The following is a 59795-nucleotide window of genomic DNA, read 5'->3' as shown; positions in this document are numbered from 1 at the left end:
AGAGCTGTGGGTATTGCCTGACTCCCCACAGTCTGATTCCCTCCAGATGGATAACACTTGCAAACCTGACGAACAACATGTTACACAATGATCATTTGCAAGGAAAGTTGTGTGGACAAAAGGGTGTGCTGTGTGACACACCGCAGCTCCCAGTGCCGCTAAGAGGAATGAAGAGGCGATGAGAGGCCAAGACAGAGGAGTGACATATTTCACTTTGTTTTGTTTATTTCATTGGTTGGTTGGTTTTTTAAATAGAAATTGATATTATTTGTATTTTTATTTTTTATTATTTTTTCTCGGTTTTTAAATTCTAATCTTATTTTTATTATTTCTCTCTTAGTTTTCCTTTCGGGGACACTACAAGGGTGAGGGGCTGATGCAGAGGGACTGGGAGATGGGTGGAATTGGAGTGCATGATGTGAAATTCCAAAAAAATCAATTAAGAAATAATAAATTTTAAAAAAATTAATCATAGAAGAAAACTTCCCCCAAACTAAGGAAAGACACAAGCATACATATACAAGAAGCACACAGAGCACCACATAGACAAGACCAGAAAAGAAAATCTTCATGACATATCATCTTTAAAAAAAACACTGTTGGGCGGTGGTGGCGCATGCCTTTAATCCCAGCACTCAGGAGGCAGAGGCAGGCGGATCTTTGTGAGTTCGAGGCCAGCCTGGTCTACAGAGCAAGATCCATGAAAGGCACAAAGCTACACAGAGAAACCCTGTCTCGAAAAACCAAATAAATAAATAAATAATAAAAAAAACACTAATGTGGTGATATTGTGTTCCCCAAAATACTGTGCACCCTAATAAACTTATCTGGGGTCAGAGAACAGAACAGCCACTAGATATAGAGGCCAGAAAATGGTGGCACACACACACCTTTAATCCTAGCATTCAGGAGGCAGAGATCCATGCAGATCTTTGTGAGTTCAAAGCTACACTGGAAACAGCCAGGCATGGTGACACATACCTTTAATCCCAGGAAGTGATGGCAGGAAGCAGAAAGGTATATAAGGCGTGAGAACCAGGAACTAGAGCCTGGTTAAGCTTTTAGGCTTTTAGCAGCAGTTCAGCTGAGATCCATTTGAATGAGGATTTAGAGACTTCCAATCTGAGGAAACAGGATCAGCTGAGGAATTGGCGAGGTGAGGAAGCTGTGGCTGGTTCTGTTTCTCTGATCTTTCAGAATTCACCCCAATACCTGGCTCCTGGGTTTGTTTTTATTAATAAGACCTTTTAAGATTCATGTTATACACTAAATATAAGCTAGGTGGTGGTGGTGCACACCTTTAATCCCAGAGCTCGGGAGGCAGAGCCAGGCAGATCTCTGTGAGTTCAAGGCCAGCCTGATCTACAGAGCACCAAAACTACACAGAGAAACCCTGTCTTGAAAAACAAAAAACAAACAAACAAACAAAAAACACTAAGTATACATAACAAAAAAAAGTGTGTTGGAAGCTGCAAGAGAAACACACACACACACACACACACACACACACACACACACACACACACACACACACACACGAGGAAAACCCATCAGAACAACTCAATGGAAAATCTGAAAGCTAGAGGAACCTGGAACAATGCATTCCAAGTCTTAAAAGACCGTGATGGCCAGCCTTGACTAATAAACCCAACAAAACCACCCACTATCATTGAAGGAGAAAGAAAAATTTCCATGATATAAACAGTCTAAAAATGTAATAATCAATAAACCAAACCTAAAGATAATATAGGATGCAATATTTTAGGCTGAAGAAAAGAAAATGAGCATAGCAAAGAGACTGTGGAAAGAATGTGGAAGCCATAATTACTATTGTCGTAAAAGTACGATCAAGAAAATAAACAATAGCAAAAATCAATAGCACAATGACCACAATTAACAAACACATTTCAATAATAATCTTAAATATTAATGGCCTCAATTCTCCAATCAAAAGACACAGGCTGGCTGAAACAAAATTCATCTATCTGTGGTCTACAAGAAAAACACTTTAGCTTTAAGATAGGCGCTGCCTTGGAGTAAAGGATGAACAAGAGTACTCCAATTAATGGGACCAGAAAGCAAGAAGGCATCACTCTTAGTATCTGACAAAATGGACTTCAGACTGCAGTGGGCTACTGAACTGTAGTTATGCCATCGCAGGAAAGTATTCTGAAGGAAAAAACTTTAGGTGGTAAAATTACCTTGGGTAAACTGGTCATGGGTCATGTAGACCAGCCATAAATGTCTATTCAATGTGTCCCTGTCCTCAGGGTTAGGAGAGCAGCCTGACAGCATAACTGCTATATTTCTACTTCTGTAAACAACACTTGCTTCTTTCCTGCAGATGTCCACAGCTGCCTTTCTGTATACATCACACAATTTCTGGTTTTGCCTTTAAAAACTCAAACAACTTGAAGGTCAGGGCTGCTTCCTGCTACTCTACCTTATCATTAGATTTATTCAGGCCTCTCAGGTGAACCAGCAGAGATAAAGATGGACACTTAACCAAGAAGACATTACTGTTCTCAACATATGCACAATGAGCACCCAATTTCAGGGGGGAAATGTACTCAACATATACACATGAGCACCCATTATCAGGAGGGAAATGTACTACTAGATTAAAGACACAGATTAACATCAACCCATTAATAGTAGGTGATTTCAGTATACACTTTCTCCAATAGACAAGTCATCTGTACAAAAATAGAGAAACATCAGAATTAATTGGTACCCTATGTCATTTGGACTTAAGAGATATCTACAGAATATTCCACAGAAACACCATAGAATACACATTCTACTCAGCAGCATACAAAAGCCTTTCTAAAATAGACCACAGCCTGAGACACCAAACAAACCTTTATAAACTCAGAAAGATTGAAATAACTCCTTGTATCCTAGCCTGACCACAAATGCAATAAAACTTAAAATTGACCTCAAACAAATCTCTACAATACAAATTCATGGAGATTAAACAACTCATTATTGAATGATGAGTGGGTCAAAGAAGAAACCAAGAAACAAATAAAAAAAATCCTGGAACTAAATGAAAATGAAAATGCAACACACCAAAACCTCTGGGACACATTGAAAGCAGCCCTACAAGGGAAAATAATAGCTCTAAACTTAAGTGTCTACTGTTAAAAAAAAAAAAAAAATCAGGAAGAGCACAAATAAATGACTTCATGGTGCAACTCAAAATTTGGAAAACCAAGAATAAACCAACTACAAACTCAGTCAACAGCAAGAAATAATAAAAATCAGAGCAGAAATCAGTGAAATAGAAACAAAGAAAATGATACAAAGATTCACTGAGTCTACGAGCTGGTTCTTTGATAAAAATAAACAAGACTGACAGACCCTTGACCCAACTAATCAAAAGATAGAAATAGAGAACACAAATGAACAGAAGCAGAAATGAAACAGAAAGGAATTCAGACTATCACTGGGGAATGTTTTAAAACCTGTCTTTCATCAAGTTGAAAAACTTAAATGGATGAATTTCTGGATTCAGCCAAACCACCAAAATTCAACCAAGAAGAAGTCAACAACCCAAACAGCCCTGTAACAAATGAGGAAACTGATGGTAATAAAGAGCCTTCCAGCAGCATTTGCTGGAGATGCTTTCTTTCCTCCAGCTGATGGTTTTGGCTTCTTTGTCAAACATTAAGTGGCTGAAGTTACAAGTACTAATGTTTGGGTCTTTGGTTTTGTTCCATTGGTCCACATGTCTGTTTTTGGACCTGCAGCACCACATTGTTTTTATTACTCTGTAATGTATCTTAAGATCTAGAATTGCGATCCCTCTAGCATTGTTTTTTTTTTTTTTTTTTTTTCTGGGATTGTTTTGGCTATCTGAGGTCTTTTGTGGTTCCATGTGAATTTTAGGATTTTTTTTTCTATTTCTGTAAAGAATGAGGTAGGGATTTTGATTGGGACTGCACTAAATCTGTAAACAGCTTTTGGTAAAATGGTCACTTTCACAATATCAATTCTACCAGTCCATGAGCATGAGATGTCTTTCCACAATCTAGTGTCTTTATCTTCTTCTTCAGAATTTAAAGTTTTCACTGTAGAGGTCCTCCACTTCCCTGGTTAGGTTTGTTCCTATGTATCATATTCTCTTTGAGGATATTGTGAATGGGAGTGTGTCCATGATCACTTCTCTGTGTGTTTATTTTTATTCTCTATAGAGAAGCTATTGATTTGTACAAGTTGATTCTGTATCCTACCAGGTTGCTGCATTTGTTCATCACTTCTAGAGGTTTTTTTGGGATCTATAATGTATAACTCATGTCATTTGCAAATAGGGATAGTTGGACTTCTTTTCCTATTTGTATCCTTTTAATTTCCTTGTCTTGCTGCTCCAGCTAGTGCTTTGAGCACAGTGTTGAAAAGGAGTGGGGACAGTGGGGGGTCGGGGGGACTGCCTCCTTCCTGACTTCAGTAGAATTGCTTCAAGCTCTTCTCCATTTAGGATGATGTGGGCTGTGGGTTTCTCATATATGTCTTTCATTATGTAGAGATATGTTCCCTCTAGCCCTGCATTCTCTAGGACTTTTATCATGAAGGCATGTTGGATTTTTGTCAAAGGTTTTTTTTCTGACTCTATTGAGATAATTATATGATTTGTGTCTTTAAATGCATTTACATGGTTTATTACATATTGTTGGTTGTTTTTTAGCTCTTTTACTCTTTGGTCTTTGCTTTTTTTTTGGGGGGTCACCACCCAGCTCCTAAATAATTCGCACGGAGGCTTATTCTTTTGTATGAATACCTGGCCTTAGCTTGGCTTGTTTCTAGCCAGCTTTCCTTAACTTAAATTATCCCATCTACCTTTTGCCTCTGGGCTCTTACCCTTTCTCTACTTCTGAATACCTTTCTTTACTTTTTACTCTGTGGCTTGCTGTGTAGCTGGGTGGCTGGCCCCTGGAGTCCTCCTCTCCTTCTCCTTTTTCTCCCCAATCTGCTTTTCCCAGATTTCTCCTCCTATTTATTATCTCTGCCTGCCAGCCCCGCCTATCCTTTCTCTTGCCTTGCTATTGGCTGTTCAGCACTTTATTAGACCAATCAGGTGTTTTAGACAGGCAAAGTAACTCAGCTTCACAGAGTTAAACAAATGCAACATAAAAGAATGCAACACATCTTTGCATCATTAAACAAATGTTCCATGACATAAACAAATGTAACACATCTTGAATTAATAATCCAGAATAATTACATATTGTTTTGTTGTCTTTTTTTTTTTTTTTTTTTACTTACATATGTTGAGCCATTAGTACATTTCAGAGGTAAAGCCAACTTGGTCATGATGGACAATCTTTTTGATGTACATCTGTATTCTGGTTGCAGATGTTTTATTGTGCAATTTTGAATCTATGTTCAACAGGGATATTGGCCTGTAGTTTTCTTTTTGTTGTGTCTTTTTCTGGTTTGGGTATTACAGAGATATTGGCTTCCTAGAAGGAGTTTTGAGTGCAGAAAAGTGAAATTCGACCCATATCTATCAACTTGCACAACAAATAACTCCAAATGGATAAAAGGTCTAAACGTGAAACCTGGAACACTGAAACTGCTGGAAGAACACATAGGTGGTTCCCTCATGATTTAGGTGTAGGTAAGGGCTTTCTGAATAGGACTCTGTCTGCCTAAGCATGAACTCCACAATTGACCCTTGGGACTTCATAAAACTAAAAGGCATCTGCGCAACTGAAGAAGCAATCAGCCAGGTGAAGAGGAAGTCCACAGAATGGAAGAGGATCCTTGCCAGCTCTACATCTGACAGAGGATTCATATCCATACTATGTAAAGAACTCAAAAGGCAAAGAACCAAAAATCAAATGACCCATTCAAAAAAAATGGACCTGGGATCTGAACAAAGAATTCTCTGTGGTGATATTGTGTTCCCCAATATATTGTGCACCCTAATAAACTTATCTGGGGTCAGAGAACAGAAAAGTCACTAGATATAGAGGCCAGAAAATGGTGGCACACACACACACCTTTAATCCTAGCATTCAGGAGGCAGGGATCTGTCTGGATCTCTGTGAGTTCAAAGCCACACTGGAAACAGCCAGACATGGTGACACACACCTTTAATCCCAGGAAGTGATGGCAGGAAGCAGAAAGGTATATAAGACGTGAGGACCAGGAACTAGAGCCTAGTTAAGCTTTTAGGCTTTTAGCAGCAGTTCAGCTGAGATCCATTCCAAATGAGGACTCAGAGGCTTCCAGTTTTAGGAAACAGGATCGGCTGAGAAATTGGCGAGTTGAGGTTAGCTGTGGCCTGTTCTGTTTCTCTGACATTTCAGCGTTCACCCCAATACCTCGCTCTGGGTTTGTTTTTATTAATAAGACCTTTTAAGATTTGTACTGCAGTTCTCAAAAGAAAAAAGTCTAAGAAATATCTTATAAAAATATTTATCATCCTTAGCAATCAGGGAAATGCATATCAAAGCATCTTTGAGATTTTATCTTACCCCAGTCAGAATGGCAAAGAGCAACAAACAACTGACAGCAAATGATGGAGGCAGTGTGAGGAACTGTGAGGAACGCCCTCATTCATTGTTTGTGGGATTGCAAACTGGTACAGCCCCTACAGACGTCAGTGTGGACAATTCTCAAAAAGCTAAAAATACATATACCATATGACCCAGCTCTACCACTCCTTGACACATGCCCAAAGCACTTGACATCCTACCCCACAGGCACTTGCTCAGCCACGTTCATTGCTGCTCTAGTCACACTAGCTAGGAAATGGAAACAACCTAAAACAAATTTGCAAATTTGTTTTGTTATCCAACAAATGAATAATAAAAAAATTGATACATGTACTACACTATGGGAAAACATTCAGCCATAAAGAAAAATGAAATTTGTAGGTAAATGGACAGACCTAGAAAACATCATACTGAGCCGGGATAGCCAGACCCAGAAAGACAAATGTCTCGTGCTCTTTCTCATCAGAGACTCCTAGCTCCAAATCTTCAGATAGAGTGTTCTTTATAATGTAGTTCTCACCCCTCATCAAGGAAACTTATCTTTGCAACAGATGGAGATCATTAAAGAAAACCACAGCCAATCGAAATGCAGAGCTGTGAGTCCGGTCCCAATGGATACGTCTACAAAACAACTCCCATACCGAATGCACAGGGAACATTGTGGAAGAGAGGACGGGAAGACTGTAAGAGCCAAAGGATGAGCCAGTTTGCTGAGACTGTCTCCTAAGAATGTCAGAAGTTGCACTCATAATGTCTCATCAACATGATTGGCTTAACATGAGGTGAACAAGGTCAACAACAGGCATGCCAATGTGGATGAGGGGAAGACCAGGAGACCTCACCCCTACACAAAGAACTACAGGCATGCTCAGAGTGGGAGCAATAGTCTTCTGAGAGGGGCACACCAGTTGGTTATCTGATAGCAAACGGTCAACCCTGAAATCATGCACACAAGTAACATTCTACAGACTGAGCAGCTTATATTTAGGAATATATAATATATATATATATATATATATATATATATATATATATACAGATATGCATGTAACAACAATTATTGAAAAATAGGCCATAAATTTGAAAGAGAGCAAGGAAGGGTATATGGGAAGGTTTGAAAGAAGGAGAAAAGGGGGGAGATGATGTGATTATATTTTAATCTCAAAATTTAAAAAAAAAATTTAATTTTTTAAAAAGAAAGACACTACCATATCTCTCTTCTGTCAGATTAGTGAGACAGTGGTCCCCCAAGCCACTGGAACTGAGACAGTGTTGAGTTTGGGTGGATGGACTGCTTAGTTACACATACCTATTGTTCTCTGTTTAAACCTAAAACTTATGTTATGTCAGTACCCCAAAGACTGGACTTGGGGAACACAGGACCCCTTTTATAAACTTTGTTTCTCAGATTTTTCCCTCCTGGGAACCACAGAGCTGGGGCAGGATGAGGCCCAGGCTCCAGAGGATTTTTGCAGCCTCCTCTCCCTGCTTCAGATTCTTGCAGTCTGGCCTGGCATGCCTCCTAGCTGGGAGTATGGCTAAGGGAGGCTGAGCACAGCCACGGGAGTTAGCATCAGTGTTTCTTTTTAAATTTGACCTCAACCATGTTTGTATGAAAACCATGATTTCCGGCATCATTTGAAAAACTGAAAGATGGAACCATTCCCACTGTTCCACAAAGCCATGACCATCCAAGCCGGGTGACAGCTGTCCTATGAAGAAACCTGGCACCTGCTGTCCTTACCCAGCAAGTTCCCCTCTATAGGTTACTCATCTCGCCCTTGAATTTGAGACTCTGATCTAGTGCACTAGACCAGATAGGAAATGCCTTTGGGGAGCATGTCCAGGGACAGGCCTTGTCATTTTTGATGGCCCTTCTAGGTTTCACGTGTCTTCTGGACAAGTCTAGGAGCTCCTGGGCCCTTGGTTTCCTCCCATCTGTGGAATGAGGGCAAGTCCTGGCATTCTCTAAGGGCATGTGCAGCTGACTTTGTGAGCTCCCAGACCTGTCCTGTGACCTTGGCTCTGCAGGAGTCTGGACAGCTCAGCCTCTGCCTGCAGTGTCTGCAGAGAAAGGAAGCAAGCAGAGGGAAGGCCCAGGGATCCTTTATGTGGAAGCTTCCAAAGATGCTTCCTCTCTTCACTGACCTGCCCCCTCTCCTCAGACTGAGGAAGGCGTGAGACTGGAGCCTGGCCAGCCGAGACCAGGAGCCCATGTTGGTCTGATGCTAAATCAAAGCCTTAACAGACAGCCTACTGATGCACTGTCTTGAGAATGCTGTTTCCTTGAGGACCAGTCAGTGCTGGAGGTGGGGACGCTCATTCTTTCCATTCTGTTCTCGCTCCCATAACTTCCACGTCAGCCCTCACTGCAGCCCCGGGTCCCAGTCCAGACTTGGACTTCAGTTCTCTGTGGTAGCATTGCTGGACTTGACGTTCCGTGTCTGTGTGAGTCTCCTAACTCAGTCGCCTCTCTCGACTCCACCCGCCCTCAGTTCTGCTCATGTCATTAGAGGTTCCTGGCCCATAAAGAGTCCAAGAACTTCTCCTTGGATGAATGAATGAACCTGGGACGGTCTGACTGTTCCCTCCCAAACGCACATGGAGACTGACCTGCCTCTGTAATAGCTTTAGCAGGCCAGGCATTTGAGAGGTGGTTAGGTCCAAGAGCTCTGTTCTCAAGAGCAGTCAGTGCTGTCACTGGGTCACTGGGTCACTGGGTCACTGGGTCAGGTGTCATGAGTGGGTCTGTTATACATTCAGCCACCACTTGCCTCTCTCTGATTCACACCCACGTACCTTTCTGCCACAATGCTGTGCAGCATGAGGGCCATACCTGGTGCTGCTCCTCCATCTTACACTTCCCAGACCATAAAGCTAAATGAACTCCTAAGGCTCATCATTTTGCTGGCTTGGGGTATTCAGTTATAACCATAGCAAACAGACCAAGACAGCTTTCCAAAGCAGCCAGGCATTCACACACCTTCAGCCTCTGGATCCCACTCGGGTCACTTTCTGTCCCAGGGGCCCCCCGCCTTGAGTGCCAGAATGTTTGCTCCATACTGCCACCTTCAGGCACTGGCAGTCCTTCCTGTCGTGAGGTCAGCATTCCTCACGATCTAGTTCATGGGGTCTTCTCTGATGCGGACTTCCCGTAGTATGCTTTGCATGTTGTCACACTTTCTGTTGCTACACACTTTCTAAGCTATATGTGGTTGTTATGGCCACCCCATCTGTGTTTGCCCTAACCACCTCCATTGCTGCAGTGACACACCCCTCCTCAACCTGTGGTTATGATGACCATTCCACCTACTATTGCCATGACCACCCTCCCTGTGGTTGCCATGACCACACCCCAGTGACTACAGTGACCATCCACTCTGTATTTTTGATGACCCCCTCACTTTGGTTGCCATTGCCACCCTCCCTGTGGTTGGAATGACCATTCCTCCATGACTGGGATGCCCACACCCCCTGTGATTGCCATGACCACTCCTCCATGACTGGGATGCCCACCCCCACCCCACCCTCATGGCTTCCATGACCATCCCACCTGTAGTTGCAATGTTCACTCCATTTGTGGTTGCAATGACCACACCCCTGTGATTGTGATGCCCACCCCACTTGTGGTTACACAACCACAACCCCTGTGGTTGCCATGACCACCCAAACTGTAGTTGCAATGATCACCCCACAGTGGTTGCTTTCTGCATCACACAGAAGTCTTCAATTGCAAGTAGAACACCCAATTCCAGTTGTCACAAAGCACCAACTCTGCCACCAGCTTCTCTGTCAGCAAGACATTGGCTCTCCCTCCAAACTGAATGGGGGTTCATCCTCAGGGAAATTTTACTCCTTCATGAAGGTAGATGACTGCCAGCTTCACATTCATAAGCCCACCTGAACAAAGAAGAGCCCTTCCCAACCCCAAGTGAAAGTTCTCAATTCATACCTACTGGCCTTCTGTCCCAAGCACTTGAGCTATGGTTTAGAGCAATTCTTACTTGGCTTAGAGAAATCTGGCCTCAGTGAGAGCCAAATCTCCCCCCAGATGAGAACAGTGTTTAAACCAACTCAGAATACAACCAGAGTGCCGTAGAGGCCTTGGAAAGAGACCACAAGATCCCTAGGCTTTGTGTTTTCCCCCAAAGGAACCCAGAGCTCACTGAGGGCAGGGCTGGCTCCACTTGCTCTCTGGTCCCCTTCCTTTCCTGTGCCAGGCACGCAGCTCACTCCCAGGAACTTTCCTCTATTTGAATTCCTCTCTTCTTTCCCATCCAGATGACACCTGTCACCCACTGTTTATAAGAACATCTCTGGTACCCCCAGCTTCCACCCATCCTGAGACAGCCTCCAGGTGCTACCTGGGTGTGGGCAGACCTCCAGGAAGAGGGCACGGCTAGCCTCTCCTGACACAGGTTTGGTAAAGAGTTATCTTGGGGGAAGATGCCTGAGATTGGCCTGGGGCATCCACACTCACTTCTTGGCCTTTGGACCCCTTCATCACAGCCTCCCATGGGGCTCTGGCAGCATGGGAGCAGGCTATGTGCCTGCCTACCCCTGCCCACTCCATCACAATGACATTGGAGTGACAGCTGCCCCAAGGAAAACCAGACTTCACCCAGTGGGAGTGGAATAGGAGTCTGATTCTGCTTCACTGTTACTGTTTGGTTGGTTGGTTTTGGGTTTTTTGTTGTAAATTTTAACAGGAAAAATGTAAGTCTTGGAGACTGTCCTATGAGGAAGGTGTGCAGGAAGAGGACAGTGAGAAGCAGACAGCCAGAATCAAAGGACAGAAGGCAGGCAAGGGACAGACTGAGAGGGTCACAGGGCCCCCTCCTTGGCCCTGTTGATTTCTGGCTGCAACCCAGAGACTCAGTCCTGAGGCATCCTCAGGACCTGTCTAGTGCTGGTTCTTGGCATGGCTTCCCGGCCCAATCCACTTAGCATCATTATTTGCGGTTGGAGAAGTTCCTCTTCCTAACCCACCAGGAGCAGCCAGCCTTCCCATGCAGTCTCACTTAAACCAGTGAGAGTCAGCCTCTGAGCTGGATGCTCAGGATGCTTTGATCGGCACATGTCTTGAAACAGTGACCCAGCCCAGCCCGCTCACGGACTCTCCTAACTTGCTCCTTGTCTCACTTGGATAATCCAGTCACTCATTTCTTCCTAGATGTCTTACTAACTTACTGTTATTTCAAATTATGATTGTCAGGCATTAGCTATGGTCCAGACAGGCCCAATGCTTGACATGGTAAAGATGTGAAGAGGAACCAGGTGGAGTTTGCATTTCGAAAATGGGAAATAATAAATATTAAGCAAAGGCTGGACGGTGTTGCAAATCTTGGGGAAGAGCGTGTGTGGGATGGAGAGCACGTTGGCTAAAAGGCTGTCATCAGAGGGACGTCTCAGCCTTTGGAGAAGCAGCTGCCTGTGGATTAACTTTAAGCATTTGAAGCACACCCTCAGCCCAGGAATGCTCCCCCAGCCACATTCCCAGCCCTGATCCAGGTCCCTAGACACCCCCACCTCTCTTCCCTCTGGGCTATCCAACTGGATTTCAGTGCTGCTCCTGACAGGCATCCCCTGTCTGTTCTGCTTCGCCTCCGGGGTAATGTCCTTGGAGGAAGCAAGCATACTTCTGCTTCTAAGGTGATCTGCTTGCACAAATATTCAGAGGAAAAGTGAACCATCTGTCTTCAGGGCTGAGTGAGGAAGGAAGAGATTCAAACCTTTGACTGAATGGGAAGACATTTTTATCACAGCTGACTGTTGATGGAGGAAGAGAGCGAGAAACAGGAAGCATTTCCTCCCTTTTTGGAGACAGTGATTTCTGCGGCTTTTACCACATGACACAGTGTGAGAAGAATCTTCTATTTTCTTGGGATTTTTTTTGTTATTGTTTTGATATGGACTGCTTTTTTGATGTAGGCTAATCAGATACAGGGTCTGATATTGGCTGAGTAATGGCCTTGATCTCACTATGTAGGGAAGATGGGCCTTGAATGTCTAACCCTCCTATTTCCACTTCCTGAGTGCTAGAATTATAAGCATGGATATAAGCATGCGTAGAGTAAGTGCATAGATCATAAGCATGTCATGCCTAGCCCAGGAGCTTTCTAAACATAGCTTAGCCCCAACAACTTCAGGAACAACCAGAAGAACTTTTATTCACGTCCTTGTTTTGTTGTTTTGTTTTGTGGGGTCATACCGTTTCTTGAGGGGCACTTGGCAAACCTAGGGCTTCTATTTTAATTGTGACCAGACACTAAAATACTGAAATATCCGTGAAAGGAAACTTTTTCAAACTTTTCTTCAGCTTAGGAGCTATTGGCAGCTGACAGCCGCCGGAGGAGGAAGAAGCATTCTTCTTTGGGGCTGTGGCCCCTGGCAGATTGCCCAAGCTCTGGTGAATGGCTGCACCCCTGCACATATGACAGTACCGGTTGGACTTAGTGGGTTATTTAAAATAAGAAGAAGGGAGAGAAGGAAGAAATGGAGGAGGAAGAGGAGGGACAGGAGGAGGTCATGAAGTTGGGAGGGAGAAGTGTTGAAGAGAAATCAAAGAAGTTAGAAGGGGAAATGGAGAGTGGATATGGTCATATTTTGTTGTACACAGGTATGAAATTCCCAAAGAACAATTTTTTTTTCATTTTTCTCTTTGCCTCAAAAACAAAACAAAACAGAACAAAAGATACTTTGCTTCAGTTTAAATTTTAAAGGACGTTTACACCTATGGGTTGTTCAAGCAGATTTCATTTCATGATAGCAAAAGGGTTATCACAGCAGGATGCTAAGGATGCTGCCAGCATCCAGGCAGAGAGAAAGCAGACCCTCCTTCCTGGAGGCCACTATGAGTCTATAGGAAATGGCTCTGAGGAAGCATGATACTGAAGGGGCAGCTATGCTGAAAACTAGAAATTCAGGCAACAGCACTGAGTCTCTGAGCTGCCCGTGCCCCTCCCAGCCCAGTCCCACACTGAGCAGGCGGTGAGGACCCCAGCTTCTGATGTCCTGAAGCTTTGGGCAGCACCCACTCTTGGCCGACTTGCTGGACTTAATTGAAATGCTGGTAAGCCGAGAGCTCTGCTGGCCTGGTATTTTGGACATCGCTTGCTGGCCTCAGCTAGACACATGCACAGCCAAACCAAGACAGGCTCCAGTTAGCCACACTCTGCTGCCAACCCTGAGCTTACATGTCACCACAAAGATAAAAAGGAGCCCAACAGAAAGAGACAGAGCATTGAAAAGCCTGGGCCCTGGGTGCTCTCCTGTAGTAGACCACTTTGGAAATGGCCCCCGTGGTGCCTGCCTTCTTGTATCAGCACCTGTGTGGTTCCCTCTGTCCAGAAGCGGCCGACAGAGTGACTCGCTTCTCATAAACAGAATACGGCATGAATGATGGACGTCACTTCCAAGGCGAGGACCCAAGCTGCTGGCTTCTGCTTGCTTAGCTCTCCCTTTCTCTCTCATTCTTCTCTCTTGCTTCTGGGATAGAATCCAGTTGCGTGTAGAGAGGCACATCTCTTAGGAACCAAGGATGGCCTCCTGCCAAATCAAGCAAAGAGCTGATGCTTTCTGTTCCCGGGGTCCACAAGGAACACACTCCTGCCACTCAGCACGTGAGGCATTTGGAAGCAGATCTCCCCATAAGTCAAGCCAATACCCAGACTATGGCCTTCCTCAGAGGACCCAGTGAAGACCTCCAGACTCCTGACTCACAAAAGCTGTGAGATCATCAGTGAGTGGTTTAGGTCATTAAGCTAGGGGAAAACCTGTCATTGAGGCAGCTTCCTCCCCACAGGTAGACCCTCAGTGGAGGGACAGCGGCTTTGGCCTCAAGTGTGTGGTCATGTTCTGCCAGTCAGCCATGCAGAAACAGAGACAGTGAGGACTACCGTGCCTCCATGTGAGACTTGAGAATATAAAATGTCCAATCAGAAACTTTAGCAGGTTCACTTTAAGACAGAGAATTCATGGCCTCTCTCCAGACAGGACTGCATGATGCCCAGAGCCCAGGTAATTTCTTCAGCAAAGAAACAAATGGGTAAACAGCCACAGTGGACATGGGCAGGAACTGGACTCCATCAAGACCTAAGCTGAAGAAGTTCCGGCACTTACGGTGGGTAGTACAGGCTTGCCGTGTGTATACATTCGCTGGGGGTTGTGAGGCATACCTGTAACCCCTGCACTTGGGGGGCCGAGAGAGAAGGATCCCAAAGTTGAGGCCAGCTTGGCCTACAGTGATACCCTCTCTAAATAAATTAATAAATAAATATTTATGGTATGCAAAAAATCATAAACATGGGACACTATTCAGGGGGATATTGCAAGAGGAAATCATCCTCAAATGTCCTCTAATATGTTTAGCAAGGACTGCATTCAAAGAATTAGAGGAAATTATGTTTTAAATTTTAAATAAAATCATATCAATAGTTAAGCAGTAGATAACAATTAAAATAAGGAGATAGAAGTTGTCTCAGTCAGGGTTTCTGTTGCTGTGAAGAGACACCATAATCACAACAACTCCTATAGAGGGAAACTTTTAATTAGGTCTGGATTACAGTCTCAGAAGTTCAGTCCGTTATCATCATGCCATAAAGCATGGTAGCCTGCAGGCAGACATGGTGCTGGAGAAGGAGCTGAGAGCTCTACATCTGGATTTACCAGAAGCAGGAAGAGGCTGCCACATTAGGCATAGCCTGAGCTTATAAGATCTCAAAACCCACCTCCACAGTGACACACTTCCTCCAACAAGGCCACACCTCCTAATAGCACCATTCCCTAAGGGCCAAGCATTCAAGCACATGAGTCTATGGGGGCCATTCCTATTCAAACCACCATAGAAGTTACAAAAATAAATGGAAATTCAGGAACTGAAAGATACTGTTTGTTACTAGAAAAACTATGAAGCAGATTCTATATGACGGAAGGAAGCACCTGTGAGCTAAAGACAGAGTGGTTAAAAACTATCTTTTTTAAAGGGCAGAGATTAAAAACACATTCAAGAAAAATCAGGAGCCGTAGAAAGCAGTGAGAAGGATCAAGCAGCCAAGGCATGATGGGAGTCCCAGACACAAGAAATTCGAAAAAGCAAAAAAAGGTACAGAAAAATGCTGGAGAATAACAGTGCTCCAAAGCTCCCAAGATCTGACAACGACAATATTAAATACTGTGGTGGATTAAATGGAAATGTCCCTCTCAGGCTCCCTGAGACCTAGCACTCTGTCTCCAGTGGGTGGTGTCATTTTCAGAGATGGTAAAATTGCAATCATTGGGGTGGGGCTCCAGCCCCTTCTCTAAGTGGCCCCCACTTCCACCAGTTCATAATGCACCCGGAGTCGTGGAGCCAAGGACCATGGATTGGAAGGCTGAAGCCAGGAACCAAAGTAAATATTTCCTTTTACAGTTGACCACAGTGATGCAGTTCCAAAAAAAGCCCCCAAAGAATAAAAACAAAGTGGCAAACACCACACACCAACACCCCAGACATGAAAACAAAGACAGAGATCAGCAAGGAAGGAGTTCAACATCAAGAAGAAATTCAAAATCACCCGACCCAAGAATCCCACTGCCAGCAACGCTTGCTTTAAAAATTAGGGGAATATAAAGACATTGCTACATAGTGACAAAACCTCATCGCCAAATCTGAAAAGTGAACAATTTCAGATGCAAAAACAAACAAAACCCACTCCACCTATGAGCCCATTTATCCAAAACAGGCAAACCTGGTAACTTGGGTTACGGTGTCCTGAAGGCAGTGAGTGGTGTGCTGGGGGAGCTGCCACGGTGCTGGTCCCATGAATGCTTTTGGTTGTGATTTGGGCATACTGCATTCAGTGTTTACTCCAAGAGCTGATCGTAACAGCCCTCCCCTATTGGGATACCTCATTATTTTCTCTGTGTTTTCCTGGCATTCCCATCCGAGCAGAACCTCTGACCTCCAAGGTGTTGTCTTTGTTCTTTTGGGGGGCCCACCACCAAGCTCGCAAATAAATCACTCACGGAGGCTTATTCTTAATTACAAATGTCCGGCCTTAGCTTGATCCATTTCTAGCCAGCTTTTCTTAACTTAAATTATCCTGTATACCTTTTCCCTCTGGGCTTTTCCTTTTCTATTCCTGTATACCTTTCTTTGTTTCTTACTCCATGGCTTGCTGTGTAGCTGAGTGGCTGACCCCTGGAGTCCTCCTCCTTCTCTGGCTTCTACTCTTTTCTTTATCTCTCCTCTCCCCGATTTCCACTTCTGTTTACTCTCTTTTCCCAATGATCCCTGAGCCTTGGGAGGAGGAGATGTGATATGGATTTCCCATTTGGGGCTGAGCATTTGGCAGTTTTATTCTGTGTTGGCCCATTGTGGCTCTCTGCCTTGATCATCATTTTCTACAGGAAGCAGCTTCTCCGAAGAGGGCCGTGAGATGCAGTCATCCACGGGTGTAGTGGTAAGTCATTAGCAGCCAGTTTCATTCTGTCTATCTAGAAAAATGATGGTAGGTTCTTCCTTACAATTGCCTCTTTAAATCATGCTTTATTCAGAGCTGGCAACCAGAGGTTGCCATGGTACTAGCTAACAGGGGTTCTGTTCCCTATCAATTAACGAATTCAAAGACAGAAAAACGCATGGTGCAAAGTGAGAGTTTACTAGCAAGCATTACAGATGTGTCCAGTAGAGAAGCCCAACCCTCCAGAGCTGGGGAAGGCACCAACTCTGAGGGAGTTTGGGTTTTTATTTGAGTTTAGGGTGTCCCACCCAGTGATCCCCCTCTCTTTTTCCACTGGTCTCAAGGTGTCTCTGTGTCCCCTATGTAGCAAGGATTGCGCCTCTGTCTCTGTCCTGGAGCACAGAAGTCACTTGTTTCTCTGGGTAGGGGTGATACCCCCACCCTCCTCTGTCGAGAGCCCCACATTGGTGTGACAAATGTAGCTGAAGTTTTCCTGTGTCCCCCCCAGTCCACAGCTGCTCAGACCCAAATAAACACACAGAGGCTTATATTAATTATCAACTGTGTGGCCATTAGCTCAGACTTATTACTGACTAGCTCTTACACTTAAATTAAACCATAATTCTTATCTATGTTTAGCCACTGACTTGGTACCTTTTCTCAGTTCTGCCTTGTCATCTTGTGTGGTGTGTGTGTGTGTGTGTGTGTGTGTGTGTGTGTGTGTGTGTGTGTGTTATATGTGTGTGTGGTGTGGTGTGTGTGTGTGTGGTATATGTGTGTGTGGTGTGTGGTGTGTGTGTGTTATATGTGTATATGGTGTGTGTGTGTGTGTGTGTGTGTGTTATATGTGTATGTGGTATGTGTGTGGTATATGTGTGTGTGGTGTGGTGTGTGTGTGTGTGTGTGTGTGTGTGTGTGTGTGTGTGTGTGTGTGTAGTGTAGTATGCCTGCCTACTGTGGCAGCAATTTCACATGGGAGATGAGACATGAAACCAAGGCTGAGTCCTCTAACCAAGGGGAAATCTTGGGGGACTCCTGGCAAGATGTCTTCCTCTATGTAATGTGGAATGGAATGCCATGTCTGCTTTCTGAGTGGGTTCTACCATGTGGGTGCAGAGATGCCCTAAAAATCTATAAAGGTTCAGAGCAAATTCTGCAGTCCCCAAAAATAACACATAAGGGAAGAGAATACCAGCAAGCTACCACAGGGGTTGCCTGGTCACTGCTATGTGCACTAAGAGATGCATCAGAAGCCAAGACAGTGGCCCGGGGGAACTTGTGTGTGTGAGGGAAAAGGAGATTCGGTCAGCATCCTCCACATTAGCCTCTGGTCTGGAAAGGAAAGTGGAAAGGTGGATGTTAAAACGGAACTGTTGGCTTTCAGCTTACAGCTGGGAGGGGGGCTGAGAGGGGAAGGATGAAGTAGGTCTGTGCTGAGGAGCCTTTGCTGGGACCAAGCCTTGGGACCCACTGGAAGAGTTAGATAGTAAAGAGGGAGGAAAGGGGGATAAAGAGATGACAAAGGACAGAAGGACAAGACAAGCAGTGTTTGATGCCAGGCATCAGGCCACACAGACCTGTGTTTCCCCGAGAAAGAGCTCAGATCGCTGGGGACCTCAGGACTGGGGTGAAGCTTTAGTGGTTTTGCTGACCTGTGGTGGGACATGAGCTTTAGGAAATAAGAGAAGTTCTGGCAGGCCTGAATGATCCAAACCAGCATCTGAACTGAGTCCCTAAGGTGCTGAAGCACAGGGGAGATGAAGAACTAGAAAACAGACCATCGGACTATCCTAGCTACGCATAAGCAAATGTGGCAGAGCTGGAGTTCCTGGGGGAAAATTCCAGATAACCAAATTCTGGGCTTGGGAGGTCTTCAGAGGCTTTAGATTCTGACCAGAGGTTCACAAAAGGGTTGAAAGGAGTGAGAGACACAGTGGTTCTCACTGTACTCTGTGCTTTGGAGGAGAGAGATGCCCCGGGGGTGGAATCCACCCAGCTACTCTTCTGGTGGGGTGACCAAGGTTGTCTGCAAGGGTGGACATCCAGTCAGGCTGGAGGGCAGGGCATAGAGCAAAGAGGAGGAGGGAAGACAGGAAGGAGGACAGCCAGGCAGGGCATGGAACAGCCAGGTGGGGGACATTCTGGACAGGGAGGGAAGCATGGCATGGGGGAGCCACAGGTAGGGACACAACCAGGCAAAGGACTAGCCAAGTGGTGGAGGCAGCCAGGGAGGGGAAGAAAGCCAGGCAGGGGCCCATCCAGATGGGAGAATAGAACCAGGCAGGGGAAGCAGCCAGGTAGCCTGGCACAGCCATGCCCCATGTTAGCCTGGCTAAACAAAAGAGCTTGAGCAGACCCCAGAAAACTCACGGGAGTGGAGTGGGAGTGCCCTAGGATGAGAATGCTGTTCAACTGATATAAGAAATAAAATCTTTTCATAGCATACTAGACCTTGCTAACACACTTTTTTTTTTTAATTCTCTTAGCTGCTGAATTGCAAGACCAATTCCAGTTCACTTGGAATCATCAATAGTGGACCTTCCGTGTATTCCACCAGGTTACTTTCCTATTCCTCTTAGTCGTCATGACATGGCAATCCAGGACCTGCCTTGTTATCCTGCCCACCCTCTGTAAAAAGGTTTCATTACATAGATGACAGAATACTGACCTCCATTTTACAAATTTAGGGAAGCTTCTAAAAGGCGTAGAGGTGCACCTGAAGGAATGGGGATAAGAGGTGAGTCTACAAAGTGTGTGAAGGCCAGGCGCTGCTGCAAAGTTAGGGGTGTCACAGCCTGGTATGGTGCACATAATACTTGAAAAGTGTGTTGGAAAAAAACTCCCAACAGCCTGTACCTGTGAATGGAAAAGAAATGCAGCCTTTCTGAGGACTCCTGGGAGACTGGTGGACCTCCACACCCACCTCATCCAAGCTGCCCATCCTTCCTGCACAATTTGATAAAGAAGGGTGCCAAGCGGAATTGGGGCAGAAGTACTCCAGAGGCTTTGGAATAAGCTCAGACCCTTCTAAGCCAGGCTAATCAGCTGCGTGCCCCCATTAGCCCAACATCCCTTTCTATTAGAAGTCACTAGAAGCTAAGAAAGCTATCGCTGGGGGCTGTGGCAAAAACAACCCATGCTAACAGTTCCAATAGGGTCTGGCATCAGCTGTGGAAAAAGACAGAAGCTCCGTGTCCAGTGTGAAAACAGCAACTGCTGACTGTGGATAAAGCATTGTAACTGTGGCGTGCACAGGCCCCCCCTCAGCTTATCTGACTAAGAGTTGGGATGGAGGCCTTTTGGTGTAGCCCCTTCCTGAGGTGGCACAGAATCAACCCCTCCAAAGGTGGCATGCATATGTACAGAAATGGGGTGCAGGCTGCCCTAGGTCCCTGTCCTTTTAAGCTACTCAGCTCCCTCTAGTAACTGAACCAACAGCTAAGCCAGATCAAGTGTTAAAAGAAACACCACACATCCCTGTAAATGCCTGCTGCATACAGTAGGAACACCAAAGTGGAATAGGTAGCTGTAGAAATACAAATAAAAATAGATACATGTGGCTGGAGGAGGGAAAAGAAAATGCTGCCTGTAAGCTGAATAAAAGTAGTACAGATAATAGGGACTCGTGACACTTAGCCCATGACAACCTGTGACCTCTCTCCAGAGGTCTCTCTTTATGGGAGGAAAAGGAAGACCTGCAGGCACTAGGTTGGCCAGTATGGCAACAACAGATATGGAAGCAAATTTATAAGGGAGTTCATCAGGAATCAGAACCCCTGACAGCTTTCCATATGACAGCCCACAGTCCATTGAGTCTCCTGGATACTTTTTACTTTAATCAAAATACAGGCCATTTGCCCTCAGAGGCCACTAACTGGGTCATTCAAAGTCTGGTCACAGGGAAGCCAACACAGCATTCATGTAAAATAATTTGATGTCCCACATGCTGTTCATTTGTGCAAGGTCTATTTCTGATTGTGGCCTTGGTAGAATCCTACGTATGTCAACTTGCCTGTAAATGATTAATAAATAGACTATGCAGGACCTATACCTCTCAGTGATGGATGCAAGTCTGTCCTCTCCTGTGTGATCACTGTCACAAGTCTCATATAAGCACTTCAGTGCAAATGAACAACACCTGAAATCACCATCGAGTGCCTCATCAACTCAGTGTTATGTATGGGTGTTATGAAAAACTGACAGTTACAAGGGTAGTCATGTCACAAACAGTGATGAGTAGAACTGAGCTGAAGACAAGCTGCATTGATGTTTTCACCTGCTTTACAATGCACAGGTAGAAAAGGGCACCCAGAGGCCATAAGTTTGCTAAATGAAAATCACAGTGCCAGGAATGTGCTACCGAGGCCCTATAAACCACAAAGGCTATTGACACTGTTGTTAGTTGTTGTGAGATATTTGATTACACTGTGTAAAGATATGTCACTGTGACTGGTTTAATAAGAAACTAAACGTCCAATAGCTAGGCAGGAGGTATAGCAGGGACTTCTGGACAGAGAGAGCTGTGGGAAGAAGAAGGGCAGAGTCACCAGTCAGTTGGAGAGGAAACAGGAGGTGTAAGATGAAAGAGAGATAATGCCACATGATAGAATGTAGATTAATATAAATGGGTTAATTTAAGTTACAAGAGCTAGTTAGGAACAAGCCTAAGCTATAGGCTGAGCTTCCATAATTAATAATAAGTCTCCATGTCATTATTCATGAGCTGGTGGCCCAAAGAAAAGTCTAACAACAAATGTTGTCCAATGTGAGGGCTCAAATATCCAAACATAGGGCCTGAGAAAGCAAAAAAATGCTCTGGACAAAGAGCTTCATAGTCCTACAATCTTTCAGGCAGGCTGGTGCTGGAAGACATACAGGGGTGTGGCTACCAGCTGCTGCCTGCAGGCTAGAGCCATCCACCAGTGCCATGGACCAACACCATCCACTAAGCTGAGCTGTGCCTACAGCTGACATAGCAATTTAAGATTTGTCTCATATGATGCTTAGTAAAGACAGATCCAGACAGGAGAAAAAACTCTAAACAGGTTGCAGTGTATTTTAAAAATGTATGTAGACTTAGAAAAGAAAATGGGTATAAACAGTCATAGGAAAGAATAGTTTATAAATAATAAAATAAAGTCTTTAAAGAGAAAATAAAATAATATAAAAAGGATAAGCCACATAGAGATAGGAAAAACCCAGGGAGTCTGGATCCTGTATGGTGTTGTATTGACTTTAAATGTTTTGATTGCTGATGAGCAAACAATACCTGTTTTGAGAGACATTGGATTATAAAAACTACTAAATTAAACCAACCTATATATTTTAGAAATGTTTTAACTTCAAAATGGAAGTCAAAAAATATGTTATGTTGGGGAAGAGGTTATGTTTTTGTTTCTAAAGAAAACAAAAGGCTGTGGATTCATTCAAGGTTGATGGAGATCAGATTTGATCAGAAGAGACCTCCTGAAAATCCTGGCTACAGACATAAAGAAATAAACCTATAAAAACTACAAGACAAGTGATGTATATTTTACCTGTTTAAACATAAAACAAAAAATCATCTTTGGCTGGCTTGTGTACAATGCATAGTCCATGCTTGTGTTAACACAGATATGTATATTACTTTTAAAAGTTTGTGTGTGGGCTAGAGAGATGTCTTAGAGGTTAAGAGCACTGGCTGCTCTTCCAGAGGTCCTGAGTTCCCAGCAACAGCATGGTGGCTCACAACCATCTGTAATGAGATCTGGTGCCCTCTTCTGGTGTGCAGGCAGAACACTGTATATATAATAAATAAATATTATTTATTTTAAAGTTTGTGTGTTTTCAGAGCAAGGGAACCAGACACCAATGAAAATGGGTGGCCCTGGTGATCCAGCTTCTCAGAGTGTCTCTGTTGCAGTTTCCTCAGAGTTCTGCATCCAGAACAGCTTCAAGGCCCCTGGCTGAGATGGTCCAGCCTCACAGACTACTCAGGGCTTCAGATAAGCCTTGTACTTTCCTGTTACACAGAGACTGGACAACAAATGATACAGCTAGCTCTTCCGAGACTTGACCATTATCCTGTTGTGGAATATTAGTTAAAGATGTGTTACATTCATTTGTGCTGTGGATTATTTGTTTAATGATGCAAAGATGTGTTGCATTCTTTTATTTTGCATTTGTTTAACTCTGTGAAGCTGTGTTACTTTGACCACCTGAATCACCTGATTGTTCTAATAAAGCTCTAAACAGCCAATAGCTAGGAAGGAGGGAGAAATAGGCAAGGCTGGTGGGGAGAGAGAATTAATAGAGAGATAAGAGAAGATAACGGGAGAGAAAAGGAGGAGAAGAGGATGCCAGGGGTCAGCCACCCAGCCAAATCGTTAGACACAGAATAAGAAGGAAAGAAAAGATATACAAAAATAGAAAAAGGTAAAAGCCCAGAGGCAAAAGATAAACACAACCATTTAAGTTAAGAAAAGCTAGCTAGAAACAAGCCAAGCTAAGACTGGGCATTCATAAGTAAGAGTAAGTCTCCATGTGATTATTTGGGAGCTGGGTCATGGGTCTCCAAAGAGTAAGTAATAAAAAACAAAAAACTACATTATCCTGAGTTTCTCAGGGTCCCCTAAAAATTCCAGCACCCTGAGACAACAGGAAGCATTCTAGAGAACACATTCCCAAGAGAAGGGGTGGGTGGTTTTTGGTCATTCAGTGGGTCATCGTCTAGGGGGGTTGGTTACAAGTTGTTACTGGTCATGGTCAAGGAAAAAGTTAAACAAAGGAGATTAGGTTCAAGGTTCTCTTTCTAAAGGGACAAAGGGGGAATATAATATAAAAGTGATGAAATAAAAGAGTAGATTGTTGAATCTACTTTTGAACAACCACTAGTCTCAAATATTTTACATTGGTATAATAGAAATTTAAAGTTATTTTTATTATATTGTATTATATGGTTCTATTTCTTGTTTAAGGTATTGTACCTATGCAGCTCATTTAAAAAGGAAATGTAAAGTTTTAGTCCTTGAAAGTTATCTAAGATAATAAAGAAACACAGGTTAATAGTCATCTATAACAATCAAACTTATAGTCATGTTAGGTATGTTTTCGAGGTCAATCGGAGACATATTTTAAATAGATAGATGGTCTTCAAACACTTCAGAGACCTACAAAATATGGCAATTTAATATTTTAATAACATAGGCCTTTTCATGACAGTGAGATACGTTTGCTCCTAGCAGTACCAATCTATTTCATGGGCATCAAAGAATGTTCATAAGGAGTTTGATTTCTTTGTGACAAAACCTAGTCATTTGGGCAAGAAAATGCCCTTGCCTCAACTGCTGGCAGTATGCTGTCCAAATTGGACAAGCAGGACACAAAAGAAAGTGACTGCGGAACTTTGCCAAGACAAGGTAGGACAACCCTTCAAAAATTTCTGCTTCACAGGAAAATCTGTCAGTATTCTAGACCTGTAGGCTGAAGATGGATGCCCCAACATTGCAGAGGAAACTTGGGTCATTGTCCAGGCAGCCAGCTGTTTCTGTCATTTTTTATAGTTTTGAAAGTTGCTTTCTCTGCACTTCCTGTTTGCTCAAATAATATTTTATCCTTTGTGGGTCTCTGATGGGGATTGAAGACTAGCTAGTTATAGTTTTACAGTTTTCCTTGTTACCAAATTCAGAAAAGAAACTTAATAAAAGATATAAAGTTTATATAGTTGAAAAACATAAAAGCTTAAGTTGTTTATCTAAAAAAGTATTTTAAAGTCTAAGAAGATATTTTTAGGATGGTAGTACAAGTTATGACAAAAAATGGTTTAAGTATAAAACTTTATACTAAGATAGGGTAGATTATGGAGTATTTTCTCTAAATTTGCCAAATGCAAATGGTAGACATTATAAATGTAATTGTTACCTGATAATTGTCCTTATTGTATATAGTTTTACTATGTTAGAGTTAGAACACTTTCCTTTTTATTTAGACAAAAAGGGGGAAATGTTGCAAGATATTTGATTACACTATGTAAAGATATGTCACTATGATTGGTTTAATAAAAAGCTAAACAGCCAATAGACAGGAAGTATAGCAGGGACTTCTGGACAAAGAGTGCTCTGGGAAGAAGGAGGGCAGAGTCACCAGCCAGAAGGAGAACAAACAGGAGGTGTAAGATGAAAGAGAGGTAATGCTACATGATAAAATGTACATTAATATAAATGGGTTAATTTAAGTTACAAGAGCTAGTTAGGAACAAGCCTAAGCTATAGGCTGAGCTTTCATAATTAATAAGAAGTTTTCATGTCATTATTTGTGAGCATGTGGCGTAAAGAAAAGCCTGACTATAGTTAGTTGCATGCCATAACTAGAGGGTAAGACCATAGTGTTGAAGATACCACATGCTTTGGTTGCAAGACATGGAAAAATAGAGCTGGACTGAGCTTCCTCCCTACCAGCCGGATTTTACAGTGTTGGAAGGTGCTTTGTGGGCTGCTGGGGAAGAATTGACACTAAGGGTCCTGCTTAGCTATAGACTTTGTATGCTACAGTACCAAAATACCAGGCAGGTACATATAATGGTACAACTATCATGGGTACAGCCAACAGATTTCTGATTAGATTTGAAGATCACTTAACAGGAGGGCATTCATGTCCGGAACTATAAGTCAACACAAAAACCTATAGCTAGAGAGGTCTTAGGCCCCAGTAGGAAGGCTGCTACTGTTTTGTTACATGGGTGTGATGTGCCTATCAAACTGCCTTATAAACATTTATGCTTAAGCCCATAGGTCAATGGTGCTGTCAGCCACAATTGGACATGGAAGGAAGGTTCCTCTTACAGGGGATGGTGTACTACACTCCAGAGACTCATAAGCCACGCCCCCCCCAGAGAAGCTCCTGGGAACAAGTGATTGTTACTATGGTACAGAGGTCCAGTGTCATCTGTATCACCCTCTATAAAGCTCAGGGAACATCATGGAAGAGAGAACCAAAAGAATTTAAAACCAGTTTGTGCAGCAATTTCCTCAGAGTTGAAATAGTCCACCCTGCCAGGGGAGATCCTCATGTTTCAGGAAGTCCTAAACTGAAACATTCCTTGCATGGAAGAGCTTGGGGGAAGAAGACTCATGAACCCCACGAGCAAACAACTTAGGAGTCTCAAGAAGTTCCTGGAATGAACAAGACACACACACACACACACACACACACACACACACACACACACACATACACACACACCCCGAAAAAAAGTTATAGACCCAGTAAACAACTGCTAGGTAACCTGGAGTGACTACAGAACTAGAAAGTTAAAATGGGCCATTGTGTGGGGGAGGGGCAACAGAGGGGCAAAGCAGGGTACAAATGAATTGAAGAAGTGAGGAAAGTGGGCGGACTTTAATTAGGGAGGAGTAGAGGGATAAATACAGAAAAAGTAATTGAAGAGGGTAAAATAATAGCAAAGGTGTCTGAAAAGGCATAAAAAACCATACTATTAACTATCTACCTAAAAATAGCCTTGATACACATAAGACAGTGTATAAATATGCAGATATACTTGAAATAAAATTTTCCTGTCTGGGGTGACAATGTTTCCCAAAGCCATAGACCATCTAACAAAAACCCTAACACCAGTCATGGGAAGTCCTCTTCTAAGTTGTTATTCAGCATTGTTCAAGAGAATCCCAAAACATTACAGGCTATTAATGTTGCCCTTGTTTGCCCCCCATCCCAGAAGTGGAAGGTGAGTCCCTATTGCTGAAGATACCATGTATGGTGGTTTGAAAGAAAATGGCCCCATGGGGAGTGGCACTATTAGGAGGTGAGGCCTTGTTGGAGTAGGAGTGGCCTTATTGGAGGAAGTGTGTCACTATGGGGGTGAGCTCCTATCCTCAAGCTATGCTCAGTGTGACACGCAGCTTTTTTCTGCTGCCAGCAGATCAAGATGTAAGATTCTCAGCTCCTTCTCCAGAACCATGTCTGCCACATGCTGCCATGTCACCCAACATGATGATAATGGACTAAACCTCTGAACTGTAAGCTAGCTCCCATTAAATGTTTTCCTTTATAAGAGTCATCGTGGTCATGGTGTCTCTTCACAGCAATAGAAACCCTAACGAAGACACATGTACTTCAGATTTAGGTCCCAGATGCCCCCCCCCCAAGCTAGATCTGACCTGAAAGCCTCCTCCCTAAGGATTAGCTTTCATGGTGCCAGAAAGCACCATACAAGCTTCGAAAGGAGGAAGGCAACCAATTGTCCTACGTAGCTATGATGTCTATGAACCACAACAGTGACTAGCATGGCTCAGTAACCCCAAAGGTGCAGTAGTGGGAATGCATACCTTGGCAGTAACAAGCAGTTCCCTAACTGGGCTCATAACCCATTCAATAAGAGGGAAATCATGTCTGCTGCTAGAAACCCAGCCAATTACCCAGGGTTAGTGAAGTCATGGATCTTAGAGGAGAACCTACAACTGCCACTTTACTAAACCAACATAATTCCTAACTACATTCTAAATATTTGTCCTTATACCAACAGATAGATAAGTGTAGTCTTCACCTTCATCAAGGAAACTTCTCTTTACAATAGATGGAGACCATTACAGAAACCACCACAACCAGTCAAAGTGCAGAGTGGTAGGGCCCAGTCCCAAATGATACATCTACAAAACAACTCTTGTATCTAAGCCTCAGAGGTCATTGTGGAAGAGGGGACAGAAAGATTGTAAGAACTGGAGGAACAGGGAGTTTGCTATGAGCTTGTGTGGCAGGGCAAGACAGTGCAGAAGTTCCTCCAACTTGAGTTTTTGTGGAAGCCATTTCAGGTCTTACTAGAATTTTATCTCCTTGATGAAGAATCCCATGGAAAATTACCCAGCTCTACTCTAGGAACCAAAGGTCAGGATGTCCTAGTTAAGTTAGCTTCTGTTAAATTGCCTGTTTGTGCCGAACCCCCTCCAGCTAACTGCTTATCTTGACTTCTGTTAAACTGCTTGCTTCTACAAAGCTCCCCAGCAGCTACAGAGCAAGATGCCGGGATATGGTTTTGTTCTTTGAGGTTTTTTGAGGCTACACCTAGGTCCCCAAATATTTGGATGTAGCCCCAGATGGTTGGAATAAAGACTTTCAATTGGCTGTAAACTGTGTCTGAGTGGTCATCTCCCGTAATCTACTCATAACAATTGTGTCTCCTAGAAATGTCAGAATCTACACCCATGAGGTCACCCTAACATGGCTGTCCTAACATGAGCTAAACAAAGACAAGGACAACATCAGTAGGCATGCTAACATGGACAGGGGAACCCCTACACAAAGAACTACAGGTAACTAAGGAATGCAGAAAGCAGGAGACATCTTCCCCAAGGAAGAGCACAGCAATTGGTTATGCAATACCAAATGTTAGCCTGAAAACACACATACCCATAATGTTATATAGACTAAACTGGTATTTTTGTATTTAAGAATATATATACATACATATATGTATATAATATGTACACATAATACATAAATATCTATAACAGGAATGTACATTACATATATAATCATAACAATTAAAGAAAAAGAGACCATGAATTTGAAAGAGAGCAATCGGGGAGTATGTGGGAGGGTCTGGGGGAGGAAGGGGAAAGGGGAAATGAGTAACTACATTATCTCAGAAAAAATTTAAATCTTGAAAATAAAACAATTGCTGGGGAACAAAAGAGGAGCCAGAGCTGCTTGGAAGAGGCTCGCTGAACTAGCAGTCTGCCAGAAGCTGAGCAGAGAGCTCCTGGGTTGCCGTGTGTGTGAGCTGTCACTCAAGGTGAGCTTTCGGTGAAGCGGCAGCCTGGGAGTCATCTCCACTCCTATAAGTCATCCCTCACATAACTTGAACAGAGAGGCTGTCAAGGAGAACACGGCAGAATCCAGGGGAGACAGTAGTCAAGATGGGGGTGAACTCATGGGAAAGAGTGGGAGGTAGCTTACATCCTACCTCCACCCCTACCCCTGACCTAGGGGATGGTTGCTAAGTCAGCAGTGACCTCACAATCACTGTCCAGGCCTTCTATCCCCCAGGCCAACATCCATCTGCTTCCAACTCCGCCCTTTATCATTACATCCAGAGGACACATCCTACCTACCTCTAAGTCACCACACTAGCAGACCCAGGGATCACGACAAAAAGAGTACCAGTCTCTCCTGTGGGCACAGCTAAGATATCAGCATGTCACAAGACTTAGGAGACCTCAAGGATCTGATGCCCACTGAAAGGAAGTCTGTCTGGAGGACGGCTGAGGAGAGGCGGATGTCTGACCTCACCCGGGTGCTGGAGTGGCTGGAAAGGAGGCAGGGCAAGAAGAAGCGTGCCCTCCAGGTGTGTACGTTGGAAGAAATTGCTGGAAGACTTTATGCGAGATTATTAACAGGAGAGAGAATTGAAATTCAACACCCCCTAGCAAAGGGGGATCATTTTTTAAACACTGGGGTAAGCCAGTGGGTAAGTTCAGAGGTGAGACCACTCACCCTGGTTGGGCTGTCTGTGTCTCCTAATGGCAATTGTCATGGTTGGGCTTCTTCTCAACCATGACTTCAGGGTTCCAGTCTTTCCTGGTGGCCATATTTTAAGAGATGGCTTCAGGTCCTTGAGAAAGACGCTTCACTATAGAAAATGTAGGGTGTGGCTAACAGAGTTCTCTTTGAGAGGGGAAGAGAAAGAGATTGCTCAAATGCAAATGTTCTGAAGTAGACGCTCTAGAAGGCACTTGAGTCAGGGTCTGTGGTGAGGAAGAAGTCTGCCTAACACTAGGTCAATCTGTGGGCATTGCTAATACCTGTCAGTGTTAGAAATAGTCCTGAGCACTAGCTTATGGGGTCTCCACGTGGGCAAATTAGGGGCCTCCCCACTGTTCCAAGCCTCCACTTCCTCCCGATGACTCCAGCATAGATCATTCATTCCTACTGCCGTCCCCCCACTGAGACTCCTACCAGCATATACCTGAGTCCTCCCCCACATGAAGGGCTGCTCTCACCAGCCCATTCCTCTTTCATTGGGAGTCTTAGGTACCAAATTTGCCTTACCCCCCAGAGTTTAGGTCCCCTGGGTCCATCATTTGTGAAAATCAAGTTAGGCCTATGGAAAGTGGTACCCTCTTCAGAAGATACTGAGATCCCATATCTCCCAGCTGCAGAGGATGCTTCCTATGGCCTCTTGTCCCAGAGCAAATGGGTGAAGAGAGCATGACTAAGGATGGACTCATCTGTAGCCAATATTTACTGTCACCTCCTGCTCCTAGCCAGGTGCACAGCACGCACGCGCGCACACACACACACACACACACACACACACACACACACACACACACACACAGAGGTCATTCTGGAATGTTGACAAAGGTACCAGGGATAGATGCTAGGGGTAGTCCAGAGACCAAGAGACAGTGAAGAGACAAGAGACTTCAGAGTGTAGGTACTAAGAGGTCATTTGCCACTTGCCAGAACTGTTCTCCTATTTAGGGACAGCAGGTGGAACCCTCACAGGGTGGCTGCAGAGCCCTTTCTCCTGCTTTTTTAGAAAAAGATCGAAGAGGCGAACCGTGCAGAAGAGAAGGCAGGGAAGAAAGGCCCAGGGGCTAAGAAGAAGGACAAAGAGGGCCGCAAGGTGACCTTCAACAAGGTAATCACCCCTCCAGCTTCCCCCACAGCTGCTGCTCTGCTGTGGTGTCTAGCCACACGGTTTATGAAGGCCCCAAGATCCTCTCTGTCCTGTAATGACAGCTCAATAAATAAGTCTCCTGTATGCACCCCCCACCCCACCTCGTGCTGCTTGACCAACAATCCCTACTCTCCTGAGGTCCAGTTTCAGGACAAGTGTCTCACCTTCCTCCTCCCACGTCCCTCCACACTCAAGGATGCCAGGGCATAGAGAGCCATGGGAGCACTCAGCCCTGTAGCTAGAGGGTATCCCAGACCTGCCTGCAGGCATGGGCTGTATGTACCCCTAGGAGATAAGGCAAAATAAAAATGAAGTCTCAGTAAGTCAACACAGAGGGCACCACTGCCCCCTCAAACTCTTCCTGGGCCCAGGGCAAGTCCTTGAGCAAACTGGAAATTTCTCTGTTTGGGTTTGGAGGATGCTCAGCATAATTTCTCTCCTGACTCCAAGAATCAAGATCCAAATGCCATCAAGAAGCTCCCTGCCGGTTACCAGAGGGGGTATGTAACAGATGTAAAGGGCAAGCGTCTGAACATGATGTCCACCGCCTTCAGCAGGGATGGCCTTAAGAAGTCTGGTAAGAAGACAACCTGGGCCCTGGGGTACCAGAACTGATCCTCCCTGATCCAATTTCTCAGAGGCAGCAGAAGAGCTGCCCATCCATGTCAATTGAAACCTGTGTAAGTAAGAGTTAGGACCCCGCATGCAGGGTCCTTGGGGAATCACTCCCAGGGTGGCATTGGATAGGAGGGAGTGGTTGATGAGCTCCATTTATCCCCCAGTATTCTCAGGGATCCAGCACAGTGTGCTGCTCGGTCCTGAATTATTTTGGTGACACTGCCTCCATGAGTTCCAAATTTCCTAAGTTAAACACTATGACAATGTCTACTACAGAAGGTACCATCCTAGTGACCTGACATCTGCCAAGTAGTGTCCATCCCCAGAAAGAGAAAGGTCTGAGTTCCAGTTCACAGTCCTGCTCCACCACTCAGTTGTATCATGCGCGACATGCCCTCCGCTCCGGGTCTAGGTTTGTCACATATAAAATGGTATAGTGACCCTACTTTCTCTGTAGTGTGCCTGCAGTGATCCAGGGCCTGTAAATCAGCCTGACACAGAAGTGCTCAGAGGATTGGAAAACAGAAACACTAAGTTTGGGTGTGCTTGGTCTCTTGGGACACGAGCTTATGGCGAAAGTAGAATCCGGAAGGTATTCCTACATGCCTGTGTGGAAAGTGGGCAGGAGCTTGGCACACTTTTGTGTCTCAAAACAAACACTTTCCCCAACTTTTCATTTAGTACACCAAAGCCGTGGTCTGCAAACGGAAGCCTCTGGTCTGTCACAGTTTAGTATGACAGAGGACCTGTGGTGCTAAGAGCACCAGAGGACTCTGAGTTGAACCCACAGCATCACGTTAATGGGACATTCATCTAACCCAAAGAAGCCCTGCAAACTGTCAGTTGTAGATCCCTTGCTTTTAGTAAAGGCACTGTGGTTGTATTAGACGTGAGCATTCAAGAAAACCAAGTGAAGGGTATTAGAAGCCCTCTTCATTTTCTTTGAAGCTATTCTAATTGTTCTTACTATATAAAGTTACATAAATTCTTAATTATTCTAAAAATTGTATTAAAAAGTTACTGGAGAAATAAAATCAAGATGAGAAGCTCCGTACTTCAGTCGCAGTGTCTGTGACCCCCACTGCCACCGTTGCCACTATGGGGGCCCTGTTGGCTTCGTGAGCTTCCTTAGATCTTGCTTCCAGCAGAACCCCCTTTCCCTGCCTCCTGAAACTGAGACACACAGTAGTCTTGCTACTGTGATTTCTTCCCAGACTCCTCACGGGAAGCCTTTGTGTGTGAGCAGAGTTCACTGAAACTTTGGGGGTCAGCAGAGGCTAAGAATCACATCACAGAGGAAGAGTGCGCACAAATCAGGGGCTGGTCAGGAGACCCCACTTTCATTCTTCAGAGTCCTTTGTCTCCTGACCCCCCAAAGATTTTCTTAGCTGCACTTGCCAGTAAGGAAAGCTTCCTGGGGTTTTCTGAAAGTTCCAGGCAGAGTTTCGAGCGAGGCGACCAGAAGCACTGGTGTTCATCACTGATGGAGAGCAGAAGTCTGCTTAAGGAGCCTCTAGCGTAGTTCCAGTCCTCGAAGGCTCTTCCTCCCCTCTCTTTCCTCCACCCGTGCCTCCACCTCTGCACTCCCCAGCCCACTCAGTGCCACTGGCTTTTTGCTTACTCTGATCTTGGTTCCTTCTGTCTCATTCATAAAGTATGCTATGAAGACATTTTCCTAAAGAAAATTAGTCTCTTCCTTGGTTTCTTCTGTCTCATTCATAAAGTATGCGATGAAGACATTTTCCTAAACAAAATTAGTCCCTTCCCTAAAAAAACATCCTGACCATGGGTAATTTCACCTCGCTGTACAGGATGGAGACATGAAGGCTGACTGGCAGGCAGCGTGATCCCCTGTTGTCCTCTTATTCTCTTCCTCACCATCCGAGACAAATGTACCATATCTGAGAGTAGGGAAGTCTTGCTTCTGATGGATAACAGCCCATAGCCACTAGAGGGCAGTGAATGGGTCCAGGCAGCTAAGAAGCACCTGAACCTGTCCTCATTCGGCATCCAGGACTGGGCCAAGCTGAGCTTAGCCACAGTACAGACATCCTCCCATGTAGTCTTGCAAGCTGCCTCAGACAAGCAGGCAGGACCTGGACCAGGAAACACGACGGTGAGGAGGCAGCCAGATACACGCCCACCTCCCGTTACATCTTTGAACTATACAGGCTCAACAAGCTTCGTGTGCCTTCACCTTAGAGGAGGACAGTGTAATGGCCCAAGCAGAAAGCGCCTGGCTGGTGGCCTGCTCCTCCAGCCTTCACAGACTGGTCTTGTGGCTTCTCCCACCTTTATGCTTCATCTGTGTCTCCGCCACTATTGTCTTATTTGCGCTTGGTCCTCCACTGAACGGTCCTCTTGCAGCTGTGACTCCCATGGCTGCCACATTTCCCTTCCTAACTAATTTGTGTGTTTATGTTTAATGTGATTTTCTTCATAACATTGCCATAGAAAAGTAATAAACCTCAAATGAGGGACGACTTACCACAAAGAAATGAAGATCGGTGAACTGATTGAAAAACAATTCAGAACAATTTTTCCTAAAGCTTAATGAACTCTAGGGCAACGATCATCAAAGAAGCTTCCTCCTTCAGTGGATGGGAGCGAATACAAACACCCACAAGTGAATAATGCACAGAGAGCGCCTTAGAACACTCAGTTCTCAATGGGATGTCTCCACCAAATCCCTGCCCTGGGGGCTCAAGGAGCTATGTGCAAGAGGAGACAGAAGAGTGTGAGAGCCAGTGAGGATGGAGGACACCAAGGAAACAAGACCTTCTAAACACAGTAGGACCAACACAGATGTGAACTCACAGAGACGGAGGCAGCATGTGCAAGGCCCTGCACAGCTCCAAGCCAGATGGGGTCCCGGCACTGAGGGGGAAGGTGGACACAAGCGTCCATCCCTAAGCAAGAAGCTATCTCCAACTGACAGTCACCGACAAAGGAAAAGTAAGTTTTCTCCAATGAAGTCTCACTGGGTATATAAACCACACTTAAGTGCAGGCCCCAGAGATAGATGGCCAACACAAAATGAACTCAATGGTACTGTTGAAGGTTTTTGTCTCATATTTATTGCTTTGTCTGGGAATTTTTTACCTTACTGGTCTTCTGCTTGTATATTATGATTTTTAATTTTGTGTTTTTACGGGTTCTATTTGGGCGGTGGTGGTGGTGGTGGTGGTGGTGGTGTGTGTGTGTCTGTGTGTGTCTGTGTGAGTGTGTGTCTGTGTGTGAGTGTATGTGTGAGCGTGTGTGTGTCCCATGCTTTTTCTTTGTTTATTTTTTAAATTGGTGTTGTTTGTTTCTTTTGTCTTTTTTGATTTCTATAAAGAGAAAGAAAAGGAAAGAAGGAAGGAAGGAGGAAGGAAGGAAGGAAGGAAGGAAGGAAGGAAGGAAGGAAGGAAGGAAGGAAGGGAAGAATCTGGGATGTATCTGAGATGAGGGAGAAGAAACTGATCAGAATACACTGTATAAAAAAATCTTCAATTAAAACAAACAGGACACTAAGGAACAAAAGAGGCAACAAAATGAAATGAGAGAAAGCATATTTGAATGAAATGAGAGAAAGCATATTTGAATGAAATGAGAGAAAGCATATTTGAATGAAATGAGAGAAAGCATATTTGAATGAAATGAGAAGTGCGGCAAAGAAACAGAACCACTTTAAAAGACAAAAACCAGAAATCTGAGGGACTGAGGAACACACAGTGTCCTGCAATGGAGTGTTTTAACTGCACACAGAGAACATACAGATTCCTCAATCCAGAGACACTTTTGAAATTATCTAGTGAGAGAGACAAATAGAAATTTCAAGAAAATCAAATAATACATGCAGCGTGGCTGTCTGAGAAAAAGACAAAAGACCAGGGAAGGTCATCTAAGAAATAAATAAGGAAGCATGGTGATGAACACCTCTAATCCCAGCACTCAGAAGACAGAGGCAGGAGGATCTCTGTGAGTCGAAGGCCAGCCTGGTCTACATAGCGAATTTCAGGCCAGCCAAGGCTACAGAAAGACACCTTGTCTCCAAACAAACAAGAAAAAAAGAATAAAAACTTCCAAAATTCAGGGAGAGAAAAATCTTCGATTCATGAGACCCCAAAACATCTACACCAAGACAAGACACATTAAATCCCAAGTCTATGCAAAGAGTTTGAAAGCAACAGAAAAGTAACTTTTCATACACAGGGAGCTTCCATAAGACTATGAATTTCTAAATGGAAATGCTGTAGAGCAGGACATATGTAGAGGATGTATTCAAAATATTGAAAAAAGAGACATCTGACATCCGAAAGTACTATACCCATGAAAGCTGTGCTTTAGAAATGGAAGAGACGCCGGGTGGTGGTGATGGCACATGCCTTTAATCCCAGCACTCAGGAGGCAAAGGCAGGTGGATCTCTGAGTTTGAGGCCAGCCTGATCTACAGAGAGAGTTCCAGGACAGCCAAGGTTACACAGAGAAGCCCTGTCTCAAAGAAAAAAAGTAAGAAAAGAAGGAAGGGAGGAAGGGAGGAAGGGAGGAAGGGAGGAAGGGAGGAAGGGAGGAAGGAAGGAAAAAAGAAAGAGAAAAAAGAGAAATGGAAGAGACAACCAGACATGGTAGTACATGCCTGTAATCCCAGCACTCAGGGCCGGAACTCTGAGAGTCATAAGCTAAGGCCAAACTGGGCTACGTGAGACCCTATCTCAGGAAAAAGAGGATGAGGGCAGTAGGTATTTCCTGAAATGGGCAAAATTTGAGAGAGTTCATTCATATTACAACCAGGGTTGTTTCTCAACAGAAATAAGATGCTATGTATTAACAACATACTTAATAATGAATGTAAAAATCTCCCGACTAACAGTAACTATATAGTCAAACTCAGAATTCTGTAGTGTTGTAGTGGTTGTTTGTAAATCATGTCCAAGGCTGGAATGAAAGTTCAAAGGTAAACATCTTTTTTAGATTTAACTATGTGTACTTGTGTGGTGTGTAGTCCATATGTGGGCATGTGCACATGAGTGCAGGTGTCTAAGGAGGCAGTAGGTGTCAGATCCCCTTGAGCTGGCATTATAGCAGTTGTGAGCCACCTGATTTGGGGTTCCAGAAACCGAACTCAGGTCCTCAGCAAGAGCAGTATGTGCTCTTAACTATGAGGCATCTCTGCAGCCCAAAATCCAACATTTTAAAAGCTATAACTATGAGATATAATTATATCTAGTAAGGGCAACATTTTAAATATTTTTGTCTTTTATAATTGACTTCATAATATTAGTACATATTTACACTAACTATAGAACATATCAAGTTATTATGTTTCTTCCATTGTGTGGGAGTTCATTGTCAGTTATATATTCATTAGCTTGTGTGTCCACTAACAAAGTTTATGGGGTATTTATAATTATAAAGTGGAGTTATTACTTCCCCAAGAAAGGTTAATAAATTTCAATATATTTAGAAAAAAGTAACTATAATTACAATGCTTTGCTAACGAATATACAAGATTAAAAATATAAAATTCTGGGCTTGGGGGACAGCTAAGTGGCAAAGCCCTTGCCTAGCACAGGAGGCTGAGGTTCAACATCCAGCACCACAGGGAGAAGCCATTTGTATGCCATCAAGGCTAAACGTTAGGAGCTTAAAATGGAGTGTTGTAACTGTCAAATGGTTGCAGTAAGCCTCATGGTAACCACAGAAGAAAGCCCTCTAGTAGATATGCAAGATACGAAGAGAAAGGGGTCAAAACACAGCACAGCAAGGTGTCATCAACACACAAGGGAAGACAGGAAGAAAGGAACAGAGGATGTCCAAGCTGTCAAAGACAAAGCAGTAATGGTAAGTCCTTGTCCTTAAACACAAAAGCAAAGTCACCCCAGTCCATCTTGTGTCGCTGTAACAGCACCACACACGGGTGAAGAAAGGGTTATCTACCTCACTTGGGAGAATACAAGGCCCGAGAACATGCCCGCAGCAGCACCTGCTCGGGGCTTTTGAGCTACATTATCATGCAGCTGAGGGCAAAGGGCAGCTGGTGTGTGCAGGAGAGGAAGCGTGGAGGATGGACTCACTGCACGACAGCATGCTCTCCTGACAATGGTAGTCGGGCATTTCCCAGCACACCCCACTTCCCACCCGATGGAGGAGCAAGATTCCAACATGGGAATTTGGGGGGCACATGTAAACTATAGCATTTGCTAATCCAAACAGAGTGGCTGGGTAGCTCAAAAATCTAGCTATGACTCATTTGAACTTTTAAGAACACACATAGGCTGAAAGTAAAGGGCTGGAAGAGAGGTACTCTGTGTAAATGGAAAAGGCGGGAGGTAGCTGCACTGGCATCAGATGAAATAGACCACGAAGGTTATTATATAACAATGAAGAGGTCAATTCGTCAGAAGACCTAACAGTTGTAAATATCTCTGTGTCCATTGTTGGATTGCCTGAATAGATAAAACAAATGTTAACAGCACTGAAAGCAGAAGTAAATAGCAAGACAATAATAGTGGGGGACTTAATAACCTAAAGAGGGGGAAACAATACATCATCTCGACAGAAAATCAATCGGGAAACAGCAGATTGGAAAACACAAGACCAATGGACCTAATAGATGCATACAGAGCATCCCGTCTGTCTGCCACCAGCTGCTGCGCATGCTCCTCAAGCACGATGGAGACTCTCCAGGATAGAGCATTAGGCCTCAGACTCATGGAAGTGTCTTCTTTGCATTCAACTAGAATCAGAGGAAAGTGGTAAACTAAACAGCACTCTTCTGAACAACCAGGATATCACAGAAGTCCAAAGCATGTGGTACAAATCCAGAGATACATGAGAACGGAGGCCCAGCATGCCAAGGCTCAGGGGTGGGGGGGGGGGGGCCCTGAAACTGCACTCACTACAGGTACCATGCTACAGAAAGAGAAAACTGCAAGTAAATGGGGAAAAAGCAAGCCCAAGTTAATAGAACAAAATAAATAATAAAGATACTTACTATATAGATTCTTAGACAATAAAATGATCAATGAAACTAACAGTTGATTTTTCAGAGATGAACAATTGATAAATCCCTGGCTAGACTCACAAAAAAGGAGAATCTGCAAATAAAAAGTCTACTGTTTACATTGCAGATGCCACAGAAGAGCAAAGGATATAAGGAAAGGTTATAGATGGCTGTGTAGCAATAGGCTACTGCCTGAAAGAAAGACATTTCTAGAAACATGAAACCTGTCAAAATTGAATCATGAAGAATCAGAACAACAGCAAGGAGATTGGATCAATAAACAAAACCCATCGAAGAAAGGCCCAGGGCCTGGTGGTTCACGGGGAGGCTATCAAGAGTTTAAATGAGAATCAATGCAGATCCTTCTCAAGCTCTTCTATGACACTGAAGAGCAGAGAATATCCCAAGCCCATTTTACAAGGTCTTCATCTCCTGGTACCAAGTCCAGATAAAAAAAGGCAACAGGAGAAAAAAACCTCACAGGCTACTGCCCATGGTACAAGCTGGGGTTAACACCACACAAGAATGAACTGCGCACGACAACCAAGCACAAGCTACCCCCAACATGGAGGGATGGTCAGTACCCGAAAATCCACACACGGTGCACTGCACCAGCAGAATGAAGAACAGAAATCAGGTCAAGTGTGAATTGTCAGAATTCAACATCAGTTTATGCTACATGCTCAATAAATCATAGGACATTCACCCCACCAGAGCAAAGACCACACATCACAAGCCTACAGCTAAAACCACACTCTGTGAAAAGCTGAAAGATTTTCCTTGAGGCCAGGAACAAGGCAAGGGTGCCCACTCACCATTGCTGCTCGCCATGATACAGGACACCCTGGCCAGGGCAATTAAGCAAGAAAAAGAAATACAAGAGACCAAAATCAGAAAGAAAGGAATAAAATCATCTCTTTTTAGATGTCATGGTCATAAAACCTTAAAAAGACTTCAAAAACAAACAAAAAGTTAAAATTAAACAAATTCAAATTGATTTTCTTTCTGTTTTATTGGTATGTATTCATCACCCACAGCAATGGGTGATGAATAAACACATTGTCAACTATATCATATATTTTGACCACATCCACCCTCTGTACCCTTTCCTTGCTAGTCTTTCTTTTCCCAGAGAGCCCCCATCTACTTTCATTCATGTTTAAACAAAAATGAATTTATAAATACACACATACATATACACATAAAATTTAGTAGCCACATGAGAGAAAATATTATTGTTTTTGTCATTCTGGCTTATTTTGCTTAATATGATATCGTATTTCTTGACAAATTCTGAAAAGGAAATTTTTATTATTTTCATTTACACGTATATATATGTGCATGTATGCCTTGTGTGTCATGCCCAGGGAGGCCAGAAGAGGGCATCAGAGCCCAAGAGCTGATGATACAGGCAGTTGTGAGTCTTTTGGTATAGGCTCTGAGAACCAAACTGTAAGAGCAGGAAGAACTCTTGACCACTGAGCCATCTCCCCAGCCCCTGACACAAAGGCATTGGTGGGCAGTATTGGAAAACAGGAAGTGGAGTATAGAGGATGTAGGCCATTTGGGCGTGTGCTGGGAAGGTGACCCTGCTCCCCAAGAACTCCCCAGCCCACTCTGCTTCATGACTACTATAAGATGAATGGCTCATGATGCCCTTCTTCACCACAGGCCCAGAAACAGTAGAGACAGCTGACAGAAGACTGTCTGAAGCCATGTACCAAAAATAAATCCTTTCTCCCTCAAGTTAATTTTCTCAGGTATTTACATGGTGACAGAAAAACTGAGTAACACAACATCCAAGTATGCAGCGAACTCATGGACAACAGCAAAAGCTGAAATGCTTTTAAACATGGCTGCTGAATTACTGGCAAAACACACACACACACACACACACACACACACACACACACACACACACACACACACACATCAAGCTTGTGAGAGCAGGCTCAGAACCACTAGCTACCAGGAAAGGCAAGTCAAATCCGTATCACACACCTCCCGGGAGCTGTGATGGCTATTCTCGGCTGTCAACTTGACTACATCTGGAATTAGCTAAAACCCAAATGCCTGGGCACACCTGGGAGGGAATTGTTCTTAATTAAGTCACTTGAATTGAGAAGACCCACTTCTAATCCGGATCTTTTGAGGTGGGAAGAGCCACCTTTAATCCAGGTCTTTCGAGGTGGGACAATCCATCTTTAGTCTGGGACACACCGTCTGCTAGCAGCCTATGGAAAGGACATGGAGGAAGGAGTCTTTGGCCTTTGCCTGTTTGCTCTCACTCTTGCTAGCAAGGCCCTTCATTCATTGGCACTAGAGCCCACTTCTTCAGGATGCTGAAGCATTGAAGTATTGAAGACAAGCTGAGACATCCAGCCTCATGGACTGAACAACTACTGGATTTTGGGACTTTCTGTTGGTAGACAGCCAGTGTTGGACTAGCTAGACCACAGCCTGTAAACCATTCTAATAAATCCCCTTTATACGTACAATATATATGTCTCTCTATATAATATATAGTCTATTATATATGTCTATATATTCTAATATTATATATCATATGTGTATATATGTCTATATATCATATATAAACATGTATTTATTAGAATAATAAGTTTTATTTATAAAATATGTATTATATAGAGAGATATAATATCTAATAAATATGTAGAGAGAGCTATGCAGATGTATAGAGAGATTCATTCTGTAAGTTCTGTTCCTCTAGAAAACCCTAAGTAATAGAAAAGCCAGAGCCACAGAGGATAGCACTTTATACTTCACAGGACGGCCAGTATCAAAAAACAAGTAAAGCAAGTGTCAGTGAGGGTGTGGGAAGAAGAGAGCCTAATGCTGCTGGTAAGATTGTAAGTTGGCAGAGTGTTTTGGAAAACATGAAACTTCCTTTTAAAAATTAAAAAATGCATTGCCCTCTGATACACCTATCCCACACGTGATACACAGCCAGGCGAAAAGAGAGTGGATCTCGGGGACACTGATGGACTCATTCCTTCAAGGCAGCACCACAAAAGTACTGATGTGTGTATGGGTAAGAAAATCAGATGTGGGGGCTGGAGAGATGGCTCAGTGGTTAAGAGCACTGGCTCCTCTTACAGAAGACCAAGGTTCAGTTACCAGCACCCACATGGTGACTCACAACCACCTGTAACTCCAGTTCCAGGGGATCCGATGCTCTCTTCTGACCTCCACAAGTACCAGGAACACACATGGCAAACAGATATAGATGCAGGCAAAACATTCATACACACAAAAATAAATAAATAAATAAATAAAAATACTAAAAGCGGAGGAGGGGGAACCAGATGTGTACGTGCAATGGAATGCTAGTCAGGCATGAAAAAGAAGTAACCTCTGTCATTAGCGACATGAATGACTTGAGAGGGTTTGGGCTAAGTGAAAGGTTGGAGAAAGTTTGTGTCTAGATGGATCTAAATGCTTGAGCTTCTAGAAGTAGGAGAATGCTGGTCGCCAACAACCTGGAGGGGCAAAATGTGGACATTCGTGCCAAAGGTATAGATGTTCAGGACAAGATAAAGATTTTGGGTGCCCGGGTCTCGGAGACCTTCATGGATGGCAGAGTGATAAGCTACGGAAGGCAAGAAGGCAGTCTGGTTCAACACAACTCAGTAGCCAGTGTTGGTTCAAACCTCAGGAGTCTGACCCTGAGGGTTTGTTTTAGGTATATTTAAGTACAGCACAATTTGGTGAAAACTATTCTACTGATAATTAACTCATTCCCACGTGCACAACAAAGCATACATACATCTCCTTGAGGAACAAAGTAAGCGAAATGCAGATCAGACATGATTACATGGAAACTCTCTGTAAAGTCTGTAAAGATAGGTTCTGTAGATTGACTGAACATTAAGATAAGGGTCTAGGGGCATCCTGTGCCAGAAAAGTCTCCAGCCACAGAGACAGCACAAAGGTCACCAGGCTAGAAAATAGTCCATTGCAGCCTTCTGGGTGTATAACAGGTTTTGCATTCCTTCCCTTGAAGGAAGAATCTTCTGTGCTTAACATCCCAGGTTCCCCTAATGCTTGTGTGAGCACAAAGACCTCCATGCTCCTACCCTTGGGATCTAATACAATGTATTCATGATGAGTGTAATTAGCAGCCCTGCATTACACACTTGAAGTCACTACATTATAATAAAAAATACAATATTATACACTTCAAATTTACTAAGAGAGTTGAGCTTAACAAAGAATGTAGCCATGGTTTTGGGTGCGTTAACATGATTGCTGTTGTCATATCTTGATCTACATGTACATCAAATCAACATCTGCACTTTAAATATAAGCCAACTTATTTGTCAATTATACCTCAACAAAGCGATAAACATCAAGTCCAATTCAGCGAACACACTAGCACTGCTGACGAGGCTGGGTTCGCAAACCACTAGTTTGGTATTTGTTTCTAAAGGATTCTGTCCGCTCCTGCTCGCTTTTCTCCTGCCCCTGTGGGTGATTTTGCTCCTGTCCCATCTTTCTTGCACTGTTGGAGTGATAGAGTCTTGCCTGAACATGCACCTGACTTCTCATACCGTGTTCTCTTCCTGCTAGCCTAAGGGGATCTACAAGGACAGAGCTCCATTGGTGGCCCTCACTGCCTCCATGTTGTGCTGCCAGCACCACGGTTCTCCACGTTACAGACCCACAATGCATCATGGGGATCTGGGGGTTTCTTGTTTGGTTTTTGTTTTGTTTTGTTTTTTTGTTTTTTGTTTTTTTTTTTTTTTAATGGTAGCACTCACACTATTTTTTTTTTAAGATTTATTTATTTATTGTGTATAATGACTGCAGGCCAGAAGAGGGCACCAGATCTCATTACAGGTGGTTGTGAGCCACCATGTGGTTGCTGGGAATTGAACTCAGGACCTCTGGAAGAGCAGTCGGTGCTCTTAACCTCTGAGCCATCTCTCCAGCCCTTGTTTGTTTTGTTTTAACACATTTAAGCAAGACATGCATTTGCCTGCATCCCAAGTGTTCTTCCTTCCTTTGCATAGATCCAGAATTCCGACTGGAATCACTCTCCTCCCCTTGAGGCTTTCAACAGATCTGAATAAGAACATAAACTCTTGCAGCCTTTGCACATCTGAAGAGATCTTTAGTTCACCTTCCCCCACCCCGCCCCCCTGGCTGTGGGTCTTTCTTCTCCCAGGTCTCCATCAGCCCCTCCCCCTGCTGGCCTCCTGGCTGCTGGCAGAGACTGGAAGCTGGCTGCCCTCTGAAGCTGGGTGAACCTCATTCTAGGCGTTCTTTAAAGATTTTCCTCTGAGTAGGTCCCCATTGCTGAGCCTCGACGTCCTTGGCCTCATAATTCTTACACTTGTGTTCAAGGTTTGCAAGGACTCTTGGTTTCTAGTTTATATCAAATTTGCAACATTTTTGCCAATATTTCTTTAATTTTTTTGTTCCCCTCTGTCTTTCAGACACCCCAACCACACATGAAGTTCCTCAGATCACTAGTTTTGTCTTTCAGCCTTATCTCTTCATGAGTTATTTCGTATAGTCCCTGACCGCCGCTGAGGTTCTAGTCCTTTCTTCTGCAATGCTCAATCTGCTGTTAATCTCACACGTTTTTCATTTCGAACACTGATATTTTCATCTCTAGAAGTTCAATTTGGGTCACTTTGAATCTTCTGTATCTCCTCTAGCATACTCATGCCTTGATGAGCATAATGGTATGTTTAAATAGACATTTCTAGACTGGGGATGTGGCTCAACCAGTAAAGTGCTTGCCTAACACTCACAGTCTTAAGTTCAGTCCCCAGCACCATCACACAGAACCAAGCATGACGTCACACACCTGTAATCCTAGCACTCGGGAAGTGGAAGTAGGAAGATCAGAAATTCAAGGTCATCTTCCTGTGGATAACATCAAGGCCAGCCTGGGCTACATGAGACTCCCCTCTAATCTGCTATTTCTTTTTTGTTTTGTTATTCAAGACAGGGTTTCTCTGTGTATCCCTGGCTGTCCTAGAACTAGCTCTGTAGACCAGACAGGCCTTGAACTCAAAGAAATCCACCTGCCTCTGCCCCGAAAGTGCTGGGATTAAAGGCGTGCACCACCATCACCCAGCTCTGATCTATTTCTGTCAATGTGCCCCCTCCTTCCCCACGATGACTGAGCTGAGAGGAGCTTTCCAACGCTCTGTAGCAATCTGTAGGAGCATCTCCTGATGCTGTCTGGTTTCCCCTCCGTGATCCACCGTGCTATCCTGCAAAGATGTACCTGCTGTGGCGCGGGGCAGCCACGGGCTGAACTCTTATTTCCTCTCACTGCCTCGTGTTGCTTGCTGTCCAGTGTCTTAATGCCCCAGACTCTTATGATGCCCAGGTTTCTCACTGTGTTGGAAGGCAAACACTCACTTTCTGTTATCCAGCCTTGTTGCCTGTGGCACTGGGTGAGCTAGCCAGGGCAGTCCTGGAGAACTCACCCTGGTAGTGAGGATGTGGGAGAGCTGGTGGGCTGACCAACTCAGCTACCACCCAGGTCCAGATTCAGGGCTGAGTTGGCCCACCCTAAGATCCACCTCACCTATGAACTTCTGGAGCATGTGAAGGGGCCGGCCCTTTATATCCAAAACTGCAGGATCTCCATGACACAGGGCAGCAACAGGATATCCAAGAGGAGTCCCAGTAAGGATCCAGTATTGATAGTGTAGCAGAAGTCAGAGGTCTCAAACAAGACCAATGACGCATTGCAAAGAACATTTGCAAATAAAGATGTATGGACTAAAATAAAAGGAATACAATGGCAAGTCCCTGGAGTGATTTAAGAAGGGAACTACCGAGTTGGATTTGAATTTCAGAATGGTCACCCTGGATAGAGGCCAGTGAAAGATCCTAGGAAAACATGGAACATATTCCATGACAATGAATCCTGGTGAAGTCTGAACACTAGCAAGAAGAGCTTTTGGTGGCCAGTCACTGGGTGCCTGTGTGCATTCTGTGGCTTTAGGCCAAGGGAGCTTTTCTAATGGGAAAGGCTAAGAGTGATGGTTGTACACATGCACACTTTGTCTACATGGATGCAGAGTCGTCTCTGGAGTCCCAGATGTGGCCCTCGAAACATCTAACGTATCTGTTCTGCTCTGTACCAGAAGTGGGGATCATTTTATTCTAAAAGAGAGGTCAGAACAGACTTCCAGGAAAAGGCACCAACATCCTGGGTTCACCATGCATTAGATGTGGGGGTCTTGGATACATGACCTTTCGCTTTCTCACTGGCTAAATGTATACGATATGGTTGTGAAAGTAGAGTGACCCCAGAGAGCCCTGAATTGCCACAACCTTTAATGTTGTTGCCGTTCTTTCCACCGTAGGCCTATCTGGATCCAGAAGAGGATCAGAGAACAGAGGATCGGGAAAGTATATGCTGTTACTCTAAGATCCCTGATTTTCAAAGAGGACACTAAGACCATGTCCCCCAGAGGATAGCACCAACCCCATCAGCACAAGCAAACACTGCTGAGACCTCCCAACCCGGTCACCCTGTCAGGGACCAGCCACAGGCCAGAACACCATATGGGGCATGAAGTGTTCTGAGGCTAGTACATACCCATCTGAGACCTTAGGCAAGTCCACTGACCGTCGCAGGGAGCCTGGAACCATTCCCCATAGGCATATCCTGGTGAAATTCCTGAACTTTGTTAGTGAAAACATGAAGGCTTACAGAGAAGTTTACTTATAAGCTGGGGGGCGGGGGGATCAACCTGGCCTGCTGCTGGAAGCCACGGTGCCTTTAGATTACAGAGGAAAATCCATAGCTCATAAACCTGCCTCAAGCACACCAGCATCACATCAGGGTGACTGGATGGCCTCCGCAAGTTTGGAGATATTTAAGATGCACAGTCATGGACATCTCTGTCTGCAGGAAATGCCACAGAAGAAAGCAAGCCTATCAAATTAGGCAACAGTAGATTTAAAAGTCAAAATTCAGATGCATCCTTAAAACCAAGTGACTTTAAAAATGGAAAACAAAGGCTAAGGTGGAGATAACAAGGAAACGCAAATGTAGGACAGGGTAGAAAGAGACCCGAGAAAGCAGCGAAAGGTACTCTTAAATGTTAAAGAACAAACAGCCACAGTCACCAGACATGGCAACTAAACAGGGCAAGCAGAGATGAGGAAATCCAAGAGAACGCTTTTAAATATGTGGCGGGGCTGGAGAGATGGCTCAGCGGTTAAGAGTACTGGCCGTTCTTATAGGGGAGTGGGGTTTGGGTCCCAGCACCCATATGGTGGCTCAGAACTGTAACTCCAGTTCCAGGGGTGTCTGGCATCCTTGGGAACCAGGCACACACACACTGTACATTCACACATACAGACGGACAGACAAAACACTCATACACATAAAATAAAAATAATTTTTTTTCTAAAATATGATTACTTAGGAAATTTTAAGTATTCCTCTTCCAAAAGAAAAGGCTATAACAGGAAGTGCATTAGAGAATGCAATCATGCAGTTACAGATGATATAGACTCACATTTAAACAACATAAATCTCAGATTGCCAATTATTTGTCAACGTCACCTATAAACTTCACAACAATAAGTTTTCATAAGGCATAAAGATTGTATTTATTTTAAAGATTATTTTTATTTTTCAAATTATGCATATGCACCTATATCTGAGTATGGTCTTGCATATGTGTGTGCACAGTGTCTTCAGAGGCCAGAAGGTGAAGATGCCTGGAGCTGGAGTTGCAGGCGGGTGTGAGTCACCTGACATGGGTGCTGGGAACTGAACTTGGATCCTCTGAAAGAGCAATGTGGGGTTTTAAACACTGAGCCATCTCCTCAGCTTCCTAAAACATAAGATTTTAGAGACATCTATTTTATCCTAAAACAATCATAGGAAATAAAGTTAAAAGATACTCTTCAACTTAAAAAAAATGGAGATGAATGAATAACAAAGCCGGGCATGGTGGCGCACACCTTTAATCCCAGCATATGAGAGGCAGAGGCAGGCAGATCTCTATGAGTTCAAGGCCAACCTGGTCTACAGAGTGAGTTCTAGGACAGCCAGGGCTACATAGAGAAACTCTGTTTCAAGAAAACATAAAATAAAAGGCAAAAATTATAAAATAAATATAACTGGCTAATCTCATTCAAAGCGATGGGATGCTAAAGACATTTTAAAGTTGAGACCGAAATGTAATCTCCTTCAGCCTGTCACCCATACTGTTTCAGACTGTCAAATGCAGTGTGCCAAAAAGAATATGTAGTTCTTATAAACACTGGGAGGAAGGTATTTTGATTTTTCCAAAATATTTGCAAAACTCAAGACATTCTAAGTGGCAGTGTATTTTTGAAGCAATAGGCTTTTCTCTGCACTAATGATACCAATTAGAAGTGGAATGAACAGAATGTGCCTTCCAGTAGTTCTATAAAGCAAGGACAAATGGTGTCCGGCTTGAGCTCCGTGTTCGGGTCATGTCAGACATTCCGGTTTCCCATATCCATGCAGTTGTGCTCTGTGCCTCTGCCTGACATGTATCCCACCGGCAACATGTCTCCACACCATAAACTGCTGCCCTTTTAAGCCCGGCTCAACACTCACCTCTTCGGATTTCTTCTCCTTCTGAGTTAATTCCCATTAGATAAACCTCCTCTGCAAAGGGAGAACAGAAAAAATTGAAAGCCAGGAGCAAGGGGGAAGCTGGGTAGGAAGGCAGCTGGGAAGGCTGGAGAGTGGAGGATGGGCGAAGGGTAAGTGCAGCCCTGTGGGAGCTCTTGCCAAGACCTCAGATGAGCTGTGAGGAGCCCATTCATTCCTCTAGCTCCCTCTTTCCCACTCCCACTACCCCACCCTGCTCAACTCTCACCTCTCCCAGACTCTAACTCCCTGGTGGTATCTTCCAATTTCAGACTTAGACATCAAGGATGTCATAGCCCTAGAAAACAACACTCGAGTAAGCCCGTACCGCAGACAAAGCTCTGTTGACCCTGTGCTTCAGGACGCTATGTTCGGCACACGGAGGGTAGGTCTGCTGAGAGACTGGTCAAGCAAGGCTCCTGATGATCGCAAGCTGAAGAGCCTCATGGAGAAGGGCACAGAGCCCAAGATAGAGTCAGCCAAGATGCTGAAGCCGGAGGAGGTGCTGAGCTGCCGGTAAGCACCACTGGGGTGCGTGGGCAGGCCGAGGACAGCAGTGTGTGAATGCATGCATGCCTGATCATGGAAAGGACAGGCCTAGTACATCAGGCCATAGACCCACACTTGGACATGGAGGGGGCAGGCCTAGAACATCAGGCCATAGACCCACACTTAGACATGGATGGGGCAGGCCTAGGACATTAGACCATAGACCCACACTTGTTCATGGAGGGGGCAGGCCTAAGTCAGCAGTGTGTGAATGCATTCTTGGACATGGAGGGGACCAGCTCAGCCCTACCTGGCCCTACCTGGCAAAGGATTGCTACAAGGCTAAAACCCTGGGTTTCCCAGCAGTCTTTACTGCCAGAGGCTACAAGCAATATATTTACTCCTATTAAAATTCCCCTGATGGACAGCCAGGTGGGGGCTGCCATTTTGAGCTCTGCCACTGGAAATCCAAATTTTCCATTTGCCTCACAACAGAAGCCATAGGGATTCATCAAAAGGAAAACACAGGTTGCCTGCGGCTTTTTTCTCATAAAGAAACTGCCCTGAGTCCTTCCACTCTGGTGAATTTGAGCGACAGTATCTGTACTGGTTGCTCTTCCATTGCTCTGGTAAATACCACTACCAAGGCAACTTATATGAGAAGGGGGTTATTTGGGGTTTATGGTTCCAGAGAGATGAGAGAGTCTGTCATGGCGGGAGGTCCATCAGCACACTTGGTAGCAGCGGGTCTGGTGGCGGGAACAAGAAGCTGAGAGCTCGTATCTCCAAAGACAAGCAAGAAGCAGGGTACAAACTAGAAGTGGGGTGAGGCTTTTAAGTTCTCAGAGCCCGCCCTCAATTACACACTTCCTCCACTGAGGCCACTCCCTCCTAAACCTCCCCAAACAGTGCCATCCACTGGAGGACCAAGTATTTAAACACCAGAGCCCAGAAGGGACATTTCTCATAGTGTCACTGTCCCCAGTGACCTTCTGCTGTGTTTGGGGTTAGATTCCCAAGACAACCATGAACTGTTTGGTTTCTGTCTTCCCCACTTCCTTTTCCACTGCTGGAATGGAACCCGGGTCCTTGCAGGAGCTAGGCAATGTTCCACCACTAAGCCACAGCCCCACCTATCTCTGGCTCACTCTCCACCCATACCGTGTCACCAGGTCTCCCCTCTGAAAACACCCAAGGCCGGTGTCATCCTTAATGAGGAGTAACAGGCAAGGTTAAAACCCTTTAGCTGAGGAGGAATCGAGGCCACAGGATAACAGGGTCACCCTCAACAAGCTGGCAGCAATATAGCCATCTTGGATGACAGAGCAGCCACAGTGCCCAGGTGTGTGCTGTCCATTGCTCCTGGAGACTGAGATGAGGCAGGGATGGAGCCAATGAGAGGCCACACCTGACCTCTGCCCTCCTCACAGGGACAAGCCATGATGTAGCTCTAATTGGCTCCACAATGGTGCCTTCTTTCCCAGAGAGAGCAGGAACACTGGGGCAGGTGGCATCTGTAAAGTCATCAGGGAGGCACCTAAGACAAGGGTGAGATGGTGGAATGGGCTCTTAAGGAAGCCACAGGTGAAAGTGCCAACCCACCCACACCTCCCAGGTAGGCTGCCCTGGGGTCAAGGGAACTGGGGCCACCAGCCAAGGCAGTACAGGGGCAGAACCCAAGCACAGGCAAGGCAGGAAGCCCCGTGATGACAACACAGCTCCTCCCTGTCCCCCAGAACCAGCCTCTGCTAAAGCTGGGACCAAGAAGTCAGCAGATTAGCACACACCATCATCCCAGCACTCCGGAGTTGAGACAGGAGGATTGTCTCAGCTGCCTGAGCTACATCATGAGGTCCTGTCTCGGCATAGATAGATAGATAGACAGATAGATAGATAGATAGATAGATAGATAGATAGATAGATAGATAGATAGATAGACAGACAGACAGACAGGTGAAGTGATTGAGTATAAAGCTGGCCCCAAGGTCAAGGTTGACAGTGAAACCAGGAACTCTGTCTGGATCCCACACACAGCACAGATGGGATCAATTTCACTCCTCAGCAAAAGTCAGGATTACAAGGCTTTAGAAAACAGTTTAAATCAATGGCCTTGATTTAATACACACACACACACACACACACACACACACACACACACACACACACACACACACACACGCACTGAATTAAAGGAAGGCATGTATGCCTGTTCATGCAGCTCTGTGTATGCACACTCAAGTCCCCCAGCCTTGACTCAGATCCACCTCCTGCCGCAGTGCCTAACATACCACATTCCACCCAAATTAACACATACCCACATCCCACATTAGCCATGTCCTCTTTCTTCCTGATGCCATTTTAATCAAGTCTTCCAAATGGGATGGCCCATTCTTTACCAGATTGTCACTTTGTTGATGGACTTCCTCATTCCCCCAATGAGCATCTGTCTTCCTGTAACATAGCTTCTCTTTACTTCCATGGACCTCATGCTTGAGTCAATGAAAACTGGCCTGTTTTCTCTGCAGATAACCAGGGTGATGCCTAACAGGTTGATTTCCAAGAGTTACAGTACCATGAGCCCCTACCACCTTCTATCAGGGACACAGGGAGTCAGGCCAAGGTCTCTTGCCGACCTCCTACTGCCCAAAGCCAACCCATATCCCCACCGTTTCTTGAGACAGGGTTTCTCTGTGTAGTTCTGGCTGTCCCAGAACTCACTCTGTAGACCAGGCTGGCCTCAAACTCACAGTAGATCCACCTGCCTCTGCCTCCCGAGTGCCGGGATTAAGGGTGTGCACTACTACACCAAGCCCACAGCCAACCCTTTTTTAGTGAAAGCCAGGTCCCACGACTCCTTGTCACCTCTCCCTACCTTCTCTTGAAGGTACCTGCGTTTGTCCAAGAACAACATCAAGACCTTGATCAAGCTGTGCAAGGATGCAGGGATGGATGTGGAAATCCACCCACACATGGTAGAGGCCGAGATAGACGCCAAGAAGATATTCGAACATCGTAACAGCACAGCACTGTAGTAGTGCTGCCCCCTGGAGGCTCCTCCCATGTGGCCTGAGCACCCTGGGGATTGGCTTCCCTAAACTGCTCCAGTCGACACTGCCCACTGGAGGCTCCTCCCATGTGGCCTGAGCACCCTGACGATTAGCTTCCCTAAACTGCCCCAGTTGGCACTGCACACTGGAGGCTCCTCCCATGTGGTCTGAGCACCCTGAGGATTGGCTTCCCTAAACTACACGGGTTGAACAAGTCAAACGCATCACCACTAGCTGGTGTCAGCTTTGTCTTTGGCTCCGCCTTGCATCAACCCAGGAGTGACTGGGAAGAGAGGCTCCTTGAGAATGTTTCCTGGGTGCAGTGGCATTGGCCTGTATTCAGCACAGGTGGAAGCAGGGGAACCAAGAGTTAAAAGTTCAAGGCCAACTTGGGGCTGTGTGAGGCCCTGTCCAAAACACCAAAATGGGAGTGGGGAGTACAAAGCTTTTTCAAACTGCTTCTTAGGAGAAAACGCTTCTTGAGCAAGAAAATAGGGCTCTGAGTCCCTAGAGGAACTTCAGAGAAGAGAAAAAGTTGAACACCTGTCTGGAGACACATGGCACTGCCCTATGAAGGACATAGCTGTGTGGAGAACTGGCCCATGTGTAGGCCTAGGGCTGGTGGCTGATGTCCTCTCTTGTAAGGACTGACTTCACGGTAACACCAGTTTTATCTATTATCCATTCTTTTCCCACCAGGTGTGTTGCATGGCTTGCTAAATTCCTCTTGTGGTCCATTGAGACCCCAGGTCCCACCAACAGAAGCAGGTCTACTTGTCCAGAAGCTCTGTCCCACATGTTCTGGACCTGTGTGCAACACAAAGTTCCCAAAGGGAAAGCTAGAACAGCCCGAACTCTCAGGAAAGTGTGCAGGGTAGGTAATCCCAAGAGGGTGCTTGTAGTCCCTAAGACAGAGGGGTGAGCTGGTGGGCAGCCTGTGCACAATATGGAGTCAAATCCCTGGAGAGGAGATCTTAGTGTGCTAGGGAGGATGGCTTCCTAGAGGAAGATACTACTTTTGTTATTTGTTTTTGTTTTGGTTTTTGTTCATTTGTTTGTTTTTGTTGTTTTTGTTTTTGTTTTTCAAGACAGGGTTTCTCTATGCAACATCCCTGGCTGTCCTGGAACTCGCTTTGTAGACCAGGCCATCCTCGAACTCACAGAGATCTGCCTGCCTCTGCCTGCCAAGTGCTGGGATTAAAGGCGTGCGCCACCACCGCCAGAATAGGAACTATTTTTATTGAGAAACAAGAATGCCCGGATCTGTATGAGAGAAGGAAGGGCAGGCAGAGAGAACAGAGCATGCAAGGGCTCAGCTGCCAGGAGAACACAAAGGTCAGGAACCTGCAGTTAAGTCTGGATGGAGGGGCCACTGACAGCAAGAGCAGGGAGAAGAGATAGCAGCCTTGTTTTGTTGGCATGCAACAGCCTCATGGTCCAACATTTCCTATTAGTGCACATCGGCACACTTACTCACGTGGGCACCAGAGACATGCTAGCTGTTCATAGCAGCCCTGTTTGGTGTATCCAAAGGCTAGAATCAGGTCTGGACCCATCAGCACAAGACCTGGGGTCTGTTCACACAACAGACTACTATAGACAAACCAGGACCCATGTAGAAGTTAACCAGGTCAAAACGTACAAACAGCACCACGCAAAAGTAGCAAAACTCAAGGGACTGTACCTTGATTCCCATGTAACAGCCTTCAGCCAGGAACTTCCAGTGTTAGAAGCCAGAGTGGGATAGCTCTGTGGAATGCAGGACTGGGGAGACTATGAACACTCAATGAGCTGTTCCTTGGGAGTGTCTGCCTTTTGTGTGTGCCGACCTTTGAAGTACACATGGGCAGGAGGGATGGCTCAGTGAGTAAGGAGCTTGCCACCCACACAGGAGGACCTGAGTTCAAATCCCCAGCACCCATGTGAAAACTAGATGCAGTGGCACATCTGTAATCCCAGGACTCCTGACCTGGAAGCCCTCAGGTCAGCTAGCCTGGTGTGCCCACCAAAAGATACCCTGTCCAAACAACATGGAAGGTAAAAAGTCAGATTCTCCCCTGACCTCCACACTCACGCCGGGGCATGCCCCACCATGCTGACATGGACAGACACACACACACACACACACACACACACACACACACACACACACACACCACAGTTAAGCCAGGTGTGGAGATGTATGTCTGTCATCCCAGCAGTCAGGTGACTATAGCAAGAGAATTGTGAGTTTCAGGCCAACGTGGGTAGACCCTGTCTCAAACACAGAAGATAAAAGTGTATGCAGAACATTTATACCTAGTCTTGATAACAAAGTTCTGGTTTCATGTTTGAAAAAAAAGCCTCTGAGGAGGACCCCAGCTTAGACTCCTAGCAATGGAGTCTAATAGTCTAATAGTAGATAAGTAGCTTGAATTGGCTGTCTCCTGTGACCAGATTGGTGCCTGGCCCAATTGTCATCAGAGAGGCTTCATCCAGCAACTGATGGAGGCAGATGCAGACCCACAGCCAAACATTAGGCAGAGTACGGGAGGAGGGGAGAAAGGAGTGTAGGAACCAGAGGGGTCAAGGACACCACAGGAAGGCCCACACAGTCAACTAACCTGTGCTCAGAGGGGCTCGTAGAGTCTGAATCAACAACCACGGAACCTGCGTGGGACTGGCCTAGGCATTCTGCATGTATGTGACAGTTGTGTAGCTTGGTCTTCTTGTGGGACTCCAAACAGCTGGAACAGGGGCTGACTCTGACTCTTTCACTGGCTTTTAGGACCTTACTTCTCATACTGGGTCTTGCCCAGTCTTACCACATGGGGAAGGGCCTAGCCTTACTGCAACTTGATATGCCATGTTTTATTGAAACTCACAGGAGGCCTGTCCTTTCCTAGAGGGGATTGGGGGATGGGGACTAGGAAGTGGGGGAGAGGAACTGGGAGGTGAGGATGGAGGGAGGCTGTGGCTGGGATGTAAAAAAGAATGAATAAAAAATTGGGGGGGGGGGGAGATTCAGCCTTGAAGGCAGTCTCCCACTGGCCGGCCTGCCTTCCTTCCCAAGCGTTTTCCCTCTAGAGGCCACCAGGTGGCACTCGATCCCAGCACAAGATGCTCGGCTGGAGGCACCCACAGGCGTCCACTCAGCTGCGGGCAGAGCCACAGGCCCATCCAAGGAGACTGGACATTCCAGCCTGAGCTCAGAGAGGCACCCACGCAGCCATTCACAACCCAGCTGAGGGCCCCTGGGCATGTCACTTTCCTGAGGCTGTGATCCTTCCCCCAAATAGGATCAAAAAATGTATTTAAAACAGAGTGGTATCCATGTATGTCAGCTAGACAGACATGAGGAGACTTAACAAGAATGCGAGAGGACATTAGAGTTACCGTCACCAAAGGAGGGACCCTCGGTGCCTTGTGGCAGCAGAGCATACATTCCAAGATAAAGCCCACCCTCTGGGCAAGCAGATGACCCTGGCCTGAGTGTGAAACCCAAAGATCAGTACAAACGTACTCATAGATACTCATCCCAGGACATATAGGATCTGCAGGGTCCCAGAGGTCACCCGTGTCTGACAAGAAGATGTGAAATATGACAAGGGACATGCTAGCCCACTACACACACACACACACACACACACACACACACACACACACACACACACACACACACACAGCTTACAATAGGTCACAGGCATGGACGCCTAGGGTGACCAGAATGAAGAAGGGAGGGTGGAGGGAAGGAGGGAGGGCAGGTGGGCAGGCTCCAGTTCAGGGCTGCTGTGAGAACTCTGAGGCGCTCCTCTCCGAGGGCAGCGATCACCCAGGAAATGATCACATTTCTGCTGTGCGGTGAGACACTGGCAGTTTTTAGATGTCTGCCGTGTGCCAGGCAGGGCTCATATACTGCACTGCAGAGTAATGGACACAACAGACCAAAGCCAAACCCCGCCAGCCTGGAGCTGACGTGCCAGCAGCCTTGAGTGTTCTTCCACACTCGAGGGCGAGGAAAATGCCACCCTGGCCTAAGTCAGGGATGGTGCATCTGATTTCACACTCAGTCTCACTGGACAGTGGGAAATCCGTGGGACCTGGATATACTCCTCACATCCCTGAGGCCAAGGCTTGACCGGAGCACCATCTGGCACCAATCTCAAGGGACTACCAAATCCTGCCAGTCACCATCCAGAACTGCCTCTAGGGTTGTTCCAGGATTCACCACGGCTGTGACATTGCCTCCTGGGGGCCACACAGCCTTCTCTCCCAGCAACAAAGACAGCACCTCCCTGCCACCCTGTTAGAGTCTCCCTCCATGATTCTGCCTGCCTCTCGGCCAGAGTGTGCTTCCAGGAGCCTGGCTTCCGGACTCTGGGCCTTTTGTGTGGACGTGCCTCTGCTCCCTGCCTGGGATAGTTGAGCCAGCATGAAACTGCTGTCCTGGGGGAGGTGGGAGAGATATTCAGAGAACCGAGCACCACAAATTCGCAGCTTTTAAATTCTTTTCCAAGGCTGTGAACAAAACAAATTAAAATGGCAGCAGATATCCCTCATATCAGTCTCACTTCTCAATGGTTAATTTATCCAGCATACTGATGCTACCGAACAGTGGATGTTCCCGGCACCAGCGGCTTTGATGGGTGTTGTGACTGCAAATGATCTGAAGAAAATGTTAGCCATGGCCATACCTGTCATTGGCAAAAGAGAAGTGTCCGGGGCTCTGAAGAAGGTTCAGTAGGTGAGAGCCCTTGCTGGTCAAGCATGTGAACCTGAGTTTGAATCCCCAGCACCCATGTTGAAAAGCCAGGAGTGCGTGTTGCCCCAGTGATGAGGGTGGAGACAGATGGGTCCTGTGAGCTTGCTGGCTACTCAGCATACCTGAAATGGGAAGCTTTGGGTTCAGTAAGAGTCCCTTCCTCAAGAGAATAAAGTGGAGAGCAACAGAGGAAGGCATTCCACATCTTCCTCTGAAAGAGCACACACATGCATGTGTACATACACAGTCACACACACACATACATGTTCCGGGTGTGTGTATGTGTATATGTGAGTGTGTTTGTGTGAATGTGTGTGTATATGTGTGTATATGTGTACATGCATATGTGTGTTTGTGTGTGTGTATCTATATGTATGTAGATGTGTATGTGCATGTATGTATGTGTGTATATGTGTGTATTTATGAGAGTATATGTGTGCATGTGTATGTGTGTAATATGTGTGTATATGTGTATTTGTGTGTGTGAATATATGTATATGTATGTGCGTGCGTGTGTGTGTGTGTGTGTGTGTGTGTGTGTGTGTGTGTGTGTGTGTGACGTCAAGTAGTTTCCAGAATCAGCATTTCTGCTCCAGGTACACATTCCAGGGAGAGTTCATGATGTCCTCTGAAGGAACAACCCCTACCTGTTGGCTCAAGGAGGGCCACATTCTGGAAGAAGGAAGGAAAGGGAGCTTCCCACAGAGCACTGAGCAGCTCCATGGCTGTCTAAAGTTTGGTGTCACAGGCCTTGAGCGATGAGAAACCCTCAGCCTCCCACAGTGTGCCTGAGCATCGGAGCAGGACACAGAGGCAGTTAGATGGGAGCTCCAACTCTGTCCCAGAGCGGCCAGTGTCTGAGGACTGGCTGTGTGGGAGGATCTTCCCCGACCACGTCCAGGTCTCAAGGCTGGCTCCACATGGTCTCCTTCTAAGCAGGTAAAAACTCTAGACCCCGAAGCTTACCTCAGAAGTCACCACCACCACCACCACCACCACGTCTGTGTTGTCCTGTCTGTCACACAATTCAGGTTTGGTCAACAAGAAAGAAAATAAATAACGCGACACTGGTATATCGATCCAGAGTCTTGGCACCTATCAGGAGTCACCAATGGGGACCAGCTGTTCGAATGGCATTACAGGAGGAGGCATGAAGAGGTGAGGACCTTTGCAGCAGAAGTTGTGACCACACCCTTGAACTCCTGGGCTAAGGAAGGTGAAGTCAAGATGCTGTTAATCAGTGAGGGAGAAAATGCAGAGGTTAGCAGCCTCCCTGAGGAGCCCTGAGACGTCTGAAGGTAGTGGTATCCGATTTAGAACTCTAGGTAGAGAGACCGGCCGCACCGCAGAGGGTAGAGCTGGTGCTGGGCTCTTCTGAGACGTTTGATGAGGCTGGACAGTGGGCATTAACAGCCTTTGAAATGTCCCAGACCTTCTGAACCTGAGGGGTGATGCTCCCTGTTCCTCGCCTTTTCATCCCCGCCCCTTTCCTTCCCGATGCTGGAACTCAAGGTCTCTGGTTGCCAAGGTGAGTGGACTTGGCTTCTGGGCTTGGAGCTCCCACTTGCCCAGCTCACTAACTCCCAAGAGGGCACATTCACACAGCTAAGAGTGAAAGGAAGTGAGTCTTAACGTTTGTCTGACATTAGGCCCTTTCTAGGACTGGCGACAGCCAGCCAGCCTATATGCACAAAACACCCAGGGCTTGGGCTGCTGGGCCCTTAGCGCTCAGGGCAGGCTGAGCTACCTTGCCTGAGGCATCTGCCTCTCCCAGGATACCTTAGGCGGACTCCACAGGTCAGGCTGCACTAGTCCCACACAGAAACAGCTCTGGAGGCTCCATCCCAATGAGGAAGCCATGGGAACTTGTTGGAGAAACAAGGGACCCATGAGGCCTTCCTCCTTCCTCAGAATGGAAAGAAGGAAGGTCTGAGGAGGGAGGCATGGAGGAGGAATGGGGGAAACGTTGGGGAGATAAAACTAAGTGCAGCAGGATGCTTCAGGGCTGCATAACTCCTGTATGTCCCACTGGCAAGGAGGAGAACTGGCGTCCATTCTCTACGGAGTCCTTGGAATCCAGGCTGCTTCTCTGGACCTAAGTAAGAGAGGAGAGGCCACACTGGCCACCAAGCGGTAGGCTCGCATCTCAGAAGTAGACTTCCCTAAAGCCATGCCACTTGAGAGCTTTATTTCTGATCCTCAGAAACTTCCAGAAGAAAAACCTCTGCTCAGCCAGTTCATGGCCTCTGTAGAGAGACAGGACATGACACAGCTCTGCTGGGGTCCGCCTCTCAATGGACTTTCATCCCCTTGACACCCTCCATGCCTACTGTGACTCTGAGAAGGAAGTGATTTCAGCCTCATTTTGTTGATAGGGAACTGAGCCCAGCGAAGAGGAAAGACTTGTCCAAGTGTGCAGAATTAGGAAACTGAAGAACCAGGGGCAGATTAGCAACTCTCACAGGAACCCCAGATTCTCTCCTTAAACTGCCATTTTCTCCCCCTGCAATCACCAGCTGAGCCTTTCCTGAATGACAGGTGCTCAGCAACCCCCGTGTCCCGCCCCAGAGACTGAAAGACAAATTCATAAATCGTTGCACCTCAAGGAGGTTTGTGGGTTAGCTGGGAACAGGTCCTAAATAAGTGGGTGATTGTTAAGTGTAAAGGAAACACTGGGAGGGGACTACTTCAGAAAGTCAGGGAGAGCTGCCTGAGAGGTGCTTTTAACCCACGTCCAGAAATAGCAGAAATGAGCTTTGGGATCAATTAATAATGTCTGCTGTGGCCACTGGATTTGGAAGTGGGTGGGTCCTCCAAATGCGTGTTTGCATCTTTCCCTTTTATGCCTTCTCTTCGAACGCTTGCTTTGCAAAGAACTAGACATACGCTATTTTTCAGTCCATCATGATACAGAGAAGAAGAACACTCGGGTAGAGCCATGAGCCAAGACCGCTCACTAACCTCATTAGTAGAAAAATCAAAGAAGTGAGGTAGAACCATTGTGGGAGAAACTACTTCCCACCAGGAAGATGTTAGCCAAGCCTTGGAGAGCCCCAGCAGGGAATCTTGGAGGCATATTGAAAAGATGGCTGTGCTTACTTAGCACATGGCCTACAGCCTTGGTGGAAAGGGCAGCCGAGCCTTACATGTCTGTCTAGTCGTGCATCTCTGCCTGCTTTCAGAGTGCCAGCCCCACCTCAGCCTGCCAAGCAGAAATGAGTTCCCTTTCCATCAGCTCTGCGCCGTTCATCACCCCGTGGGGTGCTCCACCAGTGTGGCCCCTGGCTTCCTTGTGTGTTGCTACACACAGGTGGCCTGCTCAAAGTCCCCTGGATGTGGCCAGCTGCCTTGAGAAACAAGAGCTAGAGCAACCTGTCCTTACCTTTCCCGCCCCGTCACAGTTATAGTTATTCCTTTCAATGACTTTCGATTGTTCTTACCCCAAGGACAATGTCTCACATAATCGCCACCAAATACCCAGTACCCACAGAGAGTGTGTTGGTTTTCAGTTTTTTGTTGAATGATAGAAAACTGAACGGTTTAAGACTGGAAGTTTGGACCTTGTCTGGGTTTTAGGGTGGCTGGCAAAGGGTGAGTGCGGCATGAAAGCCATTCCTCTTGAGCCCTACTCCTAAGCCTTGGGGCTGGGGGAGCTCCAGGAGGA

The 59795-nt window shown here is 45.4% G+C and overlaps 1 protein-coding gene and 1 long non-coding RNA gene across 3 annotated transcripts; both read left to right on the top strand.

The window, feature by feature from the left end:
- Positions 1-5261: 5261 nt before the first annotated feature.
- On the top strand, positions 5262-28060 carry LOC128103161 (uncharacterized). 2 transcript variants are annotated; one of them, XR_008215642.1, is made up of 2 exons: positions 5262-7186; positions 19432-28060. It is a non-coding gene; the product is annotated as an uncharacterized LOC128103161 (long non-coding RNA). The 2 variants fall into 2 exon arrangements; XR_008215641.1 differs by lacking the exon at positions 5262-7186 and adding an exon at positions 7638-14625.
- Positions 28061-28984: 924 nt separating this feature from the next.
- Positions 28985-51866, top strand: CUNH16orf78 (chromosome unknown C16orf78 homolog). The gene is made up of 6 exons (XM_052729521.1): positions 28985-29282; positions 30480-30581; positions 31071-31197; positions 45579-45611; positions 48124-48370; positions 51228-51866. Exons 1-6 carry the CDS (start codon positions 29133-29135, stop codon positions 51373-51375), a joined length of 807 nt encoding a protein of 268 aa, XP_052585481.1. The 5' UTR covers positions 28985-29132; the 3' UTR covers positions 51376-51866.
- Positions 51867-59795: the final 7929 nt, after the last annotated feature.

Source organism: Peromyscus californicus, unplaced genomic scaffold, assembly GCF_007827085.1.
Source record: "Peromyscus californicus insignis strain IS unplaced genomic scaffold, ASM782708v3 Scaffold_8__1_contigs__length_139910024, whole genome shotgun sequence".
NCBI lineage: Eukaryota > Metazoa > Chordata > Mammalia > Rodentia > Cricetidae > Peromyscus > Peromyscus californicus.
This window is presented reverse-complemented; position numbering and strand designations above follow the sequence as displayed.

What these genes read in the sequence shown, in the direction of transcription:
- CUNH16orf78 (XM_052729521.1), top strand. Translation starts at nt 29,133, where the DNA reads ATGTCACAAGACTTAGGAGACCTCAAGGATCTGATGCCCACTGAAAGG. An exon ending in CAGAAGAGGATCAGAGAACA is followed by an intron (nt 45,612 to 48,123) that starts GAGGATCGGGAA and finishes ATCTTCCAATTT; the next exon opens with CAGACTTAGACATCAAGGAT. An exon ending in GAGGAGGTGCTGAGCTGCCG is followed by an intron (nt 48,371 to 51,227) that starts GTAAGCACCACT and finishes CTTCTCTTGAAG; the next exon opens with GTACCTGCGTTTGTCCAAGA.